This window comes from Enhydra lutris, unplaced genomic scaffold (assembly GCF_002288905.1).
Source record: "Enhydra lutris kenyoni isolate GAN:26980312 unplaced genomic scaffold, ASM228890v2 scaffoldscaffold58, whole genome shotgun sequence".
NCBI classification, from domain to species: domain Eukaryota; kingdom Metazoa; phylum Chordata; class Mammalia; order Carnivora; family Mustelidae; genus Enhydra; species Enhydra lutris.
In genome coordinates, this window is record NW_019154142.1 from 2,921,991 (window position 1) to 2,994,079 (window position 72,089).

Here is a 72,089-nt window from a genome sequence, read left to right on the forward strand (position 1 = left end):
AAATGATAATGAAAACACAACAGTTCAAAATCTGTGGGACACAACAAAGGCAGTCCTGAGAGGAAAATATATAGCGGTACAAGCCTTTCTCAAGAAACAAGAAAGGTCTCAGGTACACAACCTAGCCCTACACCTAAAAGAGCTGGAGAAAGAACAAGAAAGAAACCCTAAACCCAGCAGGAGAAGAGAAATCATAAAGATCAGAGCAGAAATCAATGAAATAGAAACCAAAAAAACAATAGAACAAATCAACGAAACTAGGAGCTGGTTCTTTGAAAGAATTAATAAGATCGATAAACCCCTGGCCAGACTTATCAAAAAGAAAAGAGAAAGGACCCAAATAAATAAAATCATGAATGAAAGAGGAGAGATCACAACGAACACCAAAGAAATACAGACAATTATAAGAACATACTATGAGCAACTCTACGCCTACAAATTTGACAATCTGGAAGAAATGGATGCATTCCTAGAGACATATAAACTACCACAACTGAACCAGGAAGAAATAGAAAGCCTGAACAGACCCATAACCAGTAAGGAGATTGAAACAGTCATCAAAAATCTCCAAACAAACAAAAGCCCAGGGCCAGACGGCTTCCCGGGGGAATTCTACCAAACATTTAAAGAAGAACTAATTCCTATTCTCCTGAAACTGTTCCAAAAAATAGAAATGGAAGGAAAACTTCCAAACTCATTTTATGAGGCCAGCATCACCTTGATCCCAAAACCAGACAAGGATCCCATCAAAAAAGAGAACTACAGACCAATATCCTTGATGAACACAGATGCAAAAATTCTCGCCAAAATACTAGCCAATAGGATTCAACAGTACATTAAAAGGATTATTCACCACGACCAAGTGGGATTTATTCCAGGGCTGCAAGGTTGGTTCAACATCCGCAAATCAATCAATGTGATACAACACATTAATAAAAGAAAGAACAAGAACCATATGATACTCTCCATAGATGCTGAAAAAGCATTTGACAAAGTACAGCATCCCTTCCTGATCAAAACTCTTCAAAGTGTAGGGATAGAGGGCACATACCTCAATATTATCAAAGCCATCTATGAAAAACCCACCGCAAATATCATTCTCAATGGAGAAAAACTGAAAGCTTTTCCGCTAAGGTCAGGAACACGGCAGGGATGTCCGTTATCACCACTGCTATTCAACATAGTACTAGAAGTCCTAGCCTCAGCAATCAGACAACAAAAGGAAATTAAAGGCATCCAAATCGGCAAAGAAGAAGTCAAACTATCACTCTTCGCAGATGATATGATACTATATGTGGAAAACCCAAAAGACTCCACTCCAAAACTGCTAGAACTTGTACAGGAATTCAGTAAAGTGTCAGGATATAAAATCAATGCCCAGAAATCAGTTGCATTTCTCTACACCAACAACAAGACAGAAGAAAGAGAAATTAAGGAGTCCATCCCATTTACAATTGCACCCAAAACTATAAGATACCTAGGAATAAATCTAACCAAAGAGACTAAGAATCTATACACAGAAAACTATAAAGTACTCATGAAAGAAATTGAGGAAGACACAAAGAAATGGAAAAATGTTCCATGCTCCTGGATTGGAAGAATAAATATTGTGAAAATGTCTATGCTACCTAAAGCAATCTACACATTTAATGCAATTACTATCAAAGTACCATCCATTTTTTTCAAAGAAATGGAACAAATAATCCTAAAATTTATATGGAACCAGAAAAGACCTCGAATAGCCAAAGGAATATTGAAAAAGAAAGCCAAAGTTGGTGACATCACAATTCCGGACTTCAAGCTCTATTACAAAGCTGTCATCATCAAGACAGCATGGTACTGGCACAAAAACAGATAGATAGATCAATGGAACAGAATAGAGAGCCCAGAAATAGACCCTCAACTCTATGGTCAACTAATCTTCGACAAAGCAGGAAAGAATATCCAATGGAAAAAAGACAGCCTCTTCAACAATTGGTGTTGGGAAAATTGGACAGCCACATGCAGAAAAATGAAATTGGATCATTTCCTTACACCACACACGAAAATAGACTCAAAATGGATGAAGGATCTCAATGTGAGAAAGGCATCCATCAAAATCCTTGAGGAGAACACAGGCAGCAACCTCTTCGACCTCAGCCGCAGCAACATCTTCCTAGGAACATCGCCAAAGGCAAGGGAAGCAAGGGCAAAAATGAACTATTGGGATTTCATCAAGATCAAAAGCTTTTGCACAGCAAAGGAAACAGTTAACAAAACCAAAAGACAACTGACAGAATGGGAGAAGATATTTGCAAATGACATATCGGATAAAGGGCTAGTGTCCAAAATCTATAAAGAACTTAGCAAACTCAACACCCAAAGAACAAATAATCCAATCAAGAAATGGGCAGAAGACATGAACAGACATTTCTGCAAAGAAGACATCCAGATGGCCAACAGACACATGAAAAAGTGCTCCACATCACTCGGCATCAGGGAAATACAAATCAAAACCACAATGAGATACCACCTCACACCAGTCAGAATGGCTAAAATTAACAAGTCAGGAAATGACAGATGCTGGCGAGGATGCGGAGAAAGGGGAACCCTCCTACACTGTTGGTGGGAATGCAAGCTGGTGCAACCACTCTGGAAAACAGCATGGAGGTTCCTCAAAATGTTGAAAATAGAACTACCCTATGACCCAGCAATTGCACTGCTGGGTATTTACCCTAAAGATACGAACGTAGTGATCCGAAGGGGCACGTGCACCCGAATGTTTATAGCAGCAATGTCTACAATAGCCAAACTATGGAAAGAACCTAGATGTCCATCAACAGACGAATGGATAAAGAAGATGTGGTATATATACACAATGGAATACTATGCAGCCATCAAAAGAAATGAAATCTTGCCATTTGCGACGACGTGGATGGAACTAGAGGGTATCATGCTTAGCGAAATAAGTCAATCGGAGAAAGAGAACTATCATATGATCTCCCTGATATGAGGGAGAGGAGATGCAACATGGGGGGTTAAGGGGGTAGGAGAAGAGTAAATGAAACAAGATGGGAGTGGGAGGGAGACAAACCATAAGTGACTCTTAATCTCACAAAACAAACTGAGGGTTAATGGGGGGAGGGGGGTTGGGGGGGTGGGATTATGGACATTGGGGAGGGTATGTGCTATGGTGAGTGCTGTGAAGTGTGTAAACCTGGCGATTCACAGACCTGTACCCCTGGGGATAAAAAGATATTATATGTTTATAAAAAATAAAATAAAAATAAATAAATAAATAAATAAATAAATAAATATTAAAAAAAAAAAGAATATTTGTGAAAGTCCATTTACCTACATTCCTAACAATATCGGATAGTTGAATAATATTATTGAAGTTAAGTTTTATTGAAATTGAATAATTTTTTAACTTATCTCATCTAGTCGATATAACAAAAAAAATGATCCCTATTGGCATTGCTCCACTACTGGAAGGATTGAGCATTTAAGGATGTATTGAACCTTGGATTTGCCTCTACTGTGAATTATCTATTTGTTTTCTTCAAACAAATAATGTGAAGAAAATATTTGTTTGACTAATGAATATTAGTCCAATATTTAAAATTGAAAATCTTTTTGTGATTGTGTCTTAACATTTTTGTGCCTTCATTCATCATAGAGTCATTTTAAATTTTATAAGGGCAACTGGTCATACTTTCCTTCTGTGGCTCCTGGCCTTTATTTATTTAAAAAAAATTCTTGTCTTTTCTTCTAGTACTTTTATAGTAACATTCTTTCATTTACAATTCAGTTCTCGTATGCTGGGTTTTGAGAATCTTAAGAAAGACAGTTTCAGGCAAGTCAATGTCAACACAGTCATAAAAATTCCCTGAAATTTTCCTGGTTTACTTTTTCTCTCACACCACCTGCTTTTAGTACTCCCATATATGTGAAATATGGGACAGAAATGTTACCACAGCAATATCTCAATAGAAAGTTCCTTTGTGAGCTATATACCTATCTTAACTATCAACACAGTAAATTTGTTTGGAATTTAAATTCTCTATGGTGCCAAAGTCCAAATCTGTGTATGTCCTGGCCCTCACCCAACGACTAAATAGATAAAGTGATTCTGGGGTTCTTTTCAAGGGTCCCAATCATGCTAATTTCCACAGACCATACACAACCCTCTCACCAATGGGCCCTGGTTCTGTCTCATCCCTCCTTTTTTCTGTCACTGATGCTAACATGGTGTTTTACTGAAATCATTTCTATACTCACTGGGGCTCCTTTCTGATCATTATCCAAATTCCCTCTCTATTGGATATTTGTACTACTTTATTCATTAATTTAGAAAAGTATATTACTAATTAATTATAAAGGGCCTATCTGTGGCAGGCACTTGGGATACGTTAATGACCCAAATCCCAATGACAGAGACTCCTGTCCTCATGAAATTTTATCTCAGAACTTTTTATACTGTCTGGAACACAGTGTGTAAAGAATAGTGGGATATGCATGTAGATAATTGGTTGGAAGTGTTAACTGATTTGGACACAGCTATTTTCTTCTCTCAGATATATGTGTGTGTGTGTATTATATATAAAACATATAATATATATTATATATAAGACATACATATAATATAAAGATATATATATATATATATATATATATATATATATATATTTCAATGAAATTAATAGGCTTAATATTTTTAGAACAGTTTTAGGTTTACAGATAAATTGAGTGGATAGTACAGAGTTTCCACATACATTTTCATACCTTTTCCCCTTGCCCCTTCCCCCTAATTTCACTTATTAACAATTTGCATTAGTGTGGTACATTGGTTGACGTCCAGTTAACCAAAACTGATATATTATCATTAAAGTTATAGAGTTCACACTATACGTTGTACATTATATGAGGTTTATTTTATTTTATTATTTTTTCAGTGTTCCAAGAGTCATTGTTTACGCACCACACCCAATGCTCTATGCAGTATGTGCCCTCCTTAGTAGCCTTAGTAGCCTCCACCACCAGGCTCACCTAACCCCCTCCCCTCCTCCCCTCCAAAACCCTCAGTTTGTTTCTCAGAGTCCAGTCTCTCATGGTTCATCTCCCTCTCCGATTTCCCCCAACTCACTTTTCCTTTCCTTCTCCTAATGTCTTCCATGTTATTGCTTATGCTCCACAAGTAAGTGAAACCATATGATGACTGACTCTCTATGTTCAACTTATTACACTCAGCATCACCTCCTCCAGTACCATCCATGTTGATACACAACTTGGGTATTCATCCTTTCTGATGGAAGCATAATATTCCATTGTATATATGGACCATATCTTCCTTATTCATTTATCTCTTGAAGGGCATCTTGGCTCTTTCCACAGTTTGGCGACTCTGGCCATTGCTGCTATAAACATTGGGGGTATGGATGGCCCTTCTTTTCACTACATCTGTATCTTTGGGGTAAATACCCAATAGTGCAATTGCAGGGTCATAGGGTAGGTCTACTTTAAATTTCTTAAGGAATCTCCACACTGTTTTCCAAAGTGGCTGCACCAACTTGCACTCCCACCAACAGTGCAAGAGGGTTCCCTTTTCTCCACATCCTCTCCAACACTTGTTGTTTACTGTCTTGTTAATTTTGGCCATTCTAACTGGTGTAAGATGGTATCTCAATGTGGTTTTGATTTGAATCTCCCTGATGGCTAAGAACATACAAAGAAGACATTTGTATGTCTTCTTTGAGAAGTGTCTGCTCTGACTTCTGCCCATTTTTTGACTTGATTATTTTTTTTGTGTGTGTTGAGTTTGAGGAGTTCTTTATAGATGTTGGATATTAGCCCTTTGTCTGTAGTGTCATTTGCAAATATCTTCTCCCATTCTGTGGGTTGCCTCTTTGTTTTGTTGACTATTTCTTTTGCTGTGCAGAAGCTTTTGATCTTGATGAAGTCCCAAAAGTTCATGCTCACTTTTCTTTCCTTTGCCTTTGGAGACATGTCTTAAAAGAAGTTGCATTATGGTCAATGTTGAAGGGGTTACTGCCTATGTTCTCTTCTAGGATTTTGATAGATTCCTGCCTCATGTTGAGGTCTTTTATCCATTTTGAGTTTATCTTTGTGCATGGTGTAAGAGAATCGTCAAGTTTCACTCTTCTATACATAGCTGTCCAATTTTCCCAGCACCATTTATTGAAGAGACTGTCTTTTTTCCACTGTATACTTTTTCCTGCTTTGTCAAAGATTATTTGACCATAGATTTGCGGGTTCATATCTGGGCTCTCTACTCTGTTGCACTGGTGTATGTGTCTGTTTTTGTGCCAATACCATGCTGTCTTGGTGATCACAGCTTTTAAGTAAAGCTAAATCAGGCAACGTGATGCCCCCAGTTTTGTTTTTCTTTTTCAACATTTCCTTAGCAATTTGGGGTCTCTTCTGGTTCCATACAAATTTTAGGATTATTTGTTCCAACACTTTGAAAAATGCTGGTGGAATTTTGATTGGGATAGCATTGAAAGTATAGATTGCTCTAGTCAGTATAGACATTTTAACAATGTTTATTCTTCCAATCCATGAGCATAGAATGCTTTTCCATCTTTTTGTGTCTTCTTCAATTTCTTTCATGAGTGTTCTGTAGTTCCTCGAGTACAGTCTTTAACTTGTTTGGTTAGGTTTGTTCCAAGGTATCTTATGGTTCTTGATGTTATAGTAAATGGAATCGATTCCTTAATTTCCCTTTCTATATTTTCATTGTTAGTGTATAAGAAAGCAACTGATTTCCATGCATTGATTTTGACTGCATTGGTTTCAGTCACATTACTGAATTGCTATATGAGTTCTAGTAGTTTGGGGGTAGAGTCTTTTGAGTTTTCCCTACAAAGTATCATGTCATCTGTGAAGATAGAGAGTTTGACTTATTCTTTGCTAATTTGAATACCTTTTATTTCTTTTGTTTTCTGATTGCTATTGCTAGTACCTCTAATACTGTGTTGAACAATAGTGGCAGGGGTGGACATCCTTGTTATGTTCCTGATCTTAAAGGGAAGGCTGTCAACTTTTCCCCATTGAGGATGATACTCGCTGTGGGTTTTTCATAGATAAATTTTATGAAGTTGAGGAATGTTCCGTCTATCCCTATACTTTGAAGAGTTTTAATCAGGAATGGATGCTGTATCTTGTCAAATGCTTTTTCTGCATCACTTGAGAGGAACATGTGGTTCTTCTCTCGTCTCATTGATTTGTTCTATCACATTGATTGATTTGTGAATGTTGAACCACCCTTGCATCCCAGGTATAAATCCCACCTGGTCATGGTAGATAATCTTTTTAATGTACTGTTGGATCCTATTAGCTAGGATCTCATTCTGTGAGTTTTGACAAATTCATGCTGTGATGTATCTATGATTGCAGTATCATACAGAATACTTTCACTGCTCAAAAAAATCCCATTTGCTCCATTTAATTCATCTCCCTTCTTCCTCCACATCCCTGCACCCTGAACCCCTGAAGACCACTGATTTTTGTTATCATTTCTTTCTGTAGTTTTGCCTTTTCCAGAATGTTATATAGTTGGAATCGGGCAGTTTGTAGGTTTTTCAGATGGAATTCTTTCATTTAACAATATGCATTTAAGGTTCCTCCATGTCTTTTTGTGGCTTGATAGTTCATTTCTTTTATCATTGAATTATATTCCATTTTACTGATGTGCCACAATCTTTTTATCCATTAGCTTATTGAGGAGCATCTTGGTTCCTTCCAGTTTTGACAATTACAGTTGACATTTGAACAATGCAGGGGTTAGCAGTGTCAACCTTCTTCCACCACATGGTTGAAGACCCACATATAAATTTTAACTTCCCCAAAAGTTAACTACTAATAGCCTACTGTTGACTGGAAAGCTTACCAATAACATAAACAGTTGATTAACATATATTTTTTGTGTTATATATATTAAATACTGTATTCTTACTATAGATTAAGCTAGAGAAAAGGTTATTAGGAAAATCATCAGGAAGAAAAAAAAATACACTGATAGTACTATACTGCAAAAAATTCATGTATAAATGGACCCATTCAATTCAAATTCATGTTGTTCAAGGGTCAATTATATAAGTAAAGCTGCTATAAACATTCATATGCAGTTCTTCTTGTGTGCATATGTTAGTTTTTATCTCACTTGAAAAAATGAGTGAAATCACTGTGCCATAAGCTATATTTGACTTTGTGAGAAGCTTCCAGACTGCCTTCCAAAATGGCTATACCATTCTCCACTTCTACCAACAATGAATGAGAGTTCCTGTTGCTTCACAGCCTCATCAGCATTTGGTATTGTCAGTATTTTTTTTTTTTTTTAGAGTTTAGCCATTCTAATAGTTGTATAGTGGTATCTTTTTAAGTTTGCAATCCCCTAATGATAGAACATATTCTCTTAAAATGAAAAAAAAATTGAGAAGTACTAAGTTGCCATCAGTCATTAATATGGCATTATCAATTAAGGAGATAAACACGCCATTTTCTCACTTTTCCATTCAGATTATCTTCAGTGGATCCCTTCACTTACAAGATGATATATTTTATTTAGTATGAATTAAAACACCCTTAGTTGTCTAATACTAATTCTTTTTTTTTTTTAAGATTCTATTTAGTTATTTGACACAGAGAGAGAGATCACAAGTAGGCAGAGAGGCAGGCAGAGAGAGAGAGGGGGAAGCAGGCTCCCCGCCAAGCAGAGAGCCCGATGTGGGGCTCGATCCCAGGACCCTGAGATCATGACTTGAGCCAAAGGCAGAGGCTTTAACCCACTGAGCCATGCAGGCTCCCCTAATCCTAATTCTTTAGCCCAAGTTCCTACCTTTTCCTTTCTGTTTTTGCTAATAAGCATACATTAAATCTTTTGAATTTTTAAAATATGGACTCTGTCCCTTTGCACAGATGAATCTTTCTGCAAGAATGCCCCTTAGCCTCAGTTTCCTTTGCTTAGCAATGTGTCTACCCATTCTTCTATAGCTGTCTTCCCTTTCTTTGATCCTTCCTCGACTCATACAAATGAGTTAGCATTCTACAGAATTCTGGATGACCTTCTAGTTTAGTACCTGCTGAATGTGTGAAAATGTCCTTCTGACTAGGAAAAAAATGTGAGAGGGAAAATTATTTCTTATTGAAAATTATTTCTTATTGAAGAGAGTTCTTTGCTGACCCAATGAGGTGATGGGAGTAAGAAAGCAAAACAGAGAAGGTAGTATTAAATTCTTTGGTTTAGAAAAAGCTTTAAGAAAACAAAGATTAAATGTGTGGGTGGTTGGGTCTCGAGCCAAATGGGCCTAATTACTAGGGTATGTGTATATTTGAGGTTGAAAGGTGGCAGGAAGGTTGGATGCTAACAGGTAAATACCCAGCCCTTGGCAACTAAATAGAAACTTGGCAGAAAGAACCACCCATTTAAAGGTGATTTTAGCACATGGGTAATTTATTAAGATTTTAATTTGTGTATTTAGTTCTACTTAGGTAGACATAACCTCTGATTTTTTTAAAGGGCCCATTGGTAGTGGAGGAATTGTTGGCAAACTCTCACCCTGCTTGTCTGTGTAGAAGTGTGGTGGCAGCTTGAGAGAGAGCAAGATCTCAGAGGAGGTGGTTACACATGAGGCCTATGGAGCCTGGACCCAGGGTTCCCAGGTTTAACAAAGATTTCTGTACTTCAAGCATGGCACAGAAGTGACAAAGCCACCAGACGTAAGTGGACTCTGTGGCTTGAGGCATGGAATGTATTGTATCAATGGTAGTTAGTGCAGACCTTTAGCTATTGACTGATGGAGACTCTCCTGACTCTTTAGTGATATATGAGATTCTGGACCATGGCATAATCTAGGGTGTGTGAGTGTGAGGGGGCCATGACCTGTAACCACTGAGGTAGAATTTCCCACCATTTCAACAGAATGGAATGTCAAAGACATATTTAAGTCAGCTTGGGGAAAATAAGGGAATATAAAATAAAATTTTCATTATATGTTTATTATATATTTGTCTACAAAGAAAATACTAGATAATGGGGAAGAAAATTATGTGAATTGATGAATATTCAGCCAGGTTTTTTATTTTTTAAGACTTTATTTATTTGAGAGAAAGTGAGCGAGAGAGAGAGTATGAGTTGGGGGAAAGGTCAGAGGGAGAGGGAGAGGCTCCCAGCTGAACAAGGAGCTTGATGTGGGACAATCCTAAAACCTGAGATCATGACCTGAGCCGAAGGCAGATGCTTAACCAGCTCAGCCACCCAGGTGCCCCTTCAGCCAGGTTTCTAGTAAATATTTAGAAGTCAGTTGTATTTCTATATAGTGGCAAGTATTTTTGAACATTATAATAGCAAACAAACACATAACTACCTAGGAATAATGTAACATAAGATATGCAAAACTTCATGGAGAAAGAGATAAATTTTATGGAAATATGTTAAAGATGACATAAATGTAGGGAATCACCATGGCATGGGTAGGAAGATTAAATATTGCCAATGTGTCCATTTCCAATAATGTTTATACACAATACTGTTTCAGTTGAAATACCAAGTGTTTTTGTGAAAACCTAGAAGTTTACTTTAAATTAAAATTATTTTGTGGAAGAACAAGATGGTGAGGGTACACTCTGCTAGATACCAAGATTTTAGTGAATAGATCAAACTCTAAAATATAGCTGTAGGAATTAATAGACATGGTGTTGGTATAGGACTAGACATAAAGATTATTGGATAATAGACAAGCAAGAAATGAAAGCAATCGTACAGTTACAGAAACTATATGGTCTACACAGTTGGTCTACAGAGGAAACATTTTAAGAACTTGGGGGGCTGGTTTATACTGCTTATACAAAAATAATTTGGGAATATTTGATTATATGGGGAAAAAATCTTTTTTATGTCATGCACAAAAATAAATCCAAGAGAGATAAAATGCCCAAATATAAAATAACAAAAGTTTAAGGCATTTATGAGAAAATATTGGAGACTATCTTCATGAAAATGAGCTAGGAAAAAAATCTCAAGCAATATACAAAAAACGTAAATCATAAAGAAAAAGAATGATAGAATTTACTATGTTGAATCTTTAAAATTTTATAGTGCAAACTTTATAAACAAAGTACAAAGATCAGCCACCGTAGCATATATATGCCATACTTATAACCACTAAATAATTAATTCCAAATACATCAAGACCCTCTATAAGTAATAAAGAAAGACACAATGGAAAAAGTACAAAAGATATAAATAGGCTATTTATGGAAAAGAAAACCTCAAATTACACAGAAGGATGATCAGCTTCATGAATCATCAAGGAAATGTAAATTAAAAATAAGGAAGTATAATCTCACAACATTAGAGTTCCCCAAACTAGAAAGTTTAGTAGCACCAACTGTCAGTGAAAATCAGAGTGATAGGAACTCTTAGATAAGGGTGATGGAACTGTAAAATTATATACTTTATTCAATGACCAGTTCACAATTTTAGAACACAGATCCTCTGCTTAGGAATTTCATTCACATCATTCTTCATAAGCACTGCATGCAATAGCAAAAATAGGGAAGGAATGTCAATCAATAAGGAAGTGTATATATTTGAAGGTCCCAGGACTACTCTCAGGTGTGATAATTTATAAGAGGGACTCATAGAACTCAGCAAAACTATTACACTCCTGGATATGGCTTAATCCAGTGAAAGGATGCAGATTAAAATCAGCAACAGAAAAAGGCACAGAGAGCAGGATCAAGGAGACACCAGGCATGAACTTTCAGTTGTCCTTTCCCATTAGACTAGTGCATACAGCACACTGTCCCACAATGTGTGACAACACAGCACAGAATGTGAAGAATTATAAACTGGAGAAGGTCACCTGAGTCTTGCTGTCCAACATATTTATTGGGGCTGGTCACCTCAATTATGCTGACTGTCTGTATGGGATCACAGGCTGACCTTATTCTCTAAGCCCCTTCAGAGGTCCAGCTTCTCCATCATAAATCACACTGTTAACATAGACTGTCAGGTACCACCTAACACCCTGGGTAAACAAGGACACAATTATCAAGCAGGATGCTCCAAGGGCTTAAAGGTTATATTCCACGACCTAGGCAAAAACCAAATCTTTCTTTGGAACATACAGGGTGTGGATAACCCAGATTTGCCGAATTAGTCCTTTACTGCACAGTATATGAGTTGTGTCACATTCATACAAAGGACGAACTACATCTACAAGTATAAGTATGGATAAATCTTAAAAGCCTATTGTTGAAAAAAAAAAGCAAGCTGGAGGATAATAAGTATGGTGCAAACCACTTATATAAAATTTAAAACCATGTAAAATATTTCTTGTCCTCTATGGGTACATGAAATATAGAAAGAATATTAAAATGCTAATAGGAATAATAAACAACAAGTTTAGGCTAGTTTTTAACCCTGGGGTAGAAGCTAGGGAAATCTTATAGTAAGTGTATGTTAGGGACATCAGTTAAACCTGAATTTTTTTTTTTCCTCCTCAGGCTGGGTGATGGACACATGGGTATTTTTTAATTGTTATCTAAGGATTGGATATGATTAGACTATTTCAAATTTTAAGAAAATCAGATAGTATATTTTTCTATAACTGACTTGGTTTGCTAACTGTATACTTAACATAGTTATCTGCTACACAATTAATTTGTTATGATGTTCTGAGGAGTTGGATCTATTTTGAGGATTCATCATAGCACAGAATCCAGCTTCCAGAGAGACAGAAATAAGGCAAGACAGAAGGTGCCAAGTTAACCTAATCACCTCTGTTTATGCATCTTCTTTGTCTGAACTTCTCAAGCGCAGAAACTAGCCTCATGTTTTTTCTCCTGGCACACTGTAAGTACCTGATAGATGGGTATTGAATGGGTAAACACATTAATGAAAATTAATAAGTGAGTTTCTCTGAGGAAAACCCCTCAACATAGGATCCTAAGGGAAGGGCCATTATGAAAGAAATTGGTAATAGGTTGATTTTGGGTGATACTCTCTGAGTCTCCATGTTGCATATGGAGGAGACCTGAGGGTCCTGAAACAGGGCCTGTTCCAGACTATAGCAGTATGTGCTACAATGGAGGTGAGGAAAGACGGTCTTCGACAAATGGCGTCAACTTCACAAGTACGATGGAGCTGGTCCGGCTTATTCTGGAAATGAAAGGGCCAGTAAGTAAGATATATTTTCATCGGTGCTGCCAAATCCAGAAATTCAAGGAGCATTATATGGTGATAATTATTCTTGGGTTAAGTTTAAAATCCACTTAGAACCCTCTCACTTGAAACCCTCAGTGGATTGTAATTGGCTGAGAGCCTAACTGGCCGATGCACATAGAGAGGGAAGCTTCCCGTCTGCAGTGGAGTCTTAGGGAATGCCTTTCTAGTTTGAAGTTCTGCAAAAGAGATAATTTCTACTAATACCTGAGCAGGGGACCAGGAGGTGCAATTTTTGGGTTACTGAAAAAGCAGTTATATAGCACCCATCAATCATGGAAAAAATCAGACATTGCCCTGAAGGCCAAAGTCAGAGAGAACCCATTCCTGCCAGTCACACAGGGTACAGTGTAAATAAATCATGGGCTGTCCCCCCAGTCAAGAGTGGTACCCTTTCACTTCTTGAGGGATGACATGCTATAGTTTTAACTAATTTGGCACTAATAAAAAAAAAAAAGATGGATTAAAACCATATACTTGGTGGCATCTAGGATACCTAAATACCATTTCTTAACCTGCAATAGTATATGTGTGTGTGTGTGTGTGTGTGTGTGTGTGTGATCTCAATTTTAACTTTACTGTGAATAAGGCTATAATTCTATGGCTGCACAAAAAGGCTGGTAAATTTTCTAAGTCTGGATTGCCTTAGCATCATGACTTGGGAGATTTTAAGATGCTGCCTGGTAACAATGATACAGACTAAGACATATTGAAGACTATTTACGTGCCAGGTGCCTTGTTAATAGCTTTATTGGTATCTTGTGATTTGCTACTCAAAATAACCTTATGAGGAAACACAGAAAAGTTAGATAACATAGGTTGTGGAGTTTGAGGCCATGTCTGTCTGAATATAAAGCTCCAACTGCTCTTAATCATGATGCCATGATGACATTTTTCTCTTCTTTGTCAGCTTTGGCATTAGCACACAAGGCAATTTAGTTTGCTAAATGTGCCCATTGTAAATTAAGAACATTCACATTGGACTGTCTACCTCACAAAAATTCCATGGGAATGAATTAGATTGGGGCATATTTTTGGTTTTTCAGGTAGTGCAAAAAATAATAATTATGGGAAAAATGTGACCATTATCATTAGTCTCCCTACTGAGCCTCCATCCCCATGTCCAGTTAGATGCTGAGCTGAGCTTATGAACATTGGAATAGTAACCATCTTTTGCAGCATTCTTTTCAAAGTACATAATATAAGTAGCTAATGGTATAAAATTTCTAGAATTTTGCATTAGAATGAGAAAGAAGATTGGGAGCCTATAAGAGTTATCATTAATTTGTTATTTACAAGGTCCTACCTCTTTGCTAAGTTATTTTCCATGGATTCTCACATTGAATCTTTGATATAGCACTACAAGGTGGTAGTACTGTTTTAATTTCACTCCTGATTATACTGAGGCTCAGAGTGGAAAAGTGACTTACCCAAGGTCATATCCCACCAGTATGACTCTAGAAGGCAGGTTCCTATTTATGTGCATCCCAGCTTCTGCCTAACCAGAATGATCAGACCAAGAAACACTGTCCTGATAGGAATGGAACTTGGCTTTTCGGGTTGAAAATGAGGGCTGGAGACTCCTAATGGAAAGATACAAATGTCATCCTTCAAAAAGTTCTATATTAAGAAAGAAAAAACCCCTCATGTATGCATTGGTGATATGTTGAATTAATCTCTTCATAATCTAAATTAATAAGCACCACCGTTATTTTAGAAGCTAGGGAGGCAGGCAGAGGACTGTCCCCATCACAAGAAAGTCCAGTGAAGCAGCTCCTGGTAGAAAAACATGCAACAGAAGCTGAGCTCTTGGGTTACTGGGTAAGTGGCCCTGGGGTACCCTGGGCTTAATTAACTAAGCAAGAAAGAAAGCAAATATCTTCTAAAGGATCCTGCCTTCCCTTACTAATTGACTGGTTCAATAGACAATGTTTTTATTTTCTTTCATTCCTAAGTATGCTTTGCCATTTTTTTTAAAGATTTTATTTATTTATTTGACAGACAGAAATCACAAGTAGGCAGAGAGGCAGGCAGAGAGAGAGGAAGGGAAGCAGGCTCCTTGCTGAGCAAAGAGCCTGATGTGGGGCTTGATCCCAGGACCCTGGGATCATGACCAGAGCTGAAGGCAGAGGCTTTAACCCACTGAGCCACCCAGGCGCCCCTGCTTTGCCATTTTGTCCTATTCATAAGGATATGGGTTTCACAGAGAAGTGATAGTGCTTAAAGAAAGAAAACAAAAAACCTCCTCTTTGGCCATTATTATAGTTTTTACATTTATGATTCACCCATTAACTATTAATTCCCTACAGTATACCAGGCTGTCCTCTGAGAATTAGGAACATTGACATGAACAAGATGAAATTCCTGCCCATGTGGAGTGCATGTCTACTGGGAAAGATAGAATAGACAAATCAAAGAGAGAGTTCCAGGGGTGGCAAGTGCTGTGTGGGAAGTAAAACACATCTCTGTGGAGAAAGAATCTGAGCAGACCGAATGTTGTGTGGAATCACATCATGTGATAAGTTTGGTAAATTTTCCGGGCAGAAGGCACAATCCAGGTATAATGCAAAGCAGGAATGAGCTTGAGTTTGCTATATGACACAGGATCATGGTATTTATCACGTTATGTCATGATTATTTACTTGCCTGGCTGACTGCCTTGTATGCTTGGCACCCAACCTATATTACCAAATGAATGAGTGCGCTGGGAGTCTGTTTCTAAAAGCTGTTGATGTGAAGTTTTGTTAGCTATATAAAAGGGAAATGAATAATCCTACCCAGCAATCAGTGTGTTTGCCAAGATACACTACATTCTCCACATTGTTTGGTCATTTTTGTTCAACATGTGAAAGTTATGACGAATGTGTCAATGCTCACTAAAACAACATTCGGATAATAATTTTATTATAGATTTTCATTTATCAGATACACTTGAGGTATTAAATCCACTTTGTTTAGAGATATTATTAAATACCATCTCAGGATCATTTAGCCTTTCTAATAAAACATTTTCTGGAATTTAGATCCTAGGGTTAGTTTGAATAAAATGATCCTGTGAAAACAAATCTTTATATCTCACCAAATTTTTGTTGCAGTATTTTAAAATTAAATTTTAAACTATTTTTGGCATTAAGTATCACTAAAATGAACTATAACATTAAATATGGATATCCTGAAAGTGTGAGTTTTAAAGTTTCGGTACTCAATTTTGAGAGCAGTAGTGTATTTGGAATCACTAGTACACTCTAGAATAATGACAAAAAAGATTTAGAGGGTCTGAAAGCTTATAGTGTTTTTCAGTGTACCATTTGGGATTTTGAAAATGCTTGGGTTTGGCCTGACTACCTTATGTGCTGATAACTTCCACATGGATATGCAAATATTAATAGTCTCAGGGCACCATCTACAACATTGCTGTTACATTAGTAAAAACCAAACATGAGAATTCTAACAGAATTGGATAGATACCCATGAGATATAAATTTATTGATGAGTGACAGACGGAAATGTTTGTCTCCTTCTAGCCTTTGCCTTTGTGATACTGATGACCTGCCAAATACCCAACAATATATATAAGTCTTACCTTTTGCTTTTAATTTAATTATTTCCTTTTGTTTTCTAAATTGACTTTGGTGATTGCATACTGAAGTCTTTCCTCTCATATTTCACCAATCCTGGCAGTGTGGACATCTGCAACCATCTCTCTCATGGGGAAGCCTTTCTTCTAGAGCAAGGACCCAAAAGATGAATCTGCTTCAGATTCCCTTCCTTACCTCTTTCTACTCTCTTAGCACAGACTGACAGTAAGGAGAGGGCCAATCACAGGGACAACATTTCTACTCTAAATGGATTCAAATCTAAATGAGAGAGCTTCATTCACACCATTAATTCTGTTTTTTTTTTCCTGTTTTTCTTTCTTAAGCTTTCCATTTCCCTTCTAAAAATATATATATGAATAGATATCAGTATGACTGAATTTCAGTGAAAAGCTGTTACTGTAGAATGTTAGCCAGATGCCCAAGACTCAAATTGTTTTTAGAAACCCTCTCAATAGATCTCATGGTAACAAGCTCCTTAGGGAGCGTCCTCAGTTAGATAGAGGTGAGTTCTGTCTTTGTGCTTAAGTCCTGCATTGTTTCCACAGGCATCTACATGCAGAACTCTATGCTCCTAAGTTCCTCTGGGCCTTGGACTCTATTTTTATCTATTCTACAGTATACTACATGAAAAACTCATTATTTTTTGCAGGCCTCCACTGCTAGTAATTATTTATTGGTTTTATGGATAAAGATGCAGGAACACAATTCTCTTTATAGGTTAAAATTACCTTTTCATATGCCCAAATATCTGGAGGGATTGGTTTGTTATATTTGTTTTTTTGGTATGTGATTGTATTCCAACTGCTCAGAATTCATGAAAACAAACAAAGCAAAACATTTTCTTCATTGACAGTGATTTGAAAGGAAATTTTCATGTGTGTGTGACATTTTTGCAGACCCAAATAAGCTAGTCAGCAGAAAGTCATAAAATAAGCCTAATAAACCCTCATACTGATGCAAAGTTAACATTGGTCACTTGGCAATTGGATAAAAATTCAACTCACAAAACAGCATTTTGGCTGCAATCAATGCTTATGAAAACCACGCACAGTTCGAGCAAACCCTGCTGGATTTGGCAACGCTGGGAGTCAGCTGTGATTCCTGAGCATAATAAATGCATTGGTTTGAATTCTCCTGTCTGTTGTATGTGAGGTTTGTCTGGAGCTCATTCAGATTCAAGATGCACTTTAAGATAGAATTAGGAGGGGAACTGAAGAAAGAAGAAACTCTTCCATTTCAAATCCTTCTATTGAAATATGGACCTACTAGGTGATCACTGCACTGGACAAAGATAATTTTCAAAAATGAAAATAAAATTGCTCATCTCTGCTCAGATTTCATCCACAGAAACAACTACATTCTTATCAGACTAAGCGTCAGCACTGGATGAAATCTTAGTCCTTTATGGAAAAGGAATCATCTGGTCTCCTGTTTCTAAAATAGACTGGAGATTACTCATTTTCTTCTCTGCAATTATAGCCATCTGAGCCTTTCAAATTGTGGAAGGGGAGGTGATGACATGTTTGTAACACAAATCCATATTTAAGAGCCCACTGTTTTAAAAATCCTCATGTTCACACACCAAAGGGTTACTTACGAGCTCGTGCACATCACTGATAACCGTCACATACGACTATCAACTGGGTGTGTGGACAAAGAGTAAAAATAGGAAATGCATCCTATTGTTAACTTCTAGGCTTTGAATATAGGGGACACTATTAAAAAAATAATGGGAGTTCTAAGGTTTCAATAGAACATTTGAAACTGTAGTGGAACATCTCCAAAGGAAGGTGGCCTTTCTAGTCAAATGAAAAAGGTCGTTATTTTTTATAGATGAGATTTTGGACAATTCAAGGCAAATTGGCCAGATAGATTTTAGCCTGGAGCTCTGAAGACAAGGAATGGCTTTGCTCCTCTTTCAGTATCCTTCTACTCCCTGACCGCTTTCCGACCTCTTTTGCCTTTCAGCTTGCAAAGCCCCACCGTGGTGAAGTGGAGGTTGATGAAAATATGTCCAAGGGCCAGAACTGCCACTGTTAAATTTGGATACTTCTCTTTTAAAAGAGATCTAAAATATAGTTCCAGACACTTTCCCTTTATTTTTTTGGCAATTTGATGTATTGATGAATAAAAAGCACTGGATTAGGACTTAGGGAACTAAAGTTCCAATATTGTCTCTGCAGGATACTCACCACTAAGCTTTTTAACCAGTCTGAGCTTTAGTTTCTTCCGAAAATTGGAAATACCTGCTGGTCTCATGTCAAGAAGTTGTTAGGTGAATCAATATGAGATCGTATCTTGTGAAATGTAAAGTACTATATAAAATGCATTTTTATTATTGTCTGTGTCTAATCAATAGACCAGCAATCATGTATAATATGATTCAGCGATATTACACTCTCTGTGCTTTTATTCTGTACTTCCTGGAATACCCTTACCAATTTTCCCCCTTTCCATTTCAATTTTATCTGTTTATGTGATATTTCCCCCCAATGCTTTAACCCGTGTGGATTATACAACTTTTTAAAAAATGTATCTATTTTTTTAAGATTTTATTTATTTATTTGATAAACAAAGATCACAAGTAGGCAGAGAAGCAGGCAGAGAGAGAGAGCAGGAAGCAGGCTCCCTGCTGAGCAGAGAGCCCGATGTGGGGCTCGATCCCAGGACCCTGGGATCATGATCTGAGTCAAAGGCAGAAGCTGAGCCACCCAGACGCTCCGGATTGTGCAATTTTTAAAAAAAATCATTTTATCCTACTCTTGCTCTTTTTGTAGTTCATTATTTGGCATTTAATTAAATATTGCCTTGCCTTATTCAAAAATTTATTTGTCCATAAATGTACTTTCTCCAATAGTTTTGTAAACTCTCAGCTACTTCATTTCTATTCTACTAATATGCACATGGACTTAAAATAGTGCTGGGAAGTTTGACTCCTCTGTGTAGTAGTCAAATGTGCCTACTCTATCAGGATGGTCCACTACAGGTTTTGCTACTGATCTAGAACCCCATATATTGGCTGCTGTGATCTAGAACCCTATGTATCTAACCCTTCCCATTTTGTGCTTCTTATGCTACATTTGGTTCACAGTGACCAAAATACCCTCTCTCCTTGGCTAACCATTAGTCACCTTACTTCTGCCTTTAGGACCTTGATTCTTTCACCTTACTTAAATAACATGGATTTGAATAAGAATAACTTTTTCATGGTGTGTAAACAAAATCAAAATTGGAATAACAGGAAAGATACAAGCGGGTAGTGGGCTGTACAAAGAGAAAGACAATAATGCCTGATCCTATTACTTTTAGTTTTTATTCAAACTTATGCTGTAAAATTGGTTTGGAAAGGGGGATTGTCTTAAGTTACAAAAGAATGATACATTGTCAAAGCAAAAAGAAATAGAGTTCTGTGTCCCATTAAACAGTACCGTGCTGCATGCCGAGCAATATCATAGGAAAGAATGCACTGAGAGGATTGTGTTGCATTTGTCAGTGTTGCAATCATGTCTCTTTCCAATGAGTGTGGTTGTGGTTGCTCAGAGGTCTATATTCAAATGGGTGCTGGGAAATTAAAAAAATATTGAACAGAAATTACCATTTTTCAGCCGGATCCCCAGGCACAAATCCTCTTATTGCCATGTAGCAGCCGGTACTGCTGTTCAAGCTTCTGTGTAAATTTGCAAACATCATACAGTTGCCTCCTTTGATAATTATAGATCCTCAAAGTGCTGGAAAGAGGTGGTAGTTAATAACATACATTACAAAAGCATGGTAACTTGGGCAATAAAAACACTGCTTAATGGACACCATTGTGATGGGAGCTGCATGGTGGGATGCCCATAATAATCAGAATAGATTTAATGTACGTACTTATGCCAACTGTAAAAAGGTTGCAAACAACAGCAGGAAAGGCAATATGTTACACAGGGTGAAAAATTGAAATAGCGAACAAAACATATTTTTAACATATTCAGCCACAATTTTGTCTCTTAAAGGATGATCTAATGCCATGAATCTGTCAACAGAATGAACTATTTGTTTTCAATTCTAGTATGTTTTGGTTATGAACCATGAAATAATTATCCTTATTCAAACTAAATTTTAATTGAATTTCAAAACGCCAATATGGTTGAACATGTAAAATGCCATTCTGTTTAACTTTCTTGACCAAGTAGATTTAATTTACATGTTTTCTTTAACAAGTCATTTTTATTCTTCTTATCCCAATAACTATTCAACACAAAATTTCTACCAGTTAAGTAAAACCCATTAATCTTTGAACATTATTGCATAGGATGTACAAGGATGCAAATTTAATGACAGGGAATTTCCTGGTATACTATAGAACCACTAATAATGCATTTTCACAATGATGAGCAAAGGCATTTATTCAACTGCCTTTCAAAAAGCCACAGCTGAGGGGCGCCTGAGTGGCTCAGTGGGTTAAGCCTCTGCCTTTGACTCGGGTCATGATCCCAGGGTCTTGGGATCGAGCCCCACATCGGGCTCTCTGCTCAGCGGGGAGCTTGCATCCCTTCCTCTCTCTGCCTGTCTCTCTGCCTACTTGTGATCTCTGTCTGTCAAATAAATAAATAAAATCTTAAAAAAAAAAAAAAGCCACAGCTGACAATTAATGAGTACTGAGAAGTGGTTTACTAATTTCTTCAAGTTATATGAAACAAGAGTTTGTAGCAATCTCAGAAGTGAATACTAAGAAAAGATTTTTGTTAGTAGAGACTTGATATTGATTTAATAAAATTAGAATCTTTAAAGAAGTCTCCAAAATTAGCTAAATTATTAATAGTTTCTAAGTATCTTTTTAAAAAATGAGGCAACCATCTCTCATTATAGCTATAAGAGCTGTAGCTTTTGCTATAATTATCTCCTGATTCTTTATATATATATATATATATATATATATATATATATATATATATATATTTTTAATCTTTGTAAGGTTCATATCCCTGTGTACTCCGGTCATGAGCAGTAGGAATTCCATTTCATTCTCAAATCGCACTAATCTATGATCTCTCCCTTCAAACACAAGAAAGTCCAGTCAACTATGATGCAATGTATGGTAGTCCCCAGCAATGCTAACATGTTTTGTAAATCAACACTGGTGATTATCATCCCACCAGCTATGTTGGCCATACTCTTTATGCTCCAAAGTTCTGTTTTCTAAGAGGCTTTTTCAGGCAACTACTTGTCCATCCCATGCTGCTTTGCCCCAAATGCAGGCACAAGTTCTTTCTCAATTTGCTCAAGCATGGTTAACTATAGGATGCAATATTTTTTCAAGAGTTTTATTGAGATATAATTTATATACTACAAAATTTCTCTATTAGAATTGTATATTTCAATGAGTTTTAGTATATTTCTTGCATTGTACAACCATCACCATAATTTAATCTTAGAATATTTTCATCATCTTAGAAGGAAACCTGCTGCCCATTTACAAATGCTCCCCATTTACACCCTCAACCTTAGACAACTGCTAATCTATTTTCTGTCTCTTATTTTTCTTTTCTGGAGATTTTATATAAATGGAATTATTCACTATATGTCCCTTTGTGTCTGACTTCTTTTACTTAGTATAATGTTTTCAAGGCTCTTCCATGCTGCAGCATTTATCAGTATGTCCTTATTTTTTATTGCTGAATAGTATTCCAGTATAGTGTATATTGTGTTTTTTTTATTTGTTCACAGGTTGTAACATTTTAAATCTTCATTGATGGGGGAATTCTACTTGTGTCAGAATAAGAATACAAATTTGTCTCCCCAGTAGGAAAACAGGAAAACATATAGGAAACTATTACTACTATTTTCAGCTATTGGACAATAGGCTCACAGAATTATGATACTTGGAAAAAAGAAAACTAATGAAGTGAGCTTTATGTCAGCCCTGGCTTTTTTTCTGGAAGCACTTTTCAGACTGTGGCCAAGTGAGACAACCTTACACTTAGAACAATAGTCTGTCTGAGTTGAACAGATAAAGATTACAGAAAAGGGAGCTGAAGCTGTTGGAATATAGTATTGGGAAATAGTACTGGGAAAGAAGAAGGTTATGCAGAAAAACAGCTACTGATCTCCTTCAATGCTCCCTTGAATATGTTGTTAAAAGATAAGCATAGAAACTTTATGAGGCAAGGCAAAAAAAAGTACCTGGAGCTGTAAATGGAACATTTCTCAGCTCATACAGGGCTGGAAGATGTTTAAATTTTTGTCAGCCAAGGTTGAAAGAACTTACTAAACAACTCCATGACCCCAAAGGGCCATGCCTGAGGATTAGGACTAAACTAGCTCTTACATAAAAGCTATTTTGGATCCTCCCTAGCAAAGTTTATAACCTAGCCTTGAAAAGATCAGTCTGATATGAAAGTAAATCAACTGCTAGTCCAAATAAAATTTGACATTCTTTAAGGGAACATAACTGAATCTAGACACTTAGCAATGTAATTAGCAATGGCAACCATCTACTAAGTAATTACTGGACACATAAAGAAGGGAAAAAATGTGATTCCTAACACCAGTCGATAAAAACAGATATAGTAATGTAAAAAAATGAGGAAATTAGTAAACAAGAACTTTAAAATAGTTGTTGGAAGTAACTGAGTTATGTTTAGTGATTAAGACAAAACTTTAAAATAATGAGAAGTAGAAAGTATAAATAAAGAAATAAATGGAATCTCCAAGGCTGAAAATACAACATCAGAAAATAAGATTTGACAGTGAAATAAATAACAGATTAGGTACTGAAGTAAAAAATTATTGTTGAATTGAAGGCATAGTAAGAAAAAGTATACAACTGAAGCACAGAGAGTAAAAACAGTAACTTAAGAAAAATTCACAGTGATCTATGGGACAACATTAGAATGTCTAATAGTTGTATAACTGCAATCTTTCCAGAAGGGGAGCGTAGGAACATATTTAAAGAAATTTACCACAAATTTCCTGAATTGAATGAAAATTGTAAGCCATAGATCAAAGAAGCTCAATGAAGCTCAAGGAGGATAAACACAAAGAAAACAAACTAAGGTATACAACATTCAAATCATTAGAAACCAGTAATAAAGGAAAAGTCTCAAAGGTAGCCATAGACAGAAGGCACATGCCATACAAAGGAGAAAAAACATGTCTATATAAAAAAAAAAAAAAATTGAAAATAGTCTGACATCAAGGAAGTAACATTGCAAGACAGAATATAATAGAACAATATCTTTTAAACTGTAGAAAGGAAAAATGTTAGCTTAGAATTCTATAGCTGGCAAAACCATCTTTCAAAGTGGAATAAATAAAATAAAAAACATAGAGATGCTTTTAGGGAAACAAAAGTTGTGAGAATTTGTCACTGTGATATCTGTACTACGAGAAAGGAAATTCTTCTGATGGAAGTGATATCAAATGGAAACTTGGACCTACACAGAAAATAGTGTTCCCCAAATGGTAAGCATATGAATAAATATAAAATAGTTTTTTTCATCTTAAAATCTCTTTAGCAGATACTTGTTTAGGGGTGCCTGAATGGCTCAGTTGGTTAAGAGCCTGCTCCTACCCCTGCCCTTCACCCAGCTCATGCTTTCTCTCTCTCACTCTCTCAAATAAATAAATATAATCTTTAAAAAAATTGTTTAAAGCAAAATAGTAACAGTGGATCTGGGGCTTCAAAGCATAAATAGAAGTATAATGTATGACAACATTATCAAAAAAGATGGGGAGGATATAAAGTTTTGATATTAACAGTAGTAAAAATAGAACATGAAGATAGATTGTAAAGAGTTAAAGATACATATTGTAAACTCTAGGGCAATCACAAGGTAATCAATCAATAAAATAAGCCAATAATGGAGATAAAATATAATACTAAAAATTGCTCCATTAACCAAAAGAAGGCAGGAAAAGAAGAAGAGAGGACATAAAGCAGGTAAATAACAAACATTTAGCAAGGTGATGGACTTAAATCCAACCACAATGATATAATTACATCAAATATAAATGGTGTTACAATTTAAAAGGCTTAGCTTACCAAATTGGTTAAAAAATAAGACCCAATTATATGCTGTCTACAAGAAAGCCACTTTAAATATAAAGACAAAGATAAATTAAAAGGATGAAAAATGTACATCATGCAAACACTAATCAAAGGAAAACTGGAATGGTTATATTAATATCAGATGGAATAGACTTCAGAAAAAGAAATATTTCCAATAATAAAGAAAAAAACTTAATGATAAAAGTGAATTCATCAAAAAGCTTAGCTATCTTATAAATACACACATAAAATAATATTCAAATTCATGTAGTAAAACTGACATAATTGAAAGGAGAAATAAACAAATCCGTTATTATAGTTGAAAATTTCCACACTGTTCTCTAAGTGATTTATAAATTAATAGACTGAAAATCAGTAAGAATATAGTGAGCAATAGTGTCAACCATCTTGACCAAGTTGACCTTTCCAGAATACTAAGAAGCAGAGTACATATTCTTTTTCAGTACTCAGGGAAATCTTGCTGAGATAGACCATATCCTGAAATATAAAACAAATTTCGCTAAATTCAGAATGTCTGGAAACATAGATAGGAAGTATGTTCTCTAATAAATTATAGTGGAGTTAAACTGGAAATATAACAGAAAGACATCCAGAAAATTGGCAAATAAATAGACATTAATGAGTGCACTTCTAAATAATAATTTGTAGGTGAACGAGAAAAATAATAAGGGAAATTTAAAACATTTGGAATTAATAATAATGAAAATATAAGATTAAAATATGTGGAACAAAGCTACAGCAGTGCTTAAAATGATATTTTAGATTTACATGCTTGTCATGTTTATGTTAGAAGAGAGATCTAAAAATCAGTGACCTATGTTTCCATGTCCAGAAACTAGAAAAAGAATAAATTAAATTCAAACTTTATTTAAATAAAAAATTTAAAAATGAAATAAAAAGCAAGCAGAAATCAATGAAATAAGAAATGGGAAATAATAAATAATAGCAATAAACCCAAGAGCTTGTTGTTTGAAAGATCAATAACTAATTAAAATCTAGACTCAGGGGAGATGGGGGAGAGAGAGAGAGAGAGAGAAATTACTAATACCAGGCATAAAAGAGGGAATGTACATATTGATTCTGGATATATTGTAATAACAAATAAATATTATGAATAACTACGCCAATGCATTTGACAGTTTACATGAAATTAACAAATACTTTCAAAGATACAAGTTACAAAAATGAACTCGAAGAAATAGAAAATCCAAATGGTGTTAATTAATTTAAAATTTTTAAATTTCAAAATTTAATTTGTTTTTAAAAATATTAAAAAAAAGCACCACAGCAGCAGATGATCTTATTTCTGAGTTCTATCAAATAGCAAAGGAAAAAAATACCAATTGCATACAAACTTCCTTTTAGAAAATAAAAAAGAGATAATACTTCCTAACCCTTTATTTGAAGCTAACATTTCTTTGATACCAAGATCAGACTTACACATTATAAGAAAGCTAACTATAAATTAATATTTCTCAGGAACACAGAGAAAAGTCTTCAATAGTAATAAATTCAGCAACATATAATAGTAATAATAATAATAATAATAATAATGTTATGAGTTGTGATTTGTTTCCAGATTACAAGGATGATTTAACATTTGAAAATCACTCTGTTTAATGAACCTATTAACAGGAATAAAGATGAAAAACCATGTGATCATCTCAACAGATGCAAAAAAGGAACAAAATCCAATTCCTATTCATGATAAAAATTTCTGATCAAGCTGAGAATAGAATGAAACCTCCTTAATCTGATAAAAACCAACTAACAAGATATTTAATGGTGAAAGCTTGAGTGCTTACTTCTAGAATTGGGACCAAGGCAAGGATGTCTGTTCTCACTTCTATTTCAATATTATACTTTTATTCCTAGCCAGTACAATAAGATAAGAAAAATAAATGACACAGAAGTTGGAAAGGAAATAGCTATGCTGTCTTTATTCCCAGACCACATAGTCATGTAATACAGAACCTCCTAAGAAACCTACAAAAAACCTGCTAAAATTAATAAGGGAATCTAGCAAGGTCTCAGAATACAAGGTCAATACACTAAACACAAAAGCAATTGTATTTCTACATATTAGCAATAAACAATTGGAAAATAAAATTTTTAAAAATTTATAAGCATCAAGACCCATGAAATAGTTAAAAATAAGTTTAATAAAGCAGGTGATAAATCCTTGGTGGCTAAGTCATTTAAGTCCTGGAATTTTGATTTTGATTCAGGTCGTGATCTCAGGGTTATGAGATTGAGCCCTGTAGTTGGGCTTTATGCTCAGCAGGAGTCTGCCTGAAATTCGCTCTCTCTCCTTTTGCCCCTCCCTCTTCTTATGCTCTCTGTCTCTCCTCTCTCTAAATAAATCAATAAAATCTTAAAAAAAAGAAAACACCCAAAAAACAAAAAACAGGTGTTAAACCTATGCACTGAAAACTATACAACATTGCTGAGAGACATTAATGAGAACCTAAACAAATGAAGAGATACATATCATGTTCCTGGTTTGGCAGACACAATATCATTAAGATGTTAATTCTCCTTAAATTCATCTATAGAGTTGACAGGACTGCAATCAAGAGTCCAGCAAGACTGTATTTAAAAAAAAAATCCACAAACTGATTCTAAAATGTATTTGGAATTGCATTGTGAATCACTTAGCTTTATGGTCTCTCTAATGTTTCTTGAGCCTGCACCATGCCAAAGAGTTTCTTCTGTCAAAGGAAATGGCTCTGTCCTCAGCACAGCCACCCTCTCTCAGGTATTAACAGGGTAGCAATCCTCATGAAGAGTTAAAGGCAAAGATTCACAAGGTTGCCAGATAGATTTACATTTCATAATGAGATAAATTGGTGGAATTTTAAGAATGTAACAGATTAACTTAAAAATTCTGGTCATGTGCGTATAGTTTGTTTTTCCAGGGAGGTGTCCCCATCTACTGAAGACATTGCAAATTGAGAATATGCCTCAGGGCAACCTCTCTTGCTACATTTCACAGCAACGTTGCTTTCTCCAGAGACCACAGATGTTCCAACAGCTTAAAAACAAAAAAACTTTTTTTTTCTTTTTTGGTTTTTCACAATGCCTTCTTGGTACTATGACTGTTTCTGAGGATTGTAAGAGGGATGTTTATAAGAAGAATTGCTTATGTTATAAATATTTCTTTACATTTCCTCATTAGTAACTGGTATCATTTGCCAGCAACAACCTCTTACAAAAAGGTAGACTTCCTTCACATTCCTCAATCCTGCTGAGTCTCCCCTACAGCTCTCAGCCATCATGGCATTTCCACAAATCTTGAAGATCAAAATTCTGCCTCTTCATGTGTAAGAATCAATTCATGACTTCAACCTACATTCAGACCACATGGGTCTCCCTTCTTGCTTCTGAACAGAAATCCAACTAGGACTACTCTGGTTAGACTAGCCATGTTGGTAGAACAATGATAAATCCTTCAGCTATTCGGTCATATTAAAAGGGTTTGTGTCATGAAGAAATAACCAGACAGTGTACCAGGATGTGACTATGGGTCTGACTTAATTATTTAATTTGTAACTTATGATTTATAGTCAACCTAATTCCAAAAGGGACTCTAGAGAGAATGTGTTAGGAAACCTCTTAAAGACCTGAAAATAAATATAAAAATTAGAGGCCAAAGAGGCAACCCACGGAATGGGAGAAGATATTTGCAAATGACAGTACAGACAAAAGGTTGATATCCAGGATCTATAAAGAACTTCTCAAACTCAACACACACAAAACAGACAATCATATAAAAAAATGGGCAGAAGATATGAACAGACACTTCTCCAATGAAGACATACAAATGGCTATCAGACACATGAAAAAATGTTCATCATCACTAGCCATCAGGGAGATTCAAATTAAAACCACATTGAGATACCACCTTACACCAGTTAGAATGGCCAAAATTAGCAAGACAGGAAACAACATGTGTTGGAGAGGATGTGGAGAAAGAGGAACCCTGTTACACTGTTGGTGGGAATGCAAATTGGTGCAGCCACTTTGGAAAACAGTGTGGAGATTCCTCAAGAAATTAAAAATAAAGCTTCCCTATGACCCTGCCATTGCACTACTGGGTATTTACCCCAAAGATACAGATTTAGTGAAAAGAAGGGCCATCTGTACCCCAATGTTTATAGCAGTGATGGCCACGGTCGCCAAACTGTGGAAAGAACCAAGATGCCCTTCAACGGACGAATGGATAAGGAAGATGTGGTCCATATACACTATGGAGTATTATGCCTCCATCAGAAAGGATGAATACCCAACTTTTGTAGCAACATGGATGGGACTGGAAGAGATTATGCTGAGTGAAATAAGTCAAGCAGAGAGAGTTAGTTATCATATGGTTTCACTTATTTGTGGAGCATAACAAATAGCATGGAGGACAAGGGGAGATGGAGAGGAGAAGGGAGTTGAGGGAAATTGGAAGGGGAGGTGAACCATGAGAGACTATGGACTCTGAAAAACAATCTGAGGGTTTTGAAGGGGCGGGGGGGTGGGAGGTTGGGGGAACCAGGTGGTGGATATTAGAGAGGGCACGGATTGCATGGAGCACTGGGTGTGGTGCAAAAACAATGAATACTGTTATGCTGAAAAGAAATAAAAATAAATAAATTTAAAAAAATTAGAGGCCAAAGCCCAAGAAGACCTTATTATTTTACATAAATTTTTAATTTTAGAATTGTTTTAGATTTACACAAACATTATGAGGTTCTCATGTACCCTATATGAGTTTTACTTATCATTAGCATCTAACATTAGTGTGGTATATTTGTTATGATTAATAATCTTATTATTAACAATAGTCTATCCTTTACTCAGATTTTCCTTAGTTTTTACCTACTGATATTTTCCTCTTCCAAGATTCCATCTAAACTACATTATGTTTAGTTCTCACGTCTCCTTGGGCTCTTCTAGACTGTGATAGTTTCTCAGACTCTTTGGTTTGATGACCTTGACAGTTTTGAGTAGTACTAGGTAGATATTTTGTAGAATCTCTTCCATTTAAGATTTTTTTTTTAAACTCAATTAGACTTCAGTTACGGATTTACAGAAGTCAGTGCCATTTTCATCACATCATACCAAGGGCACATGCTATCAGTGTAAATTATCACTGTTGATGTAAACCTTAATCACCTGGTTTGGGCTATGTTTGTCAGATTTCTCCCTCATAACTTTTATAAGGAGTGCACTTTTCCAAACTATATTTTTTTGTAAAGAAGTGACTATGCACAGCTGATATTTAACAGGTAGGCACTTGTGCTACACTTCTTTGGGGGCAGAGTCTATAGATTTTATTTGCAATTCTTGTGTATAGGAGACTTGTCTCTTCCCTTTCTTGTTTATTTGTTCAATCATTTATTTATCTCAGCATGGATTTATGCATATATATTTTATACTTTGGATTATAATCCAATACTGCCTTATGTATTTTAGTGCTCAAATTGTTCTCTTGTTGGCCTTTGGGACCACTCTGAGTTGTCTTCGGTTTCCTTTTGAGACATTCTCATTATTTTGGATGTGATCACTTCCTTACTTTCTGGCACTACAAGAGACTCCAGGCTCATCCCATCTCATGTATTGCCTGCCCCAACCCTAGAATCACTCATTTCTCCAAGGACCTCTGGCTCCTTTTATTGGAAAATGTTATTAGAAACCAAGATCTGGGTGCTTGGAAGACAATCCCAACATTTTCTCCATGTGACTGAAAGGACCTTTGTACACTTCCATTTAACCAGTGGATTTTCAAGTCATTTAAATGCTATTTTGGATCTGGCACTTAAAGGAGAGCATCAGATTAAGTAATAACTCATTGTTTCCACTTAACAGTTAATGTAAACAACGTAACATGGAGTTTACATGTATACGGATTTATAGAGATTTCGAATTAATCAACACCTGGACACCTGGGTGGCTCAGTCAATTAAGTGTCTGTCTTTGGCTCAGGTAATGAATGATCTCAGGGTCCTAGGATTGAGCCCTACATCAGGCTTCTTGCTCAGTAGGGAGCTGCTTCTTCTCACTCTCCCTCTGTGCTCTCCCTCTCTCAAATAAATAAATAAATAAAATCTTAAAAAATAATAGAATTGATCAACACCTCAGAGCAGTGTTTCTAAAAGTTTAATTTGAATATTAATCACCTGTGCATCTTTTAAAATGCAGTTTCTCAGTGGGTCTGGAGTGAGATCTGAAATTAGACATTTCTGACAAGTTTCCTGGTGATAACACACTTTTGATAGCAAAATCTTAGAACCGCTATTGGCCAGGTTTTTCCATAAAGCACCAGATAATAACTGTTTTAGGGTTTGTGTGCCACATATGGTCTTTGTGACAACTACTCAACTTCACAGTTGCAGTGTTGTACACAAAATACAAAGAATGGACTTGGCTGTGTTCCGGTAAAGCTTTATTATGGACTCTGACATTTGAATTTTATGTAATTTTCAGATGACAGGAATATTAAGGTAAAAGCCGTTCTTAGCTCTACAGCCATACAAAACTGGTGTCAGCCCGTAGCGTGCTAACTCCACCTTAGAGCAATGGCTCCCAAATCTTGTCACATATCAGATCCCTGGTAAGGAAGTCTAAAGTAGAGTTGTCTAGACTGTGTACCAGAGGTACAGTGTGGAATTTACAAAGCTCCACAGGTGATTCTGATGCACAGCTAGGTTGGGAAGTCACTGCTGCAGAACGCCCTGCCTAGCTGCTTCCTGATCATAACCTTTTCCACTCTGCTTGCACACTTCTAGTGAAAGAAGGTGAACTATCTGGCAAGTAGACCATTCCATTTTTGGACACCTCTAATAATTGTGAATTTTTTCTATCACTGTGTCTACATTTGTCTTCTTATAGTTTCTACATATGCACTGCCTCTTTCTTCCATAGCCATGGGGAGTACATCTAAATCTATTTCTATGTAATATTTCTCCTAAAGAATTCAAAGAAAGCTACCATCACCCTGCCTGTAAGTCTTAAATCTTCTTTTTTGTAGACTGAACATTCTCATAATCTTTCAAAACATTTGTGCTTCTGCATTCCCAGCACTTTGTATTCTACTTTCCCTTGTCATTTATTGTACCAAGAACAGGTGAACTATGACCAGTGCAAAATCCTGGGAGACTATTGGCTCCATTGGTTTGACATCTCTACTTCCAGGAATGTTACTTATGATTACATTATCTGATCTCTTTCATTTGAGTCAGTCCACGTTGCTGATGTATATCAAACTTGTAACCAGCCAGGATTCCTAAGACTTTGTCACTAGGAAATTAAATCAGGTTTCCTTCATTCTCTACCTATATAGGGGTGTCTTGAATGTGAGTGCTAGATAATATATTTATAATATATATCCTTATGAGATTTGTCCTTGTATTTTTGGTCCACTATTCTTGCCATTTAAAATAATTATTATTTATCATTTGGTTAGATTCTTGCAGTAATGGTTCCCAAAGTATTTGTACTTCTCTTTATTCCTGGACTTTGCTAATTTCTTCTATACCGACTCTGAGCTTTGCCATGTGATTCCATTTAGCCAATGGAACAATAGGACATGTGAAACTGCAGCCACTTGAAATTATTATAATAGCTTGTATTTTCTTTTGCTGCTCTTGGAATCATGAGAGCACAAAGTGACAAGTCCAAGCTAGCCTGCTAGAGGATGAGGGTCATGTGGAGAACTGAGAAAACTTCAGTCCAAGCCAAGCTTCAGATGATCGTGGACACACAAATGAGCCTCTGCCAAGATGTGTAAAGCTCAGGCTAAGTCATCAGACTGCCTACCTGAATCCAGCCCAGACCAGACCATTAAATCATAGAAGTATGAGCTAATAAGTGCTTGCTGTTTTAAGTCACAAAGTATTAGCTGATTTTTATACAGCAAAAGCTAATTTATACAACATCTGATATAGCACTTATCCTTTCTACTTGCATATCACTCACAAATTTGCTATGTTCCTTATCCAAATTATTGAGTAGATGGTGATTAAATAAAGGGCTCTAAGATGTGATCTAAAGTTAATAGTGGCAAATTCTTTTTGTTCATCTAGTTCTTAAATACTCTTAACTACACTACATGCAGCTCACAATTTACAAAAAGAATTTGCATTGGAATAAAAGATGAAATTAGATTGTAATTTGAACATATTTCTGCCTTCCAATTAGTCTAGAAGATTATGTTCTATTTTCTAATGTCACAATATTATTTGTGCTCAGAATTTTTAAAATATTTGATAATACATTCTTTCACAATAAAAGTTAAACAAAGCTTTTCTCAGAATGGCAGTCAAATTGTTTCATATTACAGAACAACAAGGAGGAAACTATTGGATATTTCAAAAATTCCTTTTAAACCTTCTCATACTGATGAATTTTAAAGTTTTCTAAATGCAACGAGAAGTGTTTCCCTCTCTCTCTTTCTTTCTTTCTTGTATTTTTATTTTCCTCTGTAGGCCTCTAACTGTTACCTCCAGTCTGAAATTGACTTGCTGGAATCTTGAGTGTAAGTAAGGGCTTGGGAAAAAAAATGAAAAAGATATTTCCTGTGTCATTAAGAGCAGGAAATACCAGAAATATCATCCAAAATATTCTTTTCCCTATAGATCCCATTTTGTTTTATTTATTTTTTTTATTTTTGTCTTTATAATGCAACATACTATCTGCTTCAGTGCATCTATTCCTTTTATGCTCTGTAGAACTATTATATTTTGAAAAGAAATAAAACCTTAGAACAACTTTGGAATGATTGAGGACAGCAAACCAATGATCTTATGATATGACAGAATAATGTAGAGGAAGGAACACTCAGTTGGGATTCAGATAGCTCCAATAAGATTGTCTCATATGCCAATTACTAGCTTTGTGACTGGGCAATTTATCTTTCAGAATTTTTATTTCCTCATGTATAGCATGAGAATGATAATAATATCTACAAGACCAGCGCTCTAATCCCTGAGCTATGGAGCCATAATAATACCTAACTTACTGGATTCTCATGAGGACTATATGAGTAAAGTATCTAGTACCTTGTGATTAATCAATAAATAATAGCTATTATGAAACTAATAAAGATAGAAAATATTTAACAAGCACTTTTTAAAAATTTAAATTCAATTAATTAACATATGCTTTATTATTAGTTTCAGAGGTAGTATTCAGTGACTCATCAGTTGAATAAAATACCCAGTCCTCATTACTTAAACTGTCCTCCTTAATGCCCATCATCTGGTTACCCCATTTGCCCACTTTCAGCAATCCACAGTTTATTCCTTGTAGTTAAGAGTCTCTTATGTTTTGTCTCCCTGTTTTCCTCTTGTTTTATTTTTCTTTCCCTTTCCCTCTACTCATCTGTTTTGTTTCTTAAATTCCACATATGAGTAAAATCATGTAATTTGTCTCTCTGTGATTGACTTATTTTGTTTAGCCTAATACCCTCTAGTTCCATCCACCTCATTGCAAATGACAAGAGTTCATTCTTTTTGATGGCTGAGTAATATTCTCTGTGTGTGTGTGCATGCACGAACATCACATCTTCTTTATCATCTGTTGATGGACATCTAGTCTCTTTCCATATTTTGTAATAAGCACTTAGTTTTATGTCAGGCACCTTGCTAAAAGTTTGACATGAAAGGCATGATAAGTCATGGCATCAAAAATTAAGGCTTATTAGTTCTATTCTTACTAGTGCTATTTTTTACTCTCTGCAGTCTAGATTTTGTTGTCCACCATATGCATCTTCTATCACTGGTCTAAGATACTTGTTGGAAATTAAATTATAACATCTCTCTTCATATTGGCAACTAAAAATTTCCCTTTAAGAACACTTTCCTCTTCCTTGTGTGGCTACATATAGCTATAAAGGAGGTTGGAAAATGTAGTCTTTATTCTAAACAGCCATATGTCCAGTTAAAAGTTGGGAATACCATTACTAAGAGGAGAAAGGAATTTGGGGGTATAAACTAGAATTCTCAGTTAACAGATATTTAATATATTAATTCTTCAATGCATTGATGTGAATGTGTTTTTGTTATGCATTCCTTCATTTCAGTAGGTGAGGTAGAAGCAAAAGTAAGGAAGGGGTAAAATTATTTGGTGAAATATTTCACCCAATTCTAAGTTTTGCCAGGACTAGCCCAGAGGAAATATTTGAATAGAAAATGATTTTCTTGGCAGCCTGAATGTTAACACAATATTGTTTCTCCTTTCCTCCCTTTGCTCTCCCTTCTTTTCTCTTTTCTTTTCTCTTTTTTTCTCCTCTTTTCTCTTTTCTCTCTTTTCCTCTTCTTTTCTTTTTTCTTTTCTTCTCCCTCCCTCTTTTCCTTCCTTCCTTCCTTCCTTCCTTTTCTTTATCTCTTCCTTTCTTGGTTTCTTCTAAATTAAAATAGGAACTAACATCTAAAGATACTGACATTTACAGGAAATCTACATAAAATTTACCTTTCCACTTTAGAAAATACACAAAATTTGACTTTTTGAATAAAAGCATGTTATCTATCCATAAGAAACAAAGCTAAATTAAACTTCCTTTCATGATGGGAAAGGTAGCCTCAGGGAAGACTGGAGGAAATGACATAACAACTAATTTCTACTTTCATTAAGAAGCATTCTTAGAATATCTTATTTTTTACTTTTTTTATTCCCATGTCTTCATATTTTGTTCTCTGAAACTTCTGACTTCCTGATTTCATGTTTTATTCCCCCACCCTGGTTTTATTTCTTTTGTAATATGGGGCAGTACATGCTACAGGCATAGTATTCTAGTGACAAAATTTATACATTTTATTTATAAGAAGAATGGCTGTCTTAAAAATTCATGAACTATGCTGTAAATATCTATATTAGTTTTCTGGGGCTGGCATAACAAATTACCACAGACTTGGCTTAAAACAACAGAAGTTTCTTCTTTCATAGTTTTGGAGGCCAGAAGTTCAAAATCAAGGTGTTGACAGAGTTGTTTCCTTGTGGAGATTCTGAGGGAGAATTCCAGGCCTGTCTCTTGGCTTGTAGTGGCTGCTGGAAGTCCTTGGTTTGTGACTGCATCACTGCAATCTCTCTCTCCATTCCACACAGACTTCTTCTCTGTGTGCATCTAATCTTGCCATGCCTCTCTCTTATGAGGATATTTGTGACGGCATTTAGGGCCATGGATAATTCAGAGCAATCTCATCTCAAATCCTTAACTTAATTACATTCACAGAGACCCTTTTGCAAAACAAACAAAAAAAAATGTAAAACATTTACAACGTCCAAGTTTGAGGACGTGATGTCGTTGGGTGGCCATTATGCAACATAATACAACAATTTATAAAAAAATGCTGTTTAACCCATAATGGCTTGTGATGTTAAAATACTCAATAGTGACAGAGTTCAACTCTTCACACTGAATGTACCAAGGTTTACATCTGGTATGCTTTGAATAAAATGTGTTTTTTATAGAATAAATAAAATTCGTTCTGAGGTGGCATCTTATGTGTTTATCATCTGACAGCTATTTCTGGTAGTAAAAAAGACTCTCAAGTAACCGATAAGCAAAACCATGAGCTTCTTCACTGACTGCCTTTCACCTTCTCTTGCAAGTGCTATAGCAAAGCTTAGAGTGTTGTAAATAATAGAAAGGGGCAAAGATTGTATTGTCAAGGACTTCATAGTCTTCAGTAGGCATTCACAAGCCCTGGGTAGAATTCTCAACTTCTCTGTCTTGCTAAAAGGGTGAACTTCTCTCCCCATTGAATTCAAGGACACCTTGCTTTGCTGGGAGAGGCTAATATTTATTATTAACATATGTGTCATCAGTGTGCACTAAAGAAGTTCTTATATAGCTTGTCCGCAAACAGGAAAAGTGCTGGAAAGGAGAATGGTATGCCTGGTGGATACCCTGAGGAGTCTACATATTTTGACACAAATAAATATAAATCTAATTATAATTGTTAAAAAATTGTAATTGGTTAAATTTGCTTTAGTTTTTTTTTTTTTTCCTATTAGTTTTTATGCATAGACTCAGCTGACACATGATTCTCCACTGGGAACTATTTTGACTACAAACTGGGAGGTGGCAGAGATTTTTCAGATGCATAATATATTCAATTGCATTTTTAACTCAAGTAGTTGTCAATTTTCCTATAACTCTTCTCTCAAATATTTCTATCCCTATTCAAGAACGACGATGAAAATGTAGTTGCTTTTGTGGCAACTGTTTTGATTGACTAGACAAAAAAGGGAAGAAGCAAAGAGTTCAATAAGAAAGATGTGCTAATTCAGACAATAGATATAGCCAGGATGAACAAGTCATTTCACTATAGATTGAAGGGAAAGGGCACACTTTAGAGATAAAGTAGAAGGAGAAAAAAATGAGACATGCTGAACATTTGTGATAAGGGGAAAGAGAGATTACACAGTGGGAAGGATAAATTAATTTGTATATATTTTAACTCGTTTGTCTTTGTTATAGGCCAGACTTAGGATTTGGCTCTCTTCTTTAAACTCTTCAGTCAGGTCAAGCTGCCAAAGCTTAGAATGCTCAAACCTAATGGCTGCTCATGGCAGTTTTTATCTTTCAAACAGTGTAGTAGAAATAACTCACTTTGATAAGAGTAGAAATTAACAGTAATATCACTTAAGAATCAACCCAGCAATATTTATTATTTCAGTGATGTTCTACAAATAGATTTCTTCAAAGACCACAAAATGAGAACAATGATGGATAAGTTTAAATAAATAAGATGTTGCTGATTGTTACCATTGAAGTATGATTTTCTGGGACTCAGATTTAAAGTGAGACCAGTGCTATTAGTCATAAAGACTTTGGGGTACCTGCTTGGCAATGCCTCAGTTCTTAAGGGGACACAGCAAGATTTAAGGACTGGGCTGGCACATAAATAATTTTTTGCTGCAGCATCCCCTCTTATTACCATTTATTTTCACTCATTCCATATTTCTCATGATACAATAAGAGAACCTATTTTCTGGTTTGCCTTCATGTCGAAGAAAGTTCTGGTGAATTGAATTAGTTACTCTGCTAACAACCTCCTTCCAGAAACTGTATTTGAAAATGAAATTCCCATACAGAGCTATTCACCAGACTGGCCTGGTCATTGATAATATGCCTTTCCTTCCAAAGGGTGGGTGGAAGTGATCTCTGAGGAAAACATCTTGTTTCATACGCTATATATTTTGGCAATCAGCATGCCATTAGAGTAAGAGAAATACTCTGTCCTCTTTGAGTAGCAAACTTAAAAGTAGAGTTCAGAGCATTAAAATAAGAATCTAGAATTCTAGATTTTAATTCTGTCTCTGTTACTAGTTAACTGTGGTCTTAGGCAAATTATTTTCTTCTTTCACACTTATAAAATGGAGATAATAATGAATATCTTAATTACTTTATAGAATTACTGGGGAGAACATATGTGTGTGTGTATAAGCACTTTGAAAATTACAAGAATTATACCAGTAATATACTAAATACTACAATAATATACTACATATATTATGTAGTATATTATATATAATATACAATACTACAATAATATACTAAATAATACTATATAGTATTAAATACTTGTTCAGAGGAAAAAACATACACACACGTACATGTGTGTGTGTGTGTGTGTGTGCGTACATATATATATACATATATAAAAAACAAGACGCATATATGGGAACACTATTGTTTATTTTTCTTTCTCCTGGCCTCTGTTCCATGCACAATAAGCTATGACTTCATTTAAGTAGTTCCATCTGGAACAAAAAGTAAAGTTGAGGAAGTAATATCATGCCTTTTCAATCTTCCAGACCACATCTCCCTAGAGTTCAGGGTCTGGTATGCCTGGGAATAGTTTACAGCATTCTATACTTAAAAAAAATTCCTTTCTCCAAGAATATGAATTCCTCTGGAAAAGGCATCCAGAGCCAATATTCAGCATGTTTAGAAAAACACCTAATGCGTGTCTCTATTACTGGAGTGGCCAGCAGAAACTGGGCTGTGCTGTAGCGTTTATGGGAAACATGAGCAAAGAAGATGCTGGTTACAGAACACTCACAGAGTAGTGAAAGACTGAATTCATTTCTCCCAGCTTAGACATTGGGAAGCAGCAGAACAAATTTAATTCATGGCCCCCCTAGGTAGAAATTTTACCTGCATAGGGTACAAAGTAAATATCCAGTAGAAATGACCTTCGTCCTCCAGAGTCTCCTCTCACGTGAGCTTTGTCTGCTGCTCTCTGAGTCCATTCTGAAAGTTCTTCTCTGAGCATTACTGTGTCTTCAGTACTATAAAACATTTTTAATGGAGAGTGATTTTGGTAAATCATTCAGATATGTGATGCACATAATGGGAGATGCTGTTTTTGATAGTATGGGGTAAAAAATGTTGTGAATGTCATCAGTAGGGAAGACAGCACATACATGTATGTGGGGCACGTGGGTACATGCATTGCATGACAGAGAGGAGAGGGAGGAAACAAAACAGAAAAAAGAAAAGGGTCATGAGAGAAAGAGAAGGGGAAAGTTCTGAGTCATCACCAAGGGTCCCAGATGGCTCCCTTTGGAATCCATGCCATCAGCAGTCTCTGCCTGGTGTTGACAGGGCCCCACACAGATCTGTGGAAACGACCCTTGCTCTAGTATGCTGTTCTGGTAGGTTCTACAAACTCAGAAAGGATGAACGATGTTGACGATTTAACAAGTGCACACAGAATAAAGTTAATATTTTTATTGTATGCAGTATGTCTTCAGCTGTTAACTAATGCCAGGACCAGCACTGTTTCATAACTGAAAATGTGTACCTCAAGTAAAAATTAGGGGATCTGGGCAGCAAGAAATGGTACAAGACAGTCAGGAAACTCTAATGTGAATATTGCTAAGCACAATTAACTGAACGTTTTAAAAGTAAAAAGGAGATGACAAATATTTTTTTAAAAGGTCAGTAATATGTCCCCTCATATGTAATCATTATATCATTTAAGGTGAAATTTGCCTCAAATCCCTTAGTCTAGCAATAATCTTGAGATTATATATATATATATATACATATATATATATACATATATATTTTAATTCTATTCTGATTTAAATTTCATAACTTAGTAATTATTAGTAATTTGCATTCTATACATTTTCTGATAAAACATAAATTTTAGAGCATGCATGAACTCTTTTGACCATTCCAATTCTTGTAAGAAATTGTAGAATCTCATCCTGAAGTTTCTAAAGTGTGATCATTTATAACCTTCTGTGGAATAGCTTTTGATTAATTATATTAGTACAAATGCCTGAAGGGTTAAAATAATATAGGTAACAAGTCCAAATAACATTTTAATTTTTATCTTGAAAGCTGTACATTTATTTCATCAGCCACTAATAACTGCTATAGCAAGTAACTTATCTTAAGCTACAAACTCTTAGTTTTTCTATAATTGAATTTAATTTTTTTTTTTAGCCCTCTTTCTTCTTAGTAATGGACATATTTCCTAAAGTTGCATCTCTATTATAGGAGGCTTACAAGGTACCAAGATATTATAAATTGACCTGAGCCAGTTTCCTCTCTGTATATAATGACAGTCTCCCCAGAAATTTAATTTTAGGGTTTGAAAAGAAAGTAACTCTCAGACCAGATTCCACTACAAACACACACACACACACACGCACACACACACAGAGCATGAGTGAGCACATGTGAGGGAGGGCTATCTATTAAACCTTTATTAGTCAGCTGGTACATGCAGTTTGTAAAACTGATTTGCAAGCTTCACAGCGTGCTGGTTCTCTGTTTTCCATTTTTCAGTGTGTTCTTATCACTTATAGGAAAGGTGCCCTAAAGCAGATGTGATAATAGTCCAGTGGCATGATTCCATGACCTTTTCTATTGTCAGCAAGTGTCAAGAATTATGAAGGATCTGAGATTTATCCTACTTGCCATCTCACGTTAATCTTCCATAGTTTTGTGAATAGTGACAGAACACATGATATTCTTGTCGTAGAGTCAAAGGACAGTTATTACTGACAACAGTAGCAGTAGCCAGAACATTTATACTGATTCTCTGAGCCTCAGTTCCCACAGGGCTATATGAAGAGGGCCAGACTATACAATCGGGTACATTATAGGAGAGTAAACCTGAGCTTAGAGAAGTCTGAATTTCTTACATTGAATAGTAAGACTGACTACTTCACGCTCTAGAGAAAGATACTATATTTTCTTTCAAAGTTGTAGATAAAGTTTTGGCAAGTGTTTGTTATAAAGGGCCAAATAGTAAGTATTTTAGGCTTTGTTGTCTAAGCAGCTTCTTTGCTTTTTGCTTGTTTGCTAGTTTTATGACCCTAACAATTTTAAAAAACTACTTTTAACTCACAGGACCTGCAAAAATAAGCTGGCCATTAAACTGCTTTAACTGCTTTAAAAACAAAACAATTTTAAAAACAAAATATTTAACTGCTTTAAAAACAAAACAAAACAAAACAAAACAAAACAAAACGAAAACAACGCTGCCAACTGTCCAAAGGAGAAACCCTTCTTCGTCATCCTAGGCTATTCCCAATACGATAAGCTTTGAAAAGGTAGTTCAGAAAAAAAAAGAAAAAAGAAAAAAGAAAAGGTAGTTCAGAAGGACAGTTAGTACCTCTGTTCCAACACATACAGAGACCTGAAAGACCCAAAGAAAATCATTCCCAAATAATATTCACTCCTCATTTCTACCCTGTTTTGATTTCTGGTGAATTTTCCCATGAGTTTGCCACTTTATAAGTAACTCTGATTAATTTAATCTACAGAGGTTGGGACAAAGTTTGTTCAGGTGTCTTGCAAGGCATTTAAATCAGGCTGTACCAAAATGACTCTAAGCAAGCAACAATGAGAGTATATTTAAAATATTTTATTCAATTCACATCCTGTAATAGATTTATTGTCACCAAAAAAGTATATTTCTAATATTCTCCATGCTATTATTAAACCATTAATTTCACTAATGAAAATCCATTTTTGACAGTCTCCTATTAACTCAAGATCTAGGGTGATAAGAGATAACAACAATTATAGTGTTAATAACCACCTCTGTAGATAGTGATTTTTTTTTGATATAATGCTAGCTGACCACTCCTGGAGTGAAGATTCTTAATTAGAATGCTGGCTGCACATAAAATATCAAAATGTCCATGCTCAACTATTGTAACAAAAATTACAGATATCCTGACACTAGTTTCAGAGGTGGCACCTGGCTTTTGTTATTATCTTTTGTCTGTGCAGACGTTCACTGAATTATCTGAGGCTGAGCAATCATCAGTAATTAGTCTCTACAGGTACATCCATTTACCCAACTGCAAAGCCTCTCAGGGTCCACCTTCTCTCAATTATTTTGATGTCCTCTTGGAATGTCAGGAAACTCTTCACTATACCTTTGGGTCTAGAAGAAATAACTTTTTACCAATGTCTGGGCTGTATCAATACACATGGGAATTCTGTGACATCATTTCAGGCCCATCTGCCAAGAGGGTCATTGTTATTCTGTGCTCCTGTGGTATTAAGAGGCATGGGAAGTTCTGGAATTTTGCTGTTTCTTAGACACTACCTGTGAGAAGTATAGGACACTAAAGTTTTCAGCTTAATTGTCTTCTCTCATGGTGGGTGGGTTAACAGGGCTCAAGCATTTTTCAGGGGCGCACACTAAAGCCTTTGTTGCTAAAACCTTAATCCTCTTTCCTCTTTTTTAACCTCATCTCAGTTTCCAGAGAAGTGCTTTCCAATAGAATTTACTGTGATGAAGGAAATTCACATTTGTGCTATCCAAAATCGTAGCCAATGCAATATTTGGCTATTGAACATTTGAAAGGTGGCTAGTGTGACTAAGTAACTGGGTATGAGTTTTATTAATTTTAATTAATTTAAATTTAAATAACCACAAGTGACTAGTGGCTACTATATTGGGTAGTGCAGCTCTAGAATTTTTATATATCTTAGTAGGAATTAATTAATAGGAATCAATCAGTTAATAGGAAGGGAGGCAAATTTTCTAACACACATTCTCTTCCAAATTTTTTTATGCCCTAAGTTATTATATTTTAAAATTAAGAATTTGCTTTGTTCCAAAACAGAAAGTACCAAACCCAGATGGGTACACACAAACACTACCAAACAGTTAAGGAAGAAATTATAGCAATTCTTTACAATCTCCTGAAAAGGATAGGAGCAGGAGTACTTCCTAATTCATTCAGTGAGGCCCGCATTACCTAATTCTAAAATCAGAAAAAGGTTTACAAAAATACTACTGACCAATATCTCTCATAAACATAGATGCAAATAAAATATTAACAAATAGAATTGAAAAAAGTATGAAAAGTATTATACACCATAACCAAGTGGGATTATCCCCAATATGCAAGTCTGGTTCAACATTCATAAAGCAGTTAATGTAATCCATCATATCTACAGATTGAAAAAGAAAAATCACATGATCATATCAATAGATACAGAAAATGATTTGACAAAAATCCAATACCCATTCATAATAAAAACTTCCAGTAAAGTAGGAATAAAGTGAAACTTCTTAAACTTGACAAAGATTGTCCTCAAAAATCCTCAAGCTAACATTATACTTAATGGTGATAAAGTCGTATCTTTCCCACTAGATCAGGCATGAGGCAAGGTGTCTCTTACCCCTAATTTCAACATCATACTGGAAGCCTTGCTAATGCAATTAGACCAAAAAAAAAAAAAAAAAAAAAAAAGAGGCATACAGATTGGGAAAGAAGACTTAAAACTGTCTTTGTTTGCAAATGACATGATTGTCTGGGTATAAAAATATAAAAGAATTGACAACAAAACTGGACTTAATAAACAATTATTACAAAGTTGCAGATTACAAGGTCAATTGCTTTTCCACATACTAACATTGAACAAATAGAATTTGAAATAAATAACAATATCATCTAAATTAGTGACCCTCCCCAAATTAGATACTTAGGTATAAATCTAATGAAAGATATACAAAAACTTTATGAAGAAAACTACAAAATTCTACCAAATGAACCTAATAAGTGAAGAGATATTCCATTTTATGGATAGAAAAATTCAATTGTCAAGATATCAGTTCTTCCTAACTTTATACATGTGTATATTTAATATGAATCACATCAAAATCACAACAGGTATTTTAGGGTTTTCAACAAACTGATTCTAAAAGTTTTATGGAGTAGGCAAGAGACCTAGAATAGCTTACACAATATTGAAGAAGAACAAAATTGGAGGACTGATGCCAAGCAACTTCATAACTTACTATAAGGAAGCAATAGTACTCAAGACAGTGTGTATTGGTGAGAGGATGGTCCTCTCAATGGAACAGAATAGAGAGCCCAGGAATAGAATCCCATAAATCCAGTCAACAAAGAAGCCCAGATAATGCAATGGAGTCAAGACAGTGCCTTCAGCAAATGGTGCTGAAACGATTAGATGTCTACACTCAAGGAAATGAATCTAGACATAGACATTATACTCTTCACCAAAATTAACTCAAAATGGATCATAGACTTGGATGTAAAACAGAAACCTCTGAAACTCCTAGGAGACAACATAGGAGAAAATCTAGACAACTTGGTTATGGTGATTTTTTTAGATATAGCACCAAAGATATAATCCATGAAAGAAATATTTGGTTAGCTGAACTTCATTAAAATTAGGAACTTCTGCTCGACCACAAAATACAGTATCAAGAGAATTAGAAGATAAGCCACAGACCAGGAGAAAATATTTTCAAAAGACATATCTGAATGAGGACTTACCCAAAATATGCAAATTGTTCTTAAAGCTCAATAAGAAAAAAAATCAACAACATGATTAAAAACTGGGCTGAAGACCTTAATGGACACCTTACCAAAGAAGATATGCAGATGGAAAATGAGAATATGAAAAGATGCTCCACATCAGATGTCATCAGGGAAATACAAATTAAAACAACAATGAGACACTACTTCATACCTATTAGAGTGTCCAAAATCTGGAACACTGAGAATACTAAGTGCTGGTAAGGTTGTAGAGCAATAAGAACTCTCATATCTTGGTGGTGGGAATGCAAAATGGTATAGCCACTTTGGAAGACAATTTGATGGTTTCTTATAAAGCTAAACATACTTTTACCATATGATTCAGCAACTACATTCCTTGTTATTTACCCGAAGGAGCTGAAAACTTAAGTCCACACAAAAACCTGCACAAGGATATTTATACCAGCTTTCTTCATAATTGCCAAAACTTGGAAGCAACCAAGATGTCCTTCAGTAAGTGAATGAATAAATAAACTCGGTACATCCAGACAATGGAGTATTATTTAGTGTTAACAAGAAATGAGCTATGAAGTCATGAAAAGACATGGAGGCAACTTGAATGCATATTAGCTAGTGAAAGAAGCTAATCTGAAAATGTAACTTGCTTTATGATTCCAACTATATGACAGTCTGGAAAAGGCAAAACTATGGAGACAATAAAAAGATCAGTGGTTGCTAGGATTGGCAAGGAGAGATGAATAGGCAGAGCACAGGGAATTTTTAGACCAATGAAAATACTGCGTATGATATTGTAATGACAGATTTATGTCTTACTCTTATTTTCCATGCCATAAAATATACAACACCAAGATAAGGTAAACTCTAGATTTTGGGTAAATACAATTCATTACTATAGTTTCATCCTTGGTAAAAAAAAAATCTCTACACCTCTCTCTCGAGTTTGTTGTAAACCTAAAAAATGAACAAATAAAGTCTTGAAAAAAGTTACCCAATAACAACCATGACTAAATTGGTCTTTGTATTCTGCTACATCAATCCTTTCTTTAGACAATGAATGTAAATGTGGGAAGGATATATATGAATGAGTCAGGGACAATCTTGATTACCAAATCGAAACGTCTTTCTTTCAGATTGTTATAACAACTGCACTTTTCTCAAATCTCAGTTTAGGAAAAATCAGTGTGAGAGACTGGAGGATTCATTTCTGAGATAAATAGAGAAGAAATGGTATAGGTGCTTCCATTTTAATCTATCTTTTACTACTCACTCTCAGTGTTATCTTAGGAAAATCGCTTAATTTTTCAGAACCATTATTTATCAACTTATAAAAGAGGGGCTAATAATATTTTCCTAAGGTGGTTGTGGTATTTCAAACTGAATAAGATCATTCGTAGAGGTGCATGGGGGTGGCTCAGTTGGTCAGGCATCTGCCTTCAGCTAGGGTCATGATCCCAGGGTCCTGTATCAAGCCCCATGGGGAGCTCTCTGCTCGTGGGAGGGTCTGCTTCTCCCTTTCCCTCTGTCCCTTACCTTGGCTTGTGCTCTCTCTCTCAAATAAATAAATAAATAAAATCTTTAAAAAAAGATCATAGAAACTATTGTGACATATCAAAAAATACATATAAAGTTTAGATGTCATTAGCCATTCTTCCTCTGTTTTTGAAACATGATGTGTTCAATAACTACCTGGTATGCATTGGACTATTTGTTCAAATTTAGCTTCTAAGAAATATATAATTATGTATATTCATATATAATGGCTTATTAAATCATTGATAATTTTATTCTCCAAATATTGTATATCAAAATTATAACATTCTCAATATACTACTTTGTGACTGCTATTTATTCTTAACAGTTTTATATTTCTATGGGTGATACCAGCCCAAATCTAGAGATTATATAAATAAATATTTGTAAGAACCTAGGAGTATATAGATTCACATACATAGACATACTGCTCAAGCACTTTTCTTTTTTGAAAATTTTAATTTATTTGGCAGTTCTAAAAAACAAAAAAGAAGTCAAATCCGTATCTGAATTTTCAAGTGTAGCAATAAAATTTCTTGTTTTTAAAGGGTGATCCAGTCTATAAGAAACTTTATTATAACCATAAGCTGATATGGTTGAAAGCATTTTTGCTCTTGAGAACAAGGATACTAAATGGAAGATATTCATAAAAAAAAGTAGTATGAACTAACTCAACCTAGAGTGACAGATAAAAGGCTGTTTTACATTTGCTTAATACTATTGAACAAATATACACCGAACTCATGGGTGTGAACAGGAGTAGGAGATGGCTGTAGTGAATAAACTACTGGCCTCATGAAGCACTGCCAGGAGACTCTAAATGGGAAAATTGCAGGAAGCAAGGGCTAGGGTTATTCATTTATTTATGTGCTTAGTTAACTCATATTTATTATCTGTATCAACATTTCCCTTCCAATTGTATTCCTCTCCTATGAAATGTTAGTACCATGGATATATGAGCCATTATATTGTTTAAGATTTTTTTTCACCCCCCTGGAAATGGTATCACCCCCATTTAGAATGCATGTACTATTTGCCATAAATGATGGTGAACAAGGCAGATAAAGTGTCTGTTCTCATAGTGTTGACAGTTTAGTAGGGTAGACAGATACACAAACAGACAATTACATATCATGGTGAGTTCTCGCATAGGAGTGGAAAAGAACCAGCTAATTTACCCCAAATGGCAAAGCCATCTTCCTGCCCCCACATTTAGGACAGGAGCCTTTCTTCAACTGAGTGTCCAGTGAGATATTATGAAGCTTTAGTCTGAATCAGTTTGGTTTTAAATAGTTTCAAAATGAAAATACCAATATTATTATTAACAATGAAACATTCAGTTTATGATTTCCCCAGGAAACATAGGAGATAGAGTAGACTTATGTTTAACGACAGAGAAATGCTAAGAGGCTGTGTAAAAGGGCCAGCAAGCAGAGAGATTGCTTGGAGGAACCGACTGTACTTCCACTGAGATGATCACAGCCTCTTGATTCTTTAAAACCAGATGTGGAACTTTCAGTAAAAAGGTTGGCCTGAGCCTATTTTAAAAGTGGTAATGCCCAAGAGGGCCTCAGCCAGAGCACATAGTGTCTACAACAGAAAGGACTAAAGGTGAACTGATGGGGTGCCGTAGCCAAGGGGAAGCGGATGATGGCAGGAAGGACCCTGCCACAGTTGAAGGACTGCATTTAGAGGCTGGCAGAGTCAGGAAGACAAAAGTGCTCATCAGAGGCTTTCGACAGCTGCTTTGGCCAGGGTTAATTTGTACTGGAGGGGATCAGTACCAGCCGAGAAAACCTGTCGCACCCTTCCTTTCCCTTCTCCCTTCTTCCTTGCACCACCCAGGGAGTGGAAAGAAGAAAGAGAAGGCAAAGGTAGGAAACAGAGAAGGTCAACAACCATTCACCTCTTTCCCTCTGCAGGCATCCAGCCTGCTGTAGCTCCAGACTAGAGGAAGAAAGGACATTCAACCTTAAATAAATTCTAGAAATTGTGCCTTTTGTTGGCCTCCTGTTTTGGACATAGTAATTAGTGAAATGACACTTTTTGCACTGGAATTAACTGCAGGAATTTTTATTATCTGAGAGTAAGTAGTAAACTATGAAACTTCCAAGATTTTGGAGACACAGGAAGACTAGTTGCACAGAGTGAGGATAGTTCTGGATGGTCCTGTAGGGAGAGCAAAAGGTTGCCTTCTGGTTGTCTTCAGGAATCCCGTGTGTTCAACTTACCCATTACACTCAGGCAGTATGCTGAGAGCTGGTAAACCCACCATGGGCCCTGCTTGGGCAAGAACAAGGTGACTCCCTACTTCAAACATTGGGGTGAGACCAACTAGAACTGCTAAGGCATATGGTAGAGACTCAGCAGGAGACTAAACGGAAACAGAATCCACAGAGTAAGGCCACTGAGCTGAGGAAGAGTAGATTCCGGGAGAAAGGAGGCAGCCATCATCAGCAGAGGTGGCAACTCAGACGAGACTAGGCCAGCCACGCTTCAGTAACGCAGACTCAACACTTCGGCCGGGACCCTCAAAAACCTGGGTGATGCTGGATCAGCAGACTCTTCCCTCCCCGACAAGGTCACGCTAACCCCCTCCCCACATGCCCTACATCCCCCAGACTCCATCATTGAGAGAAAGGTACAGAACCAGGAGAGCCTGAGCAATGGTCCCCTAAACGGATCACGACCTAAAGGACTGTTTCTTTTATCAGACTAGTTTATCAACCAGATTGGACATTTATCATGACTTCTTTCTCTGCCACCTAGACAGAGGGAATGTCTGAGGGAGTGACTGAGGAAAATCAGAGCAGTTTTAGACAAAATTAACATTTCCTTTGCCCTTCAGATTGCAGTTAAGTCCACTCTGTGATGTCTCCCATACACATTTAGCCTGGGCACTTAAACACCGTAATTAAAATACAGCGTAATTCTTACATAGTTGCTTTCCCCTTTTACCAGGGTCCAGTACATTTTTCCACCATCAGTGACTAGAAATAGGGACAGTCTTGGCCCCAGTTTTCATTTTTAATGTGGTCCTTTACATGAGGATCATGCTTTTCTTCACAAAGCTTGGTATGCAGCAGTATTCAACACAGGTGGAATGAAAAAACAAGGCAACTTTCGTTACAATCATGTGTTTAAAGCATGGTGGTTGCAGGCTTCTGCAGATGACCTTGCACTTCCTGAAGTCTAATTTCCAGTATATTAAGCAGAACATCTTAAGTACAGCATCTGCTATTACTCTTTCTAAAACTCTTTCTTATTTCATCTATCTTTGTCTCTGCATATTTGCACTCTTGTGTTTTGCATTTGGTTTCTGAATGGGAGATATTTCTCTCTGTCTAGTCACAAAACTCTTTTATGTATTTAACTAGAGCTCTGCATTAATCTTTGCTAAGATTGGTTTCCTTAAGGATCATTAACTTTTGGGCATTCATCTTGTTCTGCTTTTTGCATTCTCCTTCTTTTGGAAGTCTTCTTCTTCTTCTTCTTTTCTTTTTAAAGATTTATTTATTTATTTATTTATTTGACAGCGAGAAAGAGATCACAATAGGCAGAGAAAGAGGGGGAAGCAGGCTCCCGGCTGAGCAGAGACCCTGATGTGGGGCTTGATACCAGGACCCTGGGACCATGACCTGAGCCGAAGGAAGAGGCTAAGCCAACTGAGCCACCCAGGTGCCCCTCTTTTGGAAGTCTTCTATAGGAATCCCCTATGACCACAGGTCTGTAATCTTAGAGATCTCACCTTCCCTTTGATTTTGCTGTCAACAACATGAACATTTGTTGTTCCTACCTGTGGAGGCCCTGTGATGGTCACAACTTTGTGGTCTGCTAGTACACTTGGATGTCAGTAGTTCTTACCATTTCCCTTTGGTCTCAGGGCTCTGAAAAGGAGGGCTTCTTGCCATAAATTTGGGCATGAATAATTTTGGGCAGTGAATAACTATGAAAACTATCTCTCTGGGAATTATAGTTCTCTCCCTTCTTCTTAGTATTCATGCCTTTCTTTACTTTTCTCCTGTACCAAAAAGGGTTGACCTATGTAACTAATGAGATATTGGAGAAATGAAGGTGTATGACTTCCAAGCTTGATTATAAAGGGTATGTAACTTCTACCCTGCTCAGTCTTTTATCACTTGCTGTAGGTGAAGCCGGCCACTGCATCATGAAATCCCTCACATGACACAATAGAGAGGTTCCTGTGGTGAGGAATTGAGTTGCCTGCCAATAGCCAACCCACATGCCAACCATGTGATTTCCAACCCTCTTGTAAGAGGACACTTGAGTCCCCATCAAGCCTTCAGATGGTGCAGCCACAGTTGACATGCTGACTATAATGTTATGAGAGACTGAGCTAGAACCACGTAGAGCAGTCCTGCTCAGCTTCCTGACCCACAGAAATTATAATAAATGTATATTGCTTTGTTGCTCTGTTTAGAATAATTTGGTAGGCAGCGATAGATAACTCTCACCTTAGATTCATACTGAATGTGATGCGAAAAGCGTGGTAGAACGTAGTGTTGGCTGAAGGAAAAACAATTTAGGAAGTAATAGCAAGGCTACTCTTTTAATAAAATCTAACAAGAGGCAGTGATTTATGATCTTGGAATGTGCAGGACAACGGTGAGGGCACCAAGGCCATACTATGAGTCAAAGGAAGCAGCCACAGATTAAGGTTGCCAAGCAGAGAAGAAAAGATGATTAAATGAAATAAAGGAGATCCCCTGGTCTTCAAAAAGAAATGGTAAACTCCCATGACTTTGCTGATGTTTGAAAGCAAAAGGTTTTGAAGGAGATGCGGGGGGACTGCTCATCAAAAAATAGTCTTTATCATTGCAGGATTTATGAATGACTTTTGATTTTAATTCCCTTACAATGGCTCAGACAGCATTCAAGAACCACGGTAAATATGATATAACCAGGCATGTTACTTTTTGTCCAGAAAAATAGGCAACACATATGTCACATGGAAGATATTTATCAGGTGATAAAACATTTGATTATAAATAATGCATACATTTTGGCAGAGATTACAACGTGATAATTTAGCCCGGTCAGAGATGTAAACCCCTGTTTTAGTCACAGGCAGATTGTAAAACAAGTTTGGTTTTATCAAGTTGACGGAGCAGTGCTGGAGTACATCATACTAGAAAGCAGCTGTTACAACATATTTTTAATCCCCTGGAAATCTCTTCCCACTCAAAAGGCCACATGCCATCTAGGAACTATTCTTTCCACTAAAGGTATTCTCGTTCATGCACCAAAGAACCCCAGCAAATGTATTTCGTCAACAGGGCTAACAATTCATTGACTCAAAACTAGAACTCCATACCAGCCAGTATAGGACAATTTTATATTTAAAATCAAAGACACAGTAAATATCTTGATATAACTTTCATATAATTAAAAACAATAACTCCTTTAGAGCCTTTTTAGTATCAACAGTTCTGGTCACATCGAGACCTCTCAGAGTAACAAAAATGAAAAGAATAGACTTTTTTCCCCTTACCGGTGCAAATGCTAAAGTAGGCTTACCTGATATATCTGTAGTCAATGGCACAATACCAAGACAGTCTCAATAAATGATATTTCTGCTGGTTTTGGCTAAGAGCTTGAGGGGGTGTGGCCAATGTAATTCAATATTTGTGTTGGGTTTTCTGAGTTCTGTTTAGTATTTTGCCCCCCTCTCTGTTCTTGCTGCTGTTAGCTGCTGCATGATTGAAGGCAGAGTTTACCTGGTGTGCAGTTTGTATCGAATCAACAGCTTCGTTTGGAGGCTGTTCATTTCCAATCAGTGTCTCACTCTTATTCCAGAAAACATCCACTTATAGGGAAAAGCAATTTGTTGAAGGAATACTATATAGTGTATCCACTTAAGGGGTTCTGAGGAAGTGAGGCCTAGAGCAGTGGTTTAACTTGGGTGTGCATTATCTGTGTGATGTTACCATCATTATCTGTGAACTTGTTAAAGTACAGACTCTCAAGACATCCTCAGGATTATTCAATGAGGATTGTTCTTGGGGTATGTCCTGATATTTATGTATTTTTTTTAAATGAACTTCCGTACAACTCTGAAATGTATTAACGTTTGAGAGCCAGGAGTGAGTGTAGAGAGAAGGGCAAACAGGAATCAAAGCCATTGCTCAGTGTCCCATATTTCTCACATTCACTTCCTGAGAAAGGGCTCTCTGCTTTCTGGGCACCAGTGTTTGAGGTCATAGGAGGCCTGGATAGTTTCCCTGTTCAATCTTAGAACCAAGTTTGTCCTCTCCCAGAAGGGACCTTAATTAAAAAAATCTGTCGATTTGCTTTTAGCATCGACTTTCAGTTGAAAGAGGTTTCTACTTTGCATCTTTCAAAGAAGGAATAGACTGTTAATATTGGTCATCAAATTTCATTAAATTTAAAATAGGGCTATCTGATAGTAAGACTTCTGACCTTCTAAAAATACAGTTAACTCTAGTAGCAAATTTCTTCTAATAGATTCTATAGCAGAACAGGTGGTAACAGACTTTCTACAACATGAAAAGGACAGATTAGCTCCTCCGGACCTTCAGATTTCTTATCCCTATAAATAATAATTTTTGTGATTTCAATCAGATGAGCTACCATCTTTCGGATTATGGTTTGAAGGCAGTTTAAGATATACTATTAATTCTTTCTTTCTCTCTGACTGTAACTTCGCTTTCTAGTGGTTGTTTAATAATGAAAAAAGAGGAACTCCAATCTCTCACATCTGGAAATGCACAGGATTTGGTTGAAGGAAATGACCCAAAACCACCCACGAGTGTTTGCACCGTCTTCTGACAGCGTCGGCAGTATAGCATCAGGATGCTTCTGATGACTTACAAGCCCACAGTCAGGAGAGCGATTGCAGACCGAAGATCTGACATTAATTTAACCCTCTGCAAAAGTAGTGCTGTAAACAGGTTCTGCTCTAGTGTTCCCTTCACTTCATTCTATGAAAAGTATGTTTCCAACCCAGCTGCTTCATTAATATTCTGGATCACAGATAAAATAACAAAGTTCTGCTGGAAATGAGTATAGGAGCTTCTATAGGATTGAACCTTTGAGTGTGTGCGTTTTTGTTTCTGAGCAAATATTGCCACCAGAGATTTACAAGGTTCTCTTGTATCAAGAAAGGCATCACTAGATATTTTTGCAAGTGCTTAGGGATGCAGATTAGGTTCAGTTCTTTGTCTCAGGAGTTTTGCAGAGGTTGCCTGTTGTCTCAAATAAATGAATGAGAAGCATATTTGCATTTTTCCAAATTAAAACTCAGTCAGCAGCTTGTGCCAGATACTGGCACAACAGGGTTATTCGGACATCAGATCCAGGGGGACATCAAATGCCAAGTTAGTGATAGGAACATGGATGAGGTCAAGAGTTAAGTTATTTCTAAGACCTTGGAGGCACCAGGGGAGGGAAGCCTAAAGAGCAACCAAGTTTGGTAAAAGCATTCCACAGAGAATAGCAAAAGTCATTTCCCAAGGCTCTAGGAATACAAAGTCCAGACTGTACTGCTGGGTCAGACGCCAGAAGAGCTAGCTGGGTTTCAAAGATAAGAGAGCGGGTGAGGTGGAGAAGATAAGACAGATTTCTCCAAGTGATGTTTTTGCTGCCTCTCCTTAGATGCCTTTGGCTGGCTCTGGATGATGAGGCTCTTGTTCTGGATGGCATCTAAAAGGCACCATGTAATTCTCTGACACTGCTTTAGCATGTCACCAAGAGACATGGAGATTAAAACACAGAGTGTAGACCCAGCTAACATTTTTAAAATTTTATTTTCTAAACTGGCTATTTATTTTGTCTATGGCAGGTAGAGAATTTAAGTGATACCAAGCTCTGGGGAAGCACTATACAAAATTTTACTTGGCCTTACCCATTATTGAAACTAGTTTCATATAAAAATGCCATCATTTGGATAAAAGGTTTCATTATTACTATTTTATTCAAATATGCAAGGTCAGAGTGATAAGGTGGGAAGATCATTAGAGTAAGAAAAGACTAAGATTCTAATCCTGGTTAAACACTGCTATAAATTTAGGTAAACATTTAACATTTTAGCCATAGTTTCCTCATTTACTACTAGGAGATAACAAGTTATTCATTGCCTAGTGGACTTTTTGTGAGAAGCAAATGTGCATAAAGCAAAAATACATAAACAACTTTACCTTTTTTTTTTTTGAAATCATTATAGCAGATCCTAATTTTAAGTTGTTATGACCCTAAGGAAATTATTGGCTGATCCTTATATTGCACTTTATTTTTTTATTTTTATTTTTTAAAGATTTTATTTATTTATTTGACAGAGATCCCGAATAGGCAGAGAAACGCGCCGGATCTCGTCTGATCTCAGAAATTAAGCAGGGTCGGGCCTGGTTAGTCCTTGGATGGGAGACAAGTTGGCGGAGAGGCAGGCAGGGGGAGTGGGGGGGAAGCAGGCTCCCCGCTGAGCAGGGAGCCTGATGCGGGGCTCAATCCCAGGACCTGGAGATCATGACCTGAGCCCAAGGCAGAGGCTTAACCCACTGAGCCACCCAAGTGCCCCTATATTGTACTTTATAAATGAAGAGCCTGCCGTTGCTGTTTAGGCGGATGACTGGGCAGCTATTCCCGCTTTCTAGTAACTTACCTTCTAGTAGGGAAAGTAAGCTGGTATAGTGATACCTCCTGATTGCCTCCCCAGCATCGATTTCTCCCTTTCAAACATGGTTCTAAATTTCTCAGCTGAATGGGTTTGAGTGAGATTCATGCTTTCACTAGTTATTGTAATTGGCTTAGGTCTATCGCTGGTCTCAGGATTGACTTGGGGGAAAGGAATTGGTGACTAAATCAAGACTGGTCTACTCAGAGTGAAGGTCAGATATTTTGCTTAGAATGTTGGCAAGTAGAATCTTCTTAGCTAGGCTTGCTGCTATGAAGGGTGACAAGTGTGGTCAGCCACCCCCACAAACAGGGAGCCGGGACTCAGCTACCTGTAGCCAATGGAATGGAAGCAGATCCAAGACATAGATCCTAGGGACATAATTTCCATCCATGATAAGATACACTACCTCATTCTCTCCTATCCCCCTGGACATTCTGATACAGCAAGTCCGTGATCTGGAATCACAAGATTTTTTGCTTGTTTCATTTGTGCCTTTCTTTTTTTAATTAAAAAAAATTTTTTTATTAACATATAATGTATTATTAGCCCCAGGGGTACAGGTCTGTGAATCACCAGGTTTACACACTTTACAGCACTGACCATAGCACATACCTTCCCCAGTGTCTATAACCCAACCACCCTCTCCCTACCCCCCTATCCCTGGCAACCCTCCATTTGTTTTGTGAGATTAAGAGTCTCTTATGGTTTGTCTCCCTCCCTATCCCATCTTGTTTCATTTTTTCCTTCCTTACTCCCCCAAACCCCCCACTTTGCCTCTCAAGTTCCTCATATCAGGGAGATCATATGATAATTGTTTTTCTCTAATTGGCTTATTTCACTCAGCATAATGCCCTCTAGTTCCATCCATGTCATCGCAAATGACAAGATTTCATTTCTTTTGATGGCTGCATAATATTCCATTGTATATATATACCACATCTTCTTTATCCATTCATCTGTTGATGGATATCTAGGTTCTTTTCATAGTTTGGTTATTGTGGACATTGCTGCTATAAACATTCAGGTGCACGTGCCCCTTCTGATCACTACATTTGTATCTTTAGGGTAAATGCCTAGTAGTGCAATTGCTGGGTCATAGGATAGCTTGATTTTCAACTTTTTGAGGACCCTCCATGCTGTTTTCCAGAGTGGCTGCACCAGCTTGTGTTCCCACCCAAAACATTTTTAAAAGCTTCTCAGATGACCCAACTTGCACCTAGCTGTGAACATCACTGCCCTGTAGATTATCAAGGGGTAGAACCAAGTGCACTAGAGTAGTGTTAACTGCAGAGTGGAAGGTTTCTTCTGAGCATGCAATTCTACAAACCACATTTATTCCTAAGTCTTTGTTTACTTAGAATTAATTTGTCCTTTTGATAAAGTATACTTGTACATTATTTACAATCCGTCCATTCGCTTAGTCCATTATTTAACTAGTATTGACCGAATGCCTCTTTAGTAGTAAGTGTGGCCGTGCAAAGTGACATGATGTGGGGGAAGGTTTGGGGAAGGACTGTGTTCCCCACTGAATTCTGATAGAGCTGGGGGAACTTCCCTTATGGTGCTGCAGAACTTCTGTCAGGAACATGTGGGACTGGTTATAAACTGCATTTTCATGCAGAAGGTGATTGGTGTAAAAATAACCAATAAACTTCTTTTTATATCTTTATGAGATAAAAGAGACTTTCTAAGTGGATAGAGGAAAACAGTCCCTTCCAGTTGGGGGAGGGGTCTGGGAAGACTTCACGGAAGAAGCATTTGCATTGACCTTGAAAGACAGTATTTGGATAGGGAAAGAAAGTCATAAAAAAAAGCAAAGGGGTGTCAGGGATAGTTGAAACATGGCTGGGCTGCTTCAGCTGAAGGTATAAATTTAGGAACAGAAAGGTTTACTTTTGCAGCACAGAATGCTGATATACAATTCTACACTTGTTCTTTTATGAAAATGAAGGCTGTAAAAAGATTTTTATATGCTGTTGACACTTCATCTGATCACATGGGCATCAAGCTTATATCTGAAAGCAGTGTGGTTATAATGCAGTAATGCTGGTTCCCTATTAAGTTTGTTGAGAAGGGGTTCTACCTGTCGTGTAGAGTCAGCCGGCTTTGGCCAGCTCTTAAATCAACATTTAAATAAGGAAACCAGGAAACCCAAGGGACAGAAAGTCCTTGCTGCAATGTGTATCTAAGGGTTTTCTCAAAAGAAGTGAAAAAATAAATAAATAAATAAGTGTTGAAATCTTAGGGAGGGTTTAAGGAGTGCAAAGTGCTTGCTTTTTGGCATGCTGTTCTTGGACCCAGGCCATTTTCACAGTACCCAATGGTGTTTTATGTTTTCCCTAATTTATTGGTGATTTTATTTCATGACCCTTAATCCAGGAAATGCCACATAAGAAACACACCAAAGAAACTTTCCTATCATAAATTTTAAATATACAAAAATGGTCATCTCTGAGCTCTTCAAGTACCTTAAAAAACTTGTTCCAGAGCTGAACATGGAAAATCATTAAACCTTAAGAAGGCATAGGAGAGAACTTTTTTCCTTCATCTGATCTGATTACAACTATTAAAATAAGCTTAATTAAAACACATTATAATGCACTGATCATTAATGTACTGTGGCTTAGCAAATCCTTAGCTACACCAGGAGCAAATGATAGTTCCACAGACCAGCTGGGAAGCCCCAGGTTTCTTTCTCAAATGGAATTTGTTGTTTAGCACATTAAATGAACTGTGCCTCTGGTATCTTTGATACCTGGTACTGCTTTGACCTGCTCTGTTCCTGTCCCTTAGACAGGCCCTGCTCAGTACCCCAACTGACATGTGTTCTCATCTGGAGGTTCCTATTGATTCTGAGTCCTGGTGTAGTGCCTCTTGGTTTCTTACCTAATCCAGGCCAAGTGACCAAGTGACCTGGTTTGGGCTGAATGTGGCTCCTGCGGAGGTGGGGATCTTGGCTGTCCCTTCACATGGAATTCCCTGCTTCTGCCACATTTTCCAGGTGACATAAATGGCCACTTTCTAACTGAACTTCAACTCGGATTTAACCCTTTTATTTTTTATTTTTAAAGATTTATTTATTTATTTATTTGACAGAGAGAAAGAGAGAACAAGTAGGCAGAGAGGCAGGCAGAGAGAGAGGAAGGGAAGCCGGCCTCTGGCTGAACAGAGAGCCCCATGCGGGCCCGATCCCAGGACCGGGGGATCATGACCTGAGTCGAAGGCAGAGGCTTTAACCCATTGAGCCACCCAGACACCCCATGGATTTAACCCTTTTAGATAAAGGAAGATTTAATGCCTCCCATCTGGCAAATATTCTTTTTCTTTCCCCTTTCATCTAGAATTTATTACCCTAAAAATTCATGAATGACATTATTTTTAAAACAAAACAAAATTTCTTGATATAATCTTCCCAGAGTATATCATAAGAGAGGGTCAAAAGCAAGGAACCCTCTTACAATATTAGTATCTTTGTTTCTTTATCATGATTTGGAGTTATAGTTGCCCCATCATTAAAATGTATTCTGCAACAAAGTTAAATGATACTTCTATAAATATTCATCTATATATTCTAAAAGAATTTTTGAATTACTAGAGAAATGTTTCATTGGTTCAGATGCTCAGTATCATTGGTTTTCCACTCAGATTGCAGGCATTTCTATTTTTGTAAACATAGGCGATTCTTAAGTGCAACCCAGTGCTTCTCTCGAATGTGTTCATGAACTACCTAGAGACCTTGTTAAAATGTAGGCTCTGATTCAGGAGCCTTGAGTTAGAGTCCAGTTAGGGGCTGAGAGCCTGCATTTTTAATAAGCTTCTAGGTGTTGCTAATGCTGCTGATACTTTGGGTAGCAAGGCTGTAGACAATGACTTCACATATATTTTTAGAATCCTAAGGAAACAACATCTAACACAGTCTATGCTCAATATATACTACTTAAAGGATGGTGTGAAACAGTAAAAGCAAATGTTGATGGTTTAGGTAGGTTAACGGTTTATTGTGTTACAAGAAAATTAATATAGATATAGGTCATTGTCCAAAATACATTCAGTATTATGACTTTTTAAATATTCTGTGCCATGATTGTAACATATTTAGCTACAGTTAGCACTTCTGTGTTGAAACCTCTACATTACCAGAGACTATGCTAGGTAATACAGGAATGACAAATAATAAGTTGGACAGCCATGTCTGCAAAAAAATTTATTTTGCAACATAGTTTATAGAAACTAACTTTTTTTTTCCTTTGGAAATAATATCTAGAGATAACCTAGTTGTCACAGACCTGTACCCCTGGGACTAATAATACATTATATGCTAATTTAAAAAAAAAGAAGAAGAAAAGGCAAGGTTTCTAGGTAGAGAAAGACCATTGAATGACATAAAATAAGTCATAGTTTATTTACAAAAATTACAACAACGATGATGATGATGATATGATGATAATGAGTCTAATACAGATAGTGAAAGCTAACACCTACTGAGTATGTGGAATATATTAAGTACTTTACAATAATTATTTTCTTTAGTCTTCCCAGTGTTCCTATGAAGTAGATACTATAGTTTTCCTATTTATGCATGAGAATCCAAGACTCAGAAGGATTAATTAACTTGCTTAGTGGTAGAGTCAGGACATGAATCCAAACAGCCTGGACACTCTGGAGTTCATTGGCTTAACTCCTAAGTTATGCTGCTGTAAGGGAGACACAAATACGATAGAGATTCCAAGGGAAAAGAGGCCACATTCTGACTGAAAGGAGTAAGCCTGGAAAGATGGTGAGATTTCAGCAGGTGTAATAAGGTGGAATGACAGTCTAGGGAGACGTAATAGCCTGAATAAATGCTCTGAGACTAAAAAAAAACACAACTTTGAAGTTTTAATCCTGGTAAACAAGGAAGTGATGGTTCAACAGTAACAGTAATGGGAAATCAGGGAAAATGAGGTTTCTTGAGTTTATTTATCAATAGATCATGCAATCATTAAAATGTTGAAAACCATGTTCTTGGATTCCAGAGAAAAAAATCCAGGCTGAAAATACTGACTTGAGAATTACCTATGCATTTAGTAAGAAATTTCTTAAATGTAATGTTATCTTGAAAGTGAAAGTAGACCAGAGATGACAAAATTATAATAGCTTGTATGTGTCTCATAAGACAAAATGTTTACTTTTGAAGTAATTTTAACTATTTAATATTCTTAGTTTTACCCCCAATAAAATGGAGTTCTATATTGAGGAGATTATATATAATTATTAAAGTTGAGCAAAAATTATTTTTGGTACATTAATTTAATTAAACCTAATTGGAATAATTTCTTAATAGACTGACATATAGTTATTAGATAAAATTAACAACTTTTTTTTTTTTTTGGTCTAAACAGTGATTCGTAAATATATGATATATTGACAAACTCAACCAGAATGGTAACTAAAAAGGATGGTGTGTCTTGTTGTGTATCATGAATTTAAACCTGGAGCCAGAATGACAGAGTGGTTATAAGTCATGGCATAGGTTCAAATCCTGACTTGTGGGTGTTAGTACTCTCATTTATTAATAATAGTGATAAATAATAATATTAATAATGAGGGGCACCTGGGTGGCTCAGTGGGTTAAAGCCTCTGCCTTCGCCTCAGGTCATGATCCCAGGGTCCTGGGGTCAAGCCCCGCATCGGGCTCTCTGCTCAGCGGGGAGCCTGCTTCCTACTCTCTCTCTGCCTGCCTCTCTGCCTACTTGTGATCTCTGTCTGTCAAATAAATAAATAAAAATCTTAAAAAAAAATAATGATACCTACCTTTTAGAACTTTGGGGGGGACTAGCTGAATTAATACATATACATTTCTTGGAATAATATCTGATATATAATAATGGTAGCTAACTTTTATTGAACACTTCTTCTCTACCAATTATGATTTTTAATAAGAAATTAGGAAATGTTAGATATTATTATTACTATTATTATTATTATTATTACTAACTTTTACAGGACTGTTATTTTATAACAAGAACATGCCTTATTAAAATAATCATTAACTACCTGAAAAAGAAGGCTTTGTCTGTTGCACGTGCTGTTTTTGTATTCTTATTTCTCTTCAGACTTAATCTATTTAATCTTTTAAATACTGCAACAGGTTCGGAGTTGGTATTTAAAGATGAATTTATTCACCCCTAGAGTTATAGCAGAGAAGACATTTTCCCCAAAAAGTCTCCGTGCATGTTCAGAGTTTGAAGTGATAAGACTTTCTTGATATTTTAGTGACACAAGATAAAATGAGAACTTGTGAATCATAAATTTTAGTTCTGTTGCAAAAATTGTGAATTTTAATTTTTAAAAAAATTTTTTAAAGATTTTATTTATTTATTTATTTGAGAGAGAGAGAGAGCATGAGTGGGTTGGGGGTGGGTAGAGGAGAGAGAGAACCAGATTCCCTGCCAAGCAGGGAGCCCGATGTGGAGCTTGATCTTAGGATCCCGTGAACATGACCTGAGCTGAAAGCGGATGCTTAACCAACTGAGCCACCCAGGCACTCCCATAATCGTGAATTTTTAAAAAAAAATTCTGAATAAATTGAGCGATGCTCAAAATCTATCATATTCCAACTGTTGGAAAAAAATCTAGAGAAGTTTTTATACTTTTGCACACTCCCTCTTATTATTGTCAGTGATTGGCTGTGCCGCAGACTTCTGAGGCATGGCATGGAGAATGCATCAATCATCTGAATACTATTCTACTGGTGAGATTTTTGTTATTTATTTTCTTGTATTTTGCATGGAAGTAACGTTTCCTAGAATTCGAAGACTTCTTTTTATCATTACCTGTTTGTATTTCTATTCCTTCAGCTATTTCAGAACACCTTGAATTCCATAATCAAAAGATTATTACGTCATGTAGGGACAACAGATCAGAGGCCATTTTCCCCCTGATGAATCCATGGGCTTAAAGAATTAGAGACACTTAAGTAAGATGAAAAATAAATGTGTCCATGATGTTCAATATCATCAAATATTGAAGTTTTTTCTATAAATGTAACCTAAACAGTCATCCTTTAATATATGTGCAGAAACAAATGCACTGTACCTGTTATTAATATAGCTTCTCATGCACTATTCCATCAATGTGGGATTGCTTTGTTGTAGGAATGCAACTTATATTTATTAAAGTTTAGATTAACTGAAACTGAAAGAAAGAAATTTGATAAAATACTTGAGGGAAAAGTATATTGATCTTGTTAATAGTTCCAAGACAAGTTATGGTAGAAGGGTCACAAAATAAATTTCCCCAGAGGAGAAGAAGTTAACACAAATGTGTTAGAAGACCCAGAGTAAATGAGAGGGGAAGAGTGTGGCTTGAAGATGTCAGCTTGCATGCCACACCGAAAGGCATTATAGAAACATTATGAGCCAAGCAAATCATCTGTGCTTTGGCTATTATTTTTATTCACCAACTAACAGTTTGCTGCCACTTATTATTTTAAGAGACGTGATTTATGTTAGTTTTTTTTAAAGATTTAATTTATTTATTTGAGAGAGAATACAAACAAGGGTGTGGCAGAGGAAGTGGGAGAAGCACACTCCTCGCTGAACAGGGAGCCCAATATGGGGCTCGATCCCAGGATGCTGGGATCATGACCTGAGCTGAAGGCAGATGCTGAGCCACCACTGAGCCACTCAGGCGCCTGATTTATGCTTGTTTTAAATACCATTTCTTAGCTTCACTGATAAGCATCTCTTTACCTATTTCTATTCCAGAACAAGAATAATAATTTGTATCATTAAATTATATTAGATGTTTAGAAGAAAATGACAATTTGACTTAATACAAGGAACATATGTTGGATATAAACTATATACCTCATACAGTCTGCTGAGCATGACATATAGGTAAACAATTTATGATAATTCAATGTCATTTGTTATATCAGCTACAAGAATAAGCTTCAGGTCAGCCAGAGGTGGCGGGGTTCATCCATCCTTCTCTTTTCTCACTCACCTGGATAGTTTAACCTGGTAACACAAACATCTTTTTCATCTGCATGTTTTTCATTTTAACAATTCCTAAGTATGAATTACGTTCTTAGTTATGAGGGTGATAGGGAGGGGGCAATGAGGAGAAGGAGTAGCAAGAAGGAAATAAAATACCACTTGTTTACTTAGGAGGGATTCTGGGTATATGAAAGACACAAAGTGATAAGGGCTGTGATAGAGCCACTGAGGCCAAAGGGAGAAAGTGAACCTTTGTGGAGGAGATGGCTCTGGTTGTGGATTGAATTAGCTTTCTCCACAGAGCGAAGTCAGGAAATTCTAGGAAGAGGCTTGCTACAGCGGGCATAAGGGTCTGACGATGGCCAAAAGCAGAATTTATTTGTAAGTGATGTATCTACATCCTCCTTCCAACAATCATGGTCGACAATAAGATATTTTTGCAAAAAATGTGGCACTGTTTTCAACAGTACAAAAAAACATGTTTGTAGTATACTAACGTATTAAAGGGGATTAAGTAAATCAGTCCCTGAACAGTGTATAATAAAAGAGTAGGCTGATGAACACTTTTTCCCCCAGTCATTTGCACTAAATGCTTACATTGCCTTCAGCCTTGTGCCCCAAGGTTCTGTTTATCTTTTATTGCTGAGGACCGCACCCCGTGCCTCTGATGCCTGTGACCAAGAGATATTTTATGAATATTTTTATGATGATGATGATAATCTACTGTAAAGCAGCTTAAACAAAAAAGAAATCATTAAATAAAAATGATATTTGAGATTCAATGTTTATTGACACCCAGTAAATACCAAGTTGCTGTGAGTTATATATTGGACTGTATGTAATGTGGCATAGGGAACATATTAAATCACCCAGTAACCTTTACCTCAGCCCATTGCTTACTAACCATAACATATTAATCACCTTACTCTCAAGTTGTCTTTCCAAATGCCTCGTCTTCCTTTCCCATTCCTGTTGTTCTACACCTTATTTGTAAAATAAGGAGAAAATGGTGTGCACTCCATGGATCTTGAAAAGTTTAAGAGATACAACTTACATAAACTACTTAGCACCATGAGCTGATAGACATTGGTTGAATTAATAATGGGTGCTGTAATGGGTAGTGGTATGGACTCCACCACCGAACTTTGGATTCTATCAATGGTCTTTTGGTTGATCTTCCTATATGCAGAATCTGTCACACCTGCTGCCTTTTGTTTTTTAAATGTCCAGAATCAGAATATCTTTCAGAACATCTGTTTGATGCATGATTTTTTTCCACATCAGGAACAATAGATATAAGACCCTTTGGACTAATAATGGGGAATTTGCAGCTTTAAAGTCACTCCGCACTGTGTTCAGTTAAATCAAATTGTTATGTATCTCTACTTCTGAGCAAAATTCCTCCTTCTCTGATTTTACTTATTCGTCCTAGATCTATCTTCTAACCACAAGGAAAAAAAAAAAAAAACCTAATTTCTTCTCCATGTTTGTATTAAATGTATTTAAGTCTATTCTCTCTCTTTTTTAAAATCATATCTGATCAAAATCTTTAAATGATTTCCATTTGCCCAACAGTAAATTCCAAATATCCTTTCCAACTGCTGAGAGACTGTTAGGAGTTAACCTCACTGACCTACTTTGACTTGTCTCCTATTCTAACGTTTGTGATATAGACCTGAGGTTAGTTAACCCACACTTCTTGCAATTCAGCTCTTGAGCTTCATGATTCACAGATTCCACATTGCTTCTGCTCTTTCTTCAGTTGTCCAAACTCATCTCTTCTTCTCTATGTCCTAAGGGCTTTAGGGTTTCGTTAGATGTCATTTCTCCATGAAAAACTTCATCAGTTTCAACTGACCTTTCCTTCTCTAATGCTATGTAGCAAACTTTCCACACTGGCAAACTTGATCTAATTCCAGTCTTCTGATGCTCTCTGCTAGCTTGAAGACTCCTGTTTTTCTTGTCTGTTATATTTATATGTTTAACTACATACTATCTGATATTTTCCTGATTTAATTTTATAACTATTAGATGATAAACTTCTATAGACTATTTTTTGGTATTATACTTTGATTTGTTGTCATTTAACAATATCATATTTATGAGCCTGGTTTCCCAAATAAGATAATCAGTTCTATAAAGGTAACATTTCTGTCTTATATTCCCTTTGGGATTCGACAACATCTACAATACATTCTTATAAATTACAAACTCAACAATGATTTGATTAGAATCAGATTCTCAGTAATTGCCTACTGCATACCTGATTCTATACTAGTCATTGTGAAGAATACACAGATAAGGCTTGAACCTTTCCCTCAAGGAATTTGGTGTTGGGAATAGATTGTTCTTCCAAAGATCTTATCCTCTTATCAGAAAACCTGATAAAATTATACTCCAATGTGTTTAAATAGAGTAGAATTTGTTTAGTTCATTTTTATCGCTTGTATGTCTCCATCTAGTTATGAAGTTAAATCAAGGGTAGTCTTGCAAGAAAATTTTATTTGCAATTTCTAGAAGGTCAGATGTCAGTGTCCTAGTAGATCTTGGCAACACCTCATAGAATTCTTTTCGTTAGAAATATATTTTTTTCTTGTTTCTAAACTTCTGTACAATTTTAAGAACTGACTTATCTTGAAAAAAGCCTGTGTAAGTCAGCAATCTTATCTTGAATATTTAGGCCAATATAATATTTATTTCAAACTAGCAGCTAACAGTAATTTCTGCAAACCATCTGGAAGGATAACTTATCAGATTGCATCCTCTCTCCTCCCAACTTGTCCCAGATAACAGTCTGCTGAATGGTAGATTATCCTTGTACTTCCCTGAGGGGCCATTTTGGAGGTATACTCCTAAATTAGTTGATAAAGCTTGGCAATTTTACCAAAGATAAATAATATTTACATGTGTAACTGCTAAAACAGGAGAAAATTTCAACTGTTTTTTTTTTTTCTATTTATTTTTTAGTCTTTTGATGATTTTGCAGAAAGAAGTACTAAGAGGTTTTCCAGTCTGTTTTCGCTAGGTCAGTGTTTTGGGGCTTTGTTACAGAGAGCAACAGTGTTTGCAATGTGGAATGTCTCTGACAGTGTAGTATTCAGATGCCCCACTGAGTCATAATTTCTGTCTATAGAGTTTATTTTTCTCCATATGGTCATAAAGGAATATGATGTAAAAGTATTTCTCAACTGTAATGACATCCACATTTTGGAAAAACTAGAAATTGCACTTACAGAAGAAGGTTTTCTTTTAAGAAGGATTTCCTTCCATGATACAGCATCAGCTATTTCTGATACAGAAATCTTAAAAGAATTATGCCAGAAATTAGAAAGTGTTCATAGGAAAAAGTGCTCACTTCTCAGTGGGTTGGACTAAATTATGTTGGCACTTAAGAAAATTAAGTCTCAAGGACTGCATTTTAGAAACACATTTTAAAAAATGACTAGAGATATGGTTTCAGTGACTCTTTGAGCTGAACCTGTCTCCAGCTGGATAATCATCTGATCCCTGCTTTTCCCTAAAGCCTCTGATGGTTTGGATCTGCTTTGTATCTTATGTACTATAACAACTGGATAGATTACCAACCTGGCCCATGGTTAGATTCGTGTCTGTCCCAAAATATTTTCTGTGCCACTGTTGATTACTCACGAATAGAGATGCTGGAAAGAATAAGTACAGTAAGAACACATTTTATTAATTTCCTTAGAAGGTAAAGTAAAACTGATGTGTGTGTATGTGTATGTGTGTATGTGTATTTCCTATGAAGACTTTTATTTGTGATTTTGTTTAAAATAGTGGAGCTGTGGCCAGATTTTGTAATATAGATCATAGAAATTCAGCCTTTGTTTTGTGTAGCAGGGATAAGTTTAATTTAGACATAGGATTTAAATCCTGCTTTGATTCTCATTACTTTTATGACTTTTGGATGACTCTAGTTGCAAATCCATAAAAGGTTAGGTACAGAACACTACTCAGCTATCTATGGAAATCTTAATTCATTATTTATCATTTATTCACATATTCAACAAAATGTGTTAGATACTTACCATGTAACAGATACTTTAATGGGTACCAATGAATAGAAATAAAAAATGTGATCTCTGTACTCAAGGAGCTCTCAACCTATCCTACAAGACCTATATATTTCACAACAGGCTGAAATGCAAAATGAGAAATAAACAATATGTTATTGGAGCACAGAGAAGGAAATGAGTACTTTCTCCAGGCTGGGTATATGTGGGGAAAAGTACATTTCAATATAGCAAACATTTTTCCTGGAAGATGTCAGTGGTTCAGAAGACATGATGGATTGAAATGCATTTAATCTCATCATATGGCAGCTGTGGACTCTAATGAAAATAACAAAAGTCCTTTATATTTCATAACCCTTTACAGCTCCAAAGTATTTCACAAATACCTCCTGTCATATAATGATTTATAAGAAATACATATTTGGTCTTTCAGATGACCAAATATATAATTATCAGATACATTTGATTTTTAACCACAGTCACTAGAAATTATTCAGAGCCATAAAGATGAAATGGATGTCTTGTTATGAATGAAGGTGACTTTTAGACCCCACCCAAAGGCAAGGGCTAGTTGCCAGGAGGACCAGCTCTGTGATTAGAGGGTTGGAACTTGCAGTCCAACCTTCTTATAGTACATAAGATGCAAAGCAGTTGGACTTTCAGTCCAACCATCTTACAGTACGTAAGATACAAAGTAGGTCTAGAAGTAATAGAAGGGCTAGAGGTTGAATCAACCAATGGCCAATGGTTAATGATTTAGTCAACCAAGTCTCCATAAAAACCCAAGAACTTTTTGGTCCTTTTCTTATGGGGGGGGTAGTTTCCATGCTTGGGGAATCAGAACACTCTCACATGACACTAAGCCAGTTCTCAAGCTTCACAAGGACAAAGGTTTCTTTATTCAGGACTTCTCTCTATGTATCTCTTTATCTGGCTATTGATTCATATCCTTTATCACATCCTTTAATAAACTGGTAAATGTAGGTACATGTTTCCTTGAGTTCTGCAAGCCATTCTAGCATAAGAGGTCACTGAAAACTCCATCTCTGGCTGGCCAAAGAGAGGGGCAATCTTGTAGGAATGAATCCTTACCCTGTGGAATCTGATGCTATCTCTGTCAGAATTGAGTTGAAATCTTGTCACCCTTCTTGTGTCTGCGAATTGCTTAGTGTTGTGTGAAGGGGAACTCTCTGCAACATGGGAATTGGGTCCAGGAATCTAAAATACCCCCATATTTGATTCTCAACAAATGATGAGATGGATATTATTGTTAAATGAATGTAAACTGATAAGCTTTTGTGCAAAAGGAAATGGAAGGAATGGAATGGAATGCATCTTTCCTGGGTCTCTGTTGGGAACACCAGGATGGAAGAATAATGAAGTTATGACCTTCATTAATGCCATTTTGTGCTGATGTTCTTCCATGTAGGAAGTGGTCAAGAGTTGAGTGACTCCTTCATATAGCAACTAAGGTAAATTATTAATAACAAATGTTTCTCTCTCTTCATCACACTGAATATACATGATTTGTTGAGTTTTTATTTTTCTTAAGATTTTTATTTATTTGAGAGAGAGAGAGAGAGAGCATGTGTCCGAGCAGGGGGAGGGTCAGAAAGAGAAGTAGACTCCCAGCAGGGAGCCTGACTTGGGCCTTCAATCCCAGGCTCCTGGGATCATGACATAAGTCCAAGGCAGATGCTTAACTGACTGAGCCACCCAGGTGCCCCTTGTTTAGTGGTTAATTTTAGGAGTCTCAGTTATGTGTTGAACCCTGGACTCAAAAGAGAAAAGTGGGTACAAGTCTACTGAAACTATAGTGCTACTTTCTGACAAATAGTGCTCTTTCCAATTTCTACTCTGCCACATTCTTGTAAAAAAAGAAAACTGAGAATGAGATTGATCTCTTCCACCTTCTTGAGGAGTATGCGCTCTCCCTAACCTTGCAAGGAAAGATCAGTGTGGAGCCCATGTTATTTGCTTTCCTTCAAAAATGCATATTGGGAAGAAGAAAATATTATATAATTTTGCTAATCACATGTTCTAAGTAAACAAAGAATACTTTAGTATAGATTTTATTTTAAAGTCTTCACCTTTCATAGTTATTTCATTTGAATCATAACTTCCTAATTAGGCAATGTAATTACAAGTTGAAAATCCTATAATCATATGTATTTAGGTTAATTATGTTAACCATTAATTACTGTTGAACTACTGAAATGGTAACCTGTGTAAATGAAATACTTATAGAGCAGCAAGTCAAGTTTTTTAAGAATTACACCTTATAATAAAAACAAAGAAAAGCCTAACATTGCACAGATTAAGATCCTGTAAGAAACTCATTAAATTAAAGAAAGTGACAGTTAACTTTTTAATATTTAAACAAATCCAATTAGCATTTCTTTAATGTTGATTTCAGTATGCTGGTAGAATTATGTATAGATGAATTTATGATTTATAATTTGTCTATCTGCAAAATAGCAATAAATGCCTTGGGAAGGAATTAACCAGCATGCATGTTATAGCTAAATAGTGAATGTTTCCTAATGGAAAACACAGTGAAGAAAAACTAACATTCATAAATTATATTTTCTTTGCATAAATAAACCTGGAATCATTTGTTGCTCAGTTAAAAATGTCTTTGCTATTGGTAAGTTAAAAGATATTTGCATTCACATAGGAATATATGAATTTCATGTATATCCATCCTTTTTTCAGGGCCAACAAAGAGAATGGTGTCCTTCTGTATTCCGAGAGCATGACCTTATTATTTATATTCTAGGACTGTCATTGAAAGTAATTTGAACTGTTATTCAGTTGGTATGGGTGAAATGCGAGGGACTAAATATTAATTATGAGAAAAATAAATTAACTTGGGCCAGATTTCTTCCAGCATTCAGGTAAGTAGCACTGAATCCATCTTACAATTTAACTTATTTCATTTTGGGGGGAGATACATTTTCTTTTTTTTTTTTTTAAGATTTTATTTATTTATTTAACAGACAGAGATCACAAGTAGGCAGAGAGGGAGGCAGAGAGAGAGAGGGGAAAGCAGCCTCCCTGCTGAGCAGAGAGCCTGATGCGGGGCTCAATCCCAAGACCCCAGGATCATGACCTGAGCTGAAGGCAGAGAATTTAACCCACTGAGCCACCCAGGTGCCCTGATACATTTTATTTCTTGTACACTATAGTGGAAATAAAATTGAAAGTAAATACAGAAATATTTTTATAACACTGATGAATATCTGCTTGATAAGTATATCTCCCCAAAATTATGCAGGTTTGGGTATCATGTCTAGATCCATGCTATAGAATTTCAGGGATTCAGTTGTATATTTGTTCAAGTACTTAAATAACTACACATGTGATTTTGAGAAATTTATCATGTCGTTTGGGGCCTTTACTACCCAAAATGTGCTCCATGGACCATCAGTGTTGGTACTACTCAAAACTTGTTAGAAATGCTAAATCTCAAACTACCCCAAAAACTACTGGATCAGAATTTGAATTTTAACAAGATTCCCAGTTGATGCAAGTGTATGTTAAAGTTTATAAAGGACGGTTCTGGATCACATTTGTCTCTCAGTTAATGATAAAGAACACTAAAGCCATCACCTACCTAATGATCTTACTTTTGTGAGCCCCAGAACCACAAATTCAAGCCCATCTAAAGCAAATGATGTTTGTTGAGTAGGGTAGTTTATGGGATAAGTGAATCATTTCATCATATATACTCTAGAATATCTTTATTCAAGGATAGTAGTGACCAGTTGTTCATGAGGTAATTGAAATATACACATGGAATGGGGATTTACTTAAGAAATAATACATACATAATTTAAAAATGTAACTTAAAACATATTTTAACCTAAAACATAAGCACTTATTTGCTAAACTTTAGATGTGGGGTCTTTGCTTATAACACTTTGAACGGAGTTTGAGGTAATCTTTCCTGTTAAAATGAACCTATAGTACATTATTTGATATCCAATTTCAGTTTTGTAAAAATGAAAACAAAACAAACAAAACTAAGGGCAATTGCAAAATAATCTGAGTATAATATCTTAGACTTCGCAGACTTAAATTAACCCAACCACCCCAAAAAAAAAAAAAAATTAGTATAGTGAGTTGAGTAAATCATACTATTTATTTTGTGGTCCACCATTATCATTGTCTTACTTAATGTCACTTTATTGTTTGCATGATTGGCATGAATACCCATTTGTTAATCTTGTGTTTCTCTCCATTCTGATGTGATTAGTGTAATGGCAGCCATTCTAATGAACACATTCTAATGTGTTTAATTGTTGTATATGTTCATGTAAAATGTATGTTATGTTGTATGCTATCTTATAAATTGCAGTATATCTCATTTTGTTTCTTCTTTCATTCAGCACTGCATTTACGATGCATGCTAATTTGTCTGCCACTTCTAATGCTACTTGGACTCCTTGATGTGACTACATTATGCTTTGTATATTCAGTACTCCAGTAATGGGCCCTCAGCACTACAAACAACATTGTTATATTAAGATGTACAGAAATATCACATCTCCTTTTGTTGGTATGAGACTTTTTTCCTCATAGGAGAGAAATTATTGGCATATAGGACATACCATATTTCTCTCCAGAGTACCTTTGCTGGTCTATAATTCTAAGAGTGGTAGACAAGAGTTCATCATCTCCAACACTTTGCATGCTCCAGGGCTTTAAATTTTGTCAGTCAGATATATACAAAGGGATATTTCATTTTTCTTTTTTAAAATCTTTTAAATTTTGGAATAATTTTAGATTTACATAAAAGTTACAAAGATATATAGATAATTCCTATGAACCCTTTGTTCAGTTTCCCCTAATGTTAGTATAACAATAATATATTTGTCAAAACTAAGAGGCCAACACTGGCAGAAACCTATTAACTAAGCAAGAGACTTTATTTAGAGCTCACATTTTCCCACTGAGGTCATTTTTCTGCTCCAGGATTCTAGAACTCTGCATTGCATTTAGTATTGAGGTTCCCAAGTCTCCTCCTACGCCTTTTGGTTTCCTTGTTTTTCATGACCTTGAGATTTTTGAAGAACATTGGCCATGTATTTTGTAGAATGCCTTAGCATGCGGGCTTATCTGATGTGTTCACCTTATTAGACTTGATTTTGGGGTCTGGGAAGAATACCACAGAGATGGGGCACCTGGGTGGCTCAGTGGGTTAAAGCCTCTGTCTTCAGCCCAGGTCATGA